Genomic DNA, 72,089 nt, shown 5'->3' on the forward strand with positions numbered 1-72,089 from the left:
ACCTTCCTGTAATGTTCAAGCCTCTAAATAAAGTGCACTCAAATTTTTTGATGTAGTGAAGAAGGTTGCAAGGAACCACTTCACCTCGAATCGTCTTGGCAAGATCAATGGAGCAGTTGAACATATAGAAACATTCACTCTGTTTCTGTAGTTATAAGGAAATGCATAAAAGTATCCTATTCTACCATGGTGCTAGGAGATCTAGAGTGTGGTTTAAGAAAGGTGTGAGAGGAGCTCTAGTGTGTTATTTGCAAAGGTGTGCTAGGAGCTCTAGAGGATGAGTTAAAAAAAGTGAACCCCGAAGTGGTTATTTATAATTTGAAAGGTAGACATGGTCATAATACGTTCACGCATGGCCATTGTTCAAGCATCCAAAACCTACCCTTATTTGGAATTGCTAATTATAATTAATTAATTAATTAATAATATCATTACAAAAAAGCACAAAAAGAGAGCTACCATTGTTCGGGCACCCAAAACTTACTTTTCATAGACATTGACGATTAAATTTAATCAACAAATAGCATCATTTCAAAATAGCATAGAAAAGGCACGAATCAAGAAAGATGAAACTTATATTCAACATCAACAAATTGCATCATTTATCAAAATTTGGCAGCTAAAGAAAAGGATTTAAAAATCTACTTTGTGAGGCTAACTAAAATCACATAGTTTGGGGAGCTATCCTACAATCGAGAGACTATTGCAAGTCATCAAGCGTCCATGAGTTATATACCATAGTGGTTAGCTCCATCTGCCTTCCAATCTACAAGAGAAAAAAAGGAACCCAATATTAGAAATGAGTGAGAAATCAACAAAGTTAATGCACATATCTTTCTTCTTTTCAATTTGAAACTTGCCTATTATATTTCCTTGAACCCTATGATGTTGTAGTGCTCACAGAGATCAGCAAAGCTCCAATGCTTGCTAGCATTCACTCTTTCAACCAAGCCACCAGACATCCTAATAGATAACTCAATTGGTATAACCTCCTCCTCTGATGCTTGAAGTGGTATCCACTTTCCATGCTTCTTCATTCATCGTTCATAGTGGAAGTGAACATACAAACCAGAGCGTGCTTTCAAGTATCGAAAAGAGATATATGAATCTACAAATTTGCACTTATAGATTTCATTCTTGTGCACCCCCTCCACTACATATCCCTTGTAACGTATGCATTTGGTGCAAGCTTGGGTGAATGAAACGCCACAAAAAATATGCACAAAAACATGAATGGGACAAAACCAACTGGGGCCTACCAACCTAGATGTCTTTGAATACTTCAAAGATGTGTGGATGTCACAAGCCATCTTTGATTTCAAAGAAGTGATGATGACTGACCAAGTGTCTGGTTTTGGCCACTCTAGACTAGAAAGTGGAGGATTGGGGATGGGTTCAAGCTTTCCAAACCCACCATCCCTAGTGGGGTGCTAGGTACGAGTGAGAGTAAAAGAAAACTCTACTATGCGGCGAGACCTATGTGGGCTTATGTGAAGGAAGCATTGACTCACTAACACCTATATGGATAGCTTCAAATGTCCCTATGAGGCTTCATAGGGGTTTTTCCTCAACCAAGTTTAATGGGAATATGTTTTCAAATAAATCATAAACAAGAAGCTCATCAAATGATAAAACCCAAATATGGAACGAAAGCTAGCACATTAGGACAAATAGAAATGCAAGGTGCTTATAATTGTAAAGAAACTTGGTTTCTCCATGCTAGGGTCGAATTTAGATATCAAATGACCCCATACATGTGCCAGACAATAGCCACCAATCCTTCCTCATGAACCCAAGCAACTTACCCTTCCAATTTAAAATCCCTCGCTCCTTAGTAACCCCATGCTACTGCGTGACTACTTAATCTTCTGTGTCTAATAAGTGACTCCAAGTCGTGCATATAGTAGTGTCCAACTCATAGCATGACTGCGATACCCAACCGCTAAACAAGGTGTGGACCACGTACTTGTTTGTATGAAAACCCAAGCACCCTTACGAAAGCTTATTCCTACCCATTTCCCCATTTCATCCTTTGTGTTATGTAATAGGATCTCTTTAATCCCCTTCGATCTTCTTGAAGTGCTTAGTGAAGCCATAATCTGATGAATGAAGGAAGAGAGAGAGAGAGAGAGAGAGAGAGAGAGAGAGAGAGAGAGAGAGAGAGAGAGAGAGCTTTGGGAGAAAGAAGATTAGTGAATATGGAGGAAGAAGATCAGTGGCTATGGAAGGGCAAGATTAGTGGCTAGGAATGTTAAGATATCAATCTCAACTAGTATTATGGTGGACATTGATGACAGACTGTGTGACAAAACCACTTTGGAGTACTAGAGTTATGGCATAGTTATAGCGCCAGCTCATCTAGTTGGGTTCACGCTATAGACCGACCAGCTCATCTAGTTGGGTTCATGCTATAGACCGACCACTTTGTAAATTGTTGTAGGAGATTACTTTTCCTCTATGTATGTACTCTTATCTTTTAGATATATGGTTGTAAGGAAGATAAAAGATAGAAGAAAGTTTAGCCATCCATCTCTCTCTTGTGTCTTACACTCTCTTGTGGTGGGATGTGTTTTCTTGCAAAGAACTTAAGCTCTGTCTCTCCCCCACATTCTCTTTATGGTATCAGATCTCCGTTTTGTGTGAGAGCTAAATAGGCAAGCAATAGGCAAGAACAAGTAAGCAAGGAAACGATACACGAGTAAGAGCATCATCATCTCTTTCCCTTCTTGGTTTAGGTACAACACCCGTTCGGTAGCTCCAAGAGCTACACATCTCCAATTAAGGAGCTGTCTTTGCAATCTTGGAGGTGCTTATGTGGTACATAAGAGCTACACATCTCTTTCCCTTCTTGGTTTAGGTACAACACCCGTTCGGTAGCTCCAAGAGCTACACATCTCCAATTAAGGAGCTGTCTTTGCAATCTTGGAGGTGCTTATGTGGTACATAGTACTTTGTACTGAAGTTTTACAGCCAAATTTGTGTTTTGGACACATTTCGATCTCTGTTCTCTTACTGCAAGGTATTTTTGGTAATTTTAGGAAGTTCTAGTTGAGAACTGTCTCTAGTCAAAATCTGGTTATTGTAGTACAATAGTGCATTTTGGGAGTGCAGACAATCTTTGCACATGTATTATTGACATTGGGTGTATGTACATGTACTTTGGTCAGATATGGTGACCTATAGGTTGTGTTGAAGTACCACTTGCAGTAGTCACAGAAGATACTAGTGTTACAGGTTGAATATAGAAATTGTCTGTTGCAGTTTTGATTGTTGCAGGAAAATATGTCTGATAGAATCAATCAGATTATTAGTGAGAAGCTAGACAAGAACAACTTTCATGCTTGGAAGTTCAAAATGACCAATTTCCTTATGGGAAAAGGATATGTCGAAGGAGACAATGAGGAGCCTCTTGAGTTGTCTAAAGAGAATACCACTCTAGCAAGCATAAAGGCATTTAAGGATTGGAACCAGGGTCCAAGGAAAGTCACGTATTGGCTCAATGTGTCATAGACATGATGATAGGACACATACAGGATGCCAACACTCCAGCAATTGCGTGATAGAACCTGGTGCAGATGTTTTAGGCCAACATAAAGGCAAGAAAATTGTAACTAAAACAAGAGCTACATACTGTGGAAAAGAAAAGCATGTTTATCAAATGAGTATGCTTCAAAGATCAAGGGCATTGTTGAATCCCTTGGTTCTATCAATGTATCGATAGAAGATGATGATTTGGTGAGTGTATGCTATTGGACTTGTGAGTTAGTATATGCATGCCCCTAGGAAGCCACACTTAGATGTGGCTAGACTGATTCTCAAGTACATAAAGTCCACAGTTGATTATGGACTTTTCTATGAGACTAGTATAGAGATACGACTACATGGATACACAAATGCTCATTGGGCTCATAGTGTTGTACACAGGAGATCTACCAGTGGTTTTATGTTCTCATTTGGGAGTGATGTTATGAGTTAGAGTAGTAAGAAAGCAGCCAATAGTTGCCTTGTCGAGTACAGAGGCAGAGTACAGGAGTGCTGATATGGCAGCTTGTGAGGTAGCTTGGTTTCAGAAGCTACTTAGTGATATGGGTGAGCCCGTGGTGGTGGATAGGAAAATTGTCATTTATTGTGATAACATGAGTAGAATACAATTGGCCCTAGTAATCCATTATACCATGCTAGAACGAAGCACATTGAGGTGCACTATCACTTTGTGAGGGAGAAGGTTCTAGCAGGTGATGTAGATTTGGTATATGTCAGCACAAAGGATCAGGTCATTGACATCTTCACGAAGGCATTGGGCACAGAGAAGCTCCCCAGGTTTAGGAGTTTACTTGGAGTGCAATGTGTGGAGTTGAGCTCGAGGGGGAGTGTTGAGATATCGAGCTCAACTAGTGTTACGGGCGGGCATTGATGACCCGCCTGGGTGACAGCTTTCGTACTTATGCCACTAGCATGGTTTAGGAGTTTACTTGGAGTGCAATGTGTGGAGTTGAGCTCGAGGGGGAGTGTTGAGATATCGCTTTCGTACTTATGCCACTAGCATGGTTGGTGAGATTATGGTTGATATGACACCAGTGGATGACAGGCTCTGTGGTGACAGCCACTTTGGAGTACTAGAGTTATGGCATAGTTATAGTGCCAACTCATATAGTCGGGTTCACACTATAGACCAACCACTTTGTTTGTTATTGTAGGAGAGTACTTTCCCTTTATGTATGCACTCTTATCTTTTAGATATATGGTTGTAGAGAAGAGAAGAAGATAGAAGAAAATTCAGCCATCCATCTCTCTCTCTTGTGTCTTGCACTCTCTTGTGGTGTGTGTGTGTTTGCTTACAAAGAACTCAAGCTCTCTCTCTTGTGTCTTGCACTCTCTTGTGGTGTGTGTGTGTTTGCTTACAAAGAACTCAAGCTCTCTCTCTTGTGTCTTGCACTCTCTTGTGGTGTGTGTGTGTTTGCTTACAAAGAACTCAAGCTCTCTCTCTCCCCCACATTCTCTTTAAGGCGAGGTAGAGAGAGGAAGAGATCTTGGAGAGGAAAAAGATAAGTAGCTATGGAGAGGTAGAGAGAGAAAGAGAGTGAGAGAGTGAGAGAGCTTGGGAAGGGAGAAGATTAGGGGTTATGGAAGGGGAGATTTGCAAGAGGGTAGTTGTTGGAGGTTTAGGAGAAGAGAAATAGAGATTGAAAATGACTTTTTGAACATGGGATTTTTCTTCGCGAGGGTGGGAGGGAAATGGGACCATTTTCGAGGAAGTTAAAATTTTAAATTTTTGGGCTTTTTGGATGCACGAATATTGAAGTGGGTCCATGTGTGCATAAAATGGGAGAGGGGGGTCTAGCAATTAGTGGTCCTAGAACTTGGGGGGGAGGGGAGACAAAACTAATAATTAGGAAGACAAGCCTAGCCCCCCTACTTTTTCAAGTGGATAGAATGTGCACACTCCTCTTTTTCTATTGGTCCATTCCTAATGAAATGTTAATCAAAAGGGCCCTTTTAAAGTCCAAACGCCTCCTGATGGTGTACATAGAGCTCATGCATAAAGCTCTATGCATAGAGAAACACATAAAGTAATGCATAAATAATGCATAGAGTAATTCATGCATCAATAAAGCTTATGCATAAAGCTCTATGCATAGAGTAACGCATAAAGCAATGCATAGAGAAATGCATAATGCATCCATAGAGCCTTATAACACTATGTATGCATGCATAGCTTTATGTACGCATCTATTACTCTATGTATACATAAAGCATTATGCATGCATAGCTCTATGTATACATCTCATGCTCTATGTATACGTAGAGCAATGTATAAAGCTATATGCATGAGAGTGAGAGTTGACCTATGCATTGCTCTATGCATACATGTTTAAAGAAATGCATATAACTCTATGCATACATAAAGCAATGCATACATGTTTAAAGAAATGCATAGAACTCTATACATACATAAAGCAATGCATAGATCAACTCTCACTCTCATGCATACATAGAGCAATGCATACTAGAGCTCTATGCATAGATGTTTAAAGAAATACATAGAACTCTATGCATACATAAACCAATGCATAGATCAACTCTCACTCTCATGCATAGAGCAATCTGTATGAAATTACCAAAAAGAAATAGAGCTCCCTAGCACCTGAGGGTGTAATTACTTAAAAGAATGACAAAGATATTAGGGTTTAAGATCTTACCTCAAGTGCTTGGGAAGGTGTTGGGACCAAAAAATATAATAAAACAAGAGCACATGCAATAAAGAGATCTAAACATGCATTAGAGAGCATGCATAATAAGAAAAAGTAAAATGGGCAAGGAAAAAAAACATTGCCTCTTGTATGCTAAACTGGAGCTATTGATTGAGGCTAAAGAAAAGACAAGCCATACAAAGATTAGAGAGCCCTACACACAAAAACCAAAATAAAGAATGTTAGTAAACAATAAGAACCAAAATAAAGAATGTTAGTAAACAATAAGAAGCATAAAAACGATAAGAATGTTAGTAAACAATAAGAAGCATAAAAACAAGATTAGAGAGACCTACACACAAAATCCAAAATAAAGAATGTTAATAAACAATTAAAAAATGTTAGTAAAAAATAAAAAGCAAAGAAACAATATATTTAATGAGGTTTAACTGCTCTTAAAAAGAACTTATTTGTAAACCCTGATGAGAAAAAGGTCATTCTAAGAGGAGCATTGTGAGAAGAGCAATCAACTAAGATGAGTCTATGAAGAGAAATCAATTAAAGTGAGTCTATGCTTACTTATCTTTTGTTATTGTTCGATTTCTTTCATTAAATGAAGAGAGAGAGAAAGAGAGGGAGAGAGAGAGAGAGAGAGAGAGAGAGAGAGAGAGCGAGCGAGCGAGCTCTCTCTCTTTCTCTCTCTCTCTCAAAAACCAATTAAATGTTTAAAAATCGGACGTACTTAGTGAGAATTCTCCACTTCTGAAAAACTACAATAACTTGCCTCTTGGGGTTTGTCCTAGTGTTAGCATCCTTACCTCCTAGAAGGAACGTAGGACGCGCCTGGAAGGGAGGCACATGGTTTGAATCTACGCATGTGGTGGCATTGCATGTGAGTACCCTCTCTTGCATCCATTATATGTAAAAAACAATAACTTACCATTATATTAAAAAAACAATAACTTAAGAGACTCTCACACACACACACATATTATGTGTGCCCTCCGAAGCACTAGCATGAGTCACCACCACCACAACGAAGGGTTCTTAGGCAACCACATGAAAAAGAAACAGTGAATGCATTTCCTCCACTCGTGGATGTGTAGCACAGACATTATGCAGCCCTATCGTCGCTCAGGACTAGGTAAGTGCATGTTAATCGATTCACTTCATAACGATCGCCTCCCTGCAAGCATTGCTGACAAACGTTAGCACCTTTTAAAAACTTGAATCAAGCAGGTATGGAAGCACTACTTCAAGAATCGCACACACAGAAAAGCAAAGTAAGTGTCTCTCATTTCTGCACAGCTATACAAAGATTTAAGGCTTTTTTTGACAACTGAGGCCTCCATGTGTGGATCAATACAACACACAAACCCTAGGAATGGCTATGGATCCATGGCCTTTACAACCCAGTATGGCTTACATACAAACAAACAGAAAAACCTTCTGCAAGCTGCAAGGTAATGTACAAGGATGCCTTATCCATCCACCTTATAACTCAAGGGCTACCCATGCCTGGTTTTCAATAACATGAAAAAGATGATTCAAAACTTGTCACGAGGTGCCACTTGGGAAATGCTCAGCTTAGAAGAGGCATTGCCCTCTTTGGAAGAAGGGATGCTGCCAACCCCTTCTGTTGAGAACCTCTCATGCATCTTGCACAAGTGCAGAAAAGAGAAAAAAATAGCTTATGCCCTGCACTTGCATTCCTACATGCGTGCAAGTGGGCTGGAAGCTCATACATCACTTGGGAACTACCTTGTTACCATATTGGTTGAACTGGGGTGCATGTGCAATGCTCAACAGGTCTTTGATAAGTTGGTTCATCGGAATGAGTGTTCGTGGAACTCTCTTATCATAGGTTATATCAAATGGGGGGAGCCACAGAATGCTCTCATCTTGTACCATAAAATGCAAGAGGATAATGCTGTACACCCTAGCCGGTATACCTTTGTGGCCTTACTCAAGGCTTGTGCTAAGCTAAAAGATGTTGAAAGAGGTGGAAAAATACATGCTGAGATCAATAGAAAGGGATTGGAAAGAAACCTTTTTGTTGGTAACACGTTGGTCGATATGTATGCGAAGTGCGGCTTGGTTGCGAAAGCACAGGATGTGTTTGACAAGCTTCCATTTCGAGATGTAGTCTCTTGGACTGCACTTGTCTCAGGATATGCCGAGCATGGGCATGGTGAGGAGGCTCTGAATTGCTTTGAACAGATGCAACTTGAGGGGATCTCTCCAAATGCTGTCACATTTATCTGCTGCTTGAAAGCTTGTGGCAGCATAAGAGCCACAGACAAGGGCCGAGAATTACATGCTGAGATTGCAAGAAAGGGGTTGTTGGAAAGGGATATTCTTGTTGGCAACACACTGGTCGATATGTATGCTAAATGTGGCTTGCTTGCAGAAGCACAAGAAGTGTTTGACAAGCTTCCAGTTCGGAACGTAGTCTCATGGAATGCACTAATGACGGGATATACGAAACACGGGGGTGATGAGGCAGCACTAAACTCCTTTGAACAGATGCAACTTGAGGGCATCTCTCCAAATTCTGTGACGTTTGTTTGCAGCTTGAAAGCTTGTGGCAACATAGGAGCCAAAGACAAGGGCCAAGAAATACATGCTGAGATTGCCAAAAAGGGGTTGTTGGAAAGCGATCTCGCTGTTGGCAATGCGTTGGTCGATATGTATGTAAATTGTGGCTTGGTTGCAAAAGCTCAGGAAGTGTTTGACAAGCTTCCAGTTCAAGATGTGGTCTCATGGACCGCACTGATTGCAGGATATGCAAAACACGGGTGTGGGGAGGAAGCACTGAACTGTTTTGATAAGATGCAACTTGAGGGCGTCTCTCCAAACGCCATCACATTTGTTTGCAGTTTGAAAGCTTGTGGAAGCATAGGAGCCAGAGATAAGGGCCACGAAATACATGCTGAGATTTCCAGAAAAGGATTGTTGGAAACAGATATTGTTGTTGGCAATGCTTTGGTTGACATGTATGCTAAGTGTGGTCTCCTTATGAAAGCACAGGAAGTGTTTGACAAGCTTCCAGTTCGAGATGCAGTCTCTTGGAATGCACTAATAGCAGGATATGCTGATGGTGGTCGTGGTGAAGAAGCACTGAACTGTTTTGAACAGATGCAACATGAAAGCATCTCTCCTGATGCTGTCACATTTGTTTGCAGCTTGAAAGCTTGTGGCAGCTTAGGAGCCGCAGAGAAGGGCCGAGAAATACACGCTGAGATTGGTAGGAGAGGATTGTTAGAAAGAGATCTTGTCGTTGGCAATGCGTTGGTTGATATGTATGCTAAATGTGGCTTGCTTACAAAAGCACAGGAAGTGTTTGACAAGCTTCTAGTCCGAGATGTAGTCTCATGGAATGCACTGATTGCGGGATACACCAAACACGGGTGTGGTGTGGACGCACTGAACCATTTTCAACAGATGCAACTGGAGGGTGTATCTCCAGACGCTGTCACATTTGCATGCAGCTTGAAAGCTTGTGGCAGCATAGGAGCCATAGGCAAGGGCCATGAAATACAGGCCGAAATTGCAAGAAAAGGGTTGTTTGACGGAGATCCTGTTGTCGGCAATGCATTGGTTGATATGTATGCTAATTGTGGCTTACTTGCCAAAGCACAGGAAGTGTTTGACAAGCTTCCAGTTCGAGATGTGGTCTCATGGACTGCAATAATCTCAGGATATGCCAATCATGGGCATGGTGAGGAAGCAGTGAAATGTTTCGAACAGATGCATGTGGATGGCATCTCACCTGATGCTGTCACATTTTCTTGCATCTTGAAAGCTTGTGGCAGCATAGGAGCTAGAGATAAAGGTGGAGAAATACATGCGGAGATTGCCAGAGAAGGGTTGCTGGAACGAGATCCTATTGTTGGCAATGCGGTGGTTGATATGTATGCCAACTGTGGTTTGCTTGCAAAAGCACAGGAAGTATTTGACAACCTTCCAGTGCGAGACATAGTCTCGTGGAATGCACTGATAGCAGGATATGCCCAGATAGGAGAGTGTGAAAATGTTTTCCATATTTTTGACAGATTGAGAGGAGAAGAGAAAAGGCCAAATTTGGTCACGTTTGTGAGTGTTCTTAATGCATGCAGTCATGCAGGTCTAGTGCATGAGGGCCTGATGTATTTTGAGGCCATGAGCAATGACTACAGCTCCACTCCAACTCTTAAGCACTACATTTGCATGGTTGATCTCCTTTGCCGCGCAGGCCAATTAGACAAGGCAATATCAATGATTAAGAAGATGCCATTTCATCCTAATCTGGTGACATGGAATACGGTACTGGGTGCTTGTCGGAAGTGGGGTGAGATGGAGCTTGGAAGAGAGGCCTTTGAACATGCAATGCGATTGGATGAAAAGGATGCTGCAACCTATGTGTGTATGTCTAACATCTATGCAGATGCTGATATGTAGTCGAGAATGTATAGAGCAAGGCTTTTTATAAGATTACAATGATGGCACAGCTGTCCAAGGAACACTACAAAGTTATTGTATCCTGTGGTGGGATAACTCCCTTTTATACATGACTATGAGGACGCTAAGCCTCCTCAACGATACCATTACATGTACAAACATGCTTATATTGTACATGCATGTCACCATGACAACCACATCATCATGACATAATTACATAAGGCTTCACTCACATGTTAGTATGTTACTCTCTACTTAAAAAGACTTTTCACACCAACTATATTGGCCACAAGCTCCAAGTTGATGTCCAAGCATCTGAAACTTCCCTTTTGCTAGTGCTCAATGAAGACTCACTTGGTCTTTGGTCTTGCTGTAGGGCAGTTCCAGTTCATCATCATGACAGCATCCATATTACATCATCATGATGACTCTTTCTTGCATTACCCAAGACTGTTCACACGTGTACTATATTGACCATCTCTCACATGCAAATGCCCTCTAGCTATTGAGATATAATGCCTTGAGAGTTAGTGATGCTATCTCGGCACTTCGGTGAAAGGTTGCCGTTTGTGTTGGAGAGATAATGCCCAAGATATGCATCCTACTGGGCATCCAAATCTGGTAATTATATTTTCGTACAGAAAAATGGCAACTGACCTTGCCGTGTTATCCCAGCTTTCCTATGCTTTGTTGCTTGCTGCCCGTGATTTGGCTTCCTCAACTTCTACACGTGTGCTATGAATGCACGCAGACACGATGAAAACATCAGAAAAATAGAGAAATTAACCTAGCTTTACATGCCATTCATGCTAGACTTTACCTTTTAGTTTTCAAGTCTAGCATTCATTCATAGCTTTCAAGTATCTATACATTCATTGTCACAGCAATAATTATGCAAGAGAGAGGTCCAGCCCTGGGGGTGCAAGTCAATGCTCAAAAGAACATATTTTTCAGCCCTTGGTTTTGAAGGGCATCCCAAATATTTAATTTGAAGGGTAAAAATTGGACTAGCATTTTTTCCTTGTAATTTGGAAGGGCACTTTTAATCATTTTCAAATTGAAACATTTCTTTTGAAGGGTAAAATTCTGTATGCCTTTATCTGAAAAGCTGTAAGAAGGGTTTCGCAGTCTTCAAGACTGAGGCCTGGTAGCATTGAGGCCCTGGTTAGATGTCAGCAATGTCTCAAAGTCTTCATATCAAATGCTTGATTGGAGCAAACTCTTTCATAAGAAGAAGACTTTTGGCATAAATTTTGGGATTGCCTTGCTCTAAGGCCTTTCTAGACTAAGATATCTAGGTGGTGCAAGCAAATATTTGGAACATATCTCTTTGGAACTACAATGGTGGATGGGGAAAAATGAAAGTCTACAAAGGAAAACAATTGCCTATTTGCTTTTATTAGGTTTAATTGCTTATAATTCCAAGAATGCATTTGCTTTTGGTGATTTAGGAGTGCAAGGTCTAAAGGTTGAGGATAACTATAATTAACCATAATCTTATAATCTCCAAAACTTCAACTCTTAAATTTCCAAGTAATTTTCAAATTTCATTGGTGCAAAATACATTGTACCCAAGTTTTTTGCACACATTTACTTCAAAAAAACATGTTTCACCATACTACCATGCTACTTAAGCTCGAAAGCAATCTAGATATAGGTTGCTTTAAACATAAACGAAAAGATGCAAGGTTGTAGACGTAATCTTTGTTTAGAGTTTTTGTATTTGTAAAGATGATGATTTTTTAAACCAAAGTGATATACTTCACAAAAGGTTTTCAAGATCACTTGTCTTTGATTTCCAAGTCTTCTTAAATAGTAAAGCTAAAGAAAAATCCTTCTACATGCTCAATCATTTTCATCACGTACAATTGAAGACTCTTATTAAATATATAAGTTTTAGGAAATAAAGAAAGAGAAGTTCTCACTAGCCATGCATTAAATATTTTGATAGAATCTTGATTAAGGTTTGAAATTTTAAATATTATCATATTTTAAAATTAAAAAAGAATCTTAATTCAGTATTTGGTTTAAACTTTAAAATATTATCAATTAAAAAAGTACACCCGTGCGCACGTGCACGTGCGCCTGAGAGAGAGAGAGGAGATCAAAAGGAAAGGAGGTGCACAGACATTATAACCTCAATGCTAGTGGTGGTAATAAACAAGTAGAGTCTACAATCACATTGATTTTATTATTGGTCATATTTATGTCATAGAAAGGGGCTAGAGAGCTTGAAAAAACCTTTTTTCACCATATATGGAAGTGCCTTTTGGGAGGTAAATGGCTTTTCTAGAGGGAAACTAAAGTTTTCAAATTTTTGGTTACTTTTTGTTGCTCAAGCATATATTATGGGGCCCGAACGAGGTAAAAAAGGTGGATGTAACCCCTAAGCGAAGTAGTGGGACTACTAGATACAAAATTTGATCTGATTGGGGTTACTAGGGAGAAAAAGCTAGAGTAGAGCAATAAGTACCCCTCCTTTAGGCCCTAAAGTTAGTGGATAGAATGTGCACCTATTCCTCCTCTACATCCACTAAAGTCACTTTATCCTCCTCTAAGCCAGTTCTCAGCTATGGGAAGCTCTCCCCCCTCTCTCCCATTGGTCCAAACTTGATCAAAAGGTCATTAAAATTGATCTTGAAGAGCCCTTTTGTAGTCCATATTTCCCCTAATGGGAAGCTACTTGGCACCTCATTTCTACTTTTAAATCTATTTGCAAGCTTTCTAAGCTCTTCTCTAATCCTTTGTATCTAACCTTCCTATTCTCTAATCATTTTGTATCTAACCTCCCAATAGCAGACCTAATGAGTCCATCTCTAAGAATTTTTTTCACAACTCTAGGGATGAGCAAGGTGTGTGGATTGGAGAGAGATTTAAGGTTAATGATTGAGATTTTTTATAGCCAAGTTCAAGAGGGCCACAAATGGTCAAAGCTTATGGTGTTTTGGATCTTCATTGGAAGGGAAGATTGCTAGCTTTTGATTGCTAGCTTTTGACAAAACTAGGAATGAAGGTGTGGTGGAAATGGTTCAACATGTGTACATGGCTTCCAACTTTCACCTTCCTCCCCAAATGGCAAGAACCAAGCTCCCTTGTAAGTATTTTGTTGTGGTAGCTGTCCTTAGTAAGGGCAACATTGGCACTGAATTTTTGTCTCATGGATGTCCACATGTATCCTCTTATTGAATGAGAAGGAGGCCGATGATGAGGTTGAGGTCGGTGAAATTACTGCCCTCACCGATTTTGTTCAAGGTAAGAAGGCAAATCCAAAGCTCAAGCTTCTTGATCAAGTGGCCAAGCAAGCTTTGGCCTTGGTGCTCCTTCAACATGAGGAAGAGGCGGAACAAGGTGAGGCCCCAACATCAAGGACTACTAGAGAAGGGTCATCAGTGAGACTATGGGGGCAATGACCACTATTGAGGAACCTAAGCATGAGATCGAGGATGCACGAGAAGCACCAGATATGCTCGAGTTGGCACTCAATACACTTAACACCCTAGTGGTGATGGAGAGGATTTTCTCTTCTTGTAAGACTTGGAGAGAATGTTCAAAGTGAAGCAAGATGAATGCTTATCCCTCCTTGCCATCGGACTAGATTTTTCTTCAAAAAACACAGGCTCTTAGCACATGATGGAGCAACTCATACCAATTGAAGGTACGATATTAAAGAGTGTGCAATTTGTCCGAGAGACAAGATAGAAGAGGCCAAGCAGGCCCGTGTGACCGAGTAGGAGTTTAAAGAAGTGCAAGCTAGCTTGCTCATGGTCGAATTGGCCCATTCACCCCCTCAAGAACCTGATGAGCAGAAGTCCTCCAAAAACATTGAGCAACCAAACGTGATAGCATCTGATGGAACTACACTCGATAAGTTATCAATCCCTTCTTTTCAATTGCTATAATGGCATAAATGATTACTGAATATGTTGTGTGTAGCATGTCATAGAGCTCAATGCTTGGGTACATCGCAAAACGATGGCTCAAGGGACCCCTTTGAGAACAATTTGACATTGGCCCAATACATGGGGCATATTCCATCTAAGACTTTGGTTGTGCACAATGCATTCAGCCCAATGGTAGGATTTCAACTCCTTATCCTTAAAGCAGTATCCAAAGTCATGTACCTCTCCAACATCTTCAAAAATGTAGAAAAAATAATTCTCATTAGCAAGGGTGACGGTCTATGCCACATTTCAAGGCGGCTAGGTCCTACACGACTGTTTGCAGAAAGTGTAGGGGAGAGATGAAGCATGCATCATTGATGCCATCATGTTTGACACTTTGCCTCTCAATAAGAGAAGGCACAAGGATGCAAAATATACCATTAAAAGGCTAAAACGCAGTTGTACTTTTCAATCCAAGTCGATGTAGCCAACTCTAGGTTACGAGCCTAGGCCCAAATTTGGCTCCTTGTCCAGGCCTAGGTGACCCCATGTTGTGGGTTCTTTTGAGCTCATCCAACCCCCTTGAGAGCTTAGAGGCCCAACAATATGTCTTAAAAAAATATGTTAAGATCTGAAAAGTATTTTGCCCTAATTTTTCTCTTAATTAAACAATTTTCCCTTTCTCCTACGTTGTTAAGGAGATCTTGTTGTGTTTACAATGTAAAGGCCTTTTTGTTATCCTTCTTCGAGGACGCAAATCTCCATATTATCCATGCAAAGAGGGTTACGAAAATTTTACTCTTGATTAATAGAATGATCATATCTTTTTGTTATTTGGTATGTTGTCACATGAATAACCATGATGTGAGGCATTTTCAAATTAATAGGTTTAAAATATATTATTTAAAAAAGAGGAAATAACTTGATGTTGTTGGCATCTTGGGTCTTCGCATGTCTTCTGAAATCAATATATCTCACGAAGTGTGTTTATCACATTTCTTCTTCTCCTCCTCCTTGCCGCACATGGAGGCACCAACAAGTTTTGAGGCCTAGAGAGAGGCGTGACTGCCTCCAATCAACTCCCTTCTTTAGAGGACGACCGCGATGATGTTATGGTAAAGGTTGTATAGGTGGAGGTGTAGGTGTAGGTTGTGGTGGTTGTACAAGTGGAAGTGGAAGTGGAAGTGGAGGTGGAGATGGAGATGGTGGAGGTGCATTCTTCTACACTGCGAAGCCCCCATGTCCTCTTATCCCCTGTTGATGTTCCTCTAAAGTTGGAAGGGAACCCATATCATGAGTGAGGGTATTTATTCCACATTGCTCAATTAGAGGTGGAATATTATGTCCCATCCATGGTGAAGGAGTATGTATAATCTCCTACTCATACCCTTACTCGCTCTCGGTCGAGAAGCTTGTGTTATCAAGGTCATAACATCGCTTCCCACTTCTAGTGCTGCGGTGCACTGTTCTTAGTTCGAGCCATGGGGGAGAGAGAGTAAGGAGAGAAAGTGAAATGACAAAAACGAGGCCATATAGACTTTTTATAGGCACTTCACTTATAAGGCAACTTATATGGGAGAAAGAGTGCAGAGAGTGAAAGTGAAATGACAAAAATGAGGCCATATATACTCTTTATAGGCACTACTTCTAGGAAAATTCTTAAAAAGAAACTTTTTTATAGTGAAACTTAAAAGGTATATTATCCATTATAAATTAATGTTCTTTCACCCAATTATTGCCCTCTCTCTAATCACTGTAGCACACCATGTAACATGGCATGTTGGCCTACTACTTTGGCTCCATTTACCCTCATTGATCTCCATTACATTATGTAAAATAACACAACAAAATTTAAGGGTGTTTAGTCTAGCACATGCATGCTTTTAGCATGAACTAGCACTATCTTCGTCAACATAATGTCCACAATATTTTTCAAAATACATGCCCCATGATACCTTTAAAGGGTTTCCTGAAAATCAAAATTTAAAGGGTTTTTTGATGTAACTTCTCGTCATTAGACCTTTAGGTCAAGGAGGGCAATTAGACTTTTATCCTTCTTAAGTCTACACCTTTGATTAATTTACAAGACTACCACTTTTGATTAATTAGGAGAAGCCACGAGGAGACTATCCACACTTGTCCTCACGAACTTTTCCTCTACTAAAATGCATAAGACGAACCCTTATCATTTCAAACTCTTCATAGATCCTCCCACTCTGCATACCTTTTTATTACCAGGTAATCACGACGGTTCTCAAATTTGAAACTCTAATCAAAATGTAGTTCTTATCATTGACAACTCACCTATGAAGGCACAGACCAATCCGTGCAAACTTACCCACATTATAATCTAACAGAATCTGCAGAATCATACAGTCAAAAGTTATCATTGACTTGTAGAACATTGGCTAGAATTAAACTGTGGAAGGTACAAAACAACTTTAAATATTGCACATTAGCTATCTGACAAATGTAGAGTACAATTGACACATCAACAATAATATGATATTAAAAATCAAATTTTGAGTTACATCCAACAATACTAAAAAACTTTCAAATCTCCACTCCAAGTAACCATGTCATTGATGGCCATGTGAAATCTCCCCTCACATTACACATAACCTCCATAAAAAAAGGTACACATGGCCATTTCCTACTTCACTAAGCTCCCTTACCCTACTCTCCTTCCTTGTTTATAGGTTATATTTCACGTCAAAAACCACAACCAACTTGTTGACATTCTTCTTTTCCTTATTCATAGAAAGCCACACACACACACCAGAGTCAACATGCTTTCCTCTCCAAATACCAGCAGACTATAGTGTTCAGATGCTTGTTTATCAAACGCCATAGCCAACATAGAAAAGTACCTGAAGTCTAAGGATACACATTAGTGTTCAATTTAAAAGTCAGCGAACCTAAACAAGATACTTGCTGGAAGACTATACCACATATCACCACACAGGAACTAAATGAGACAAGGAAAGCATGCCTCAAAACTAATATTCATCTCAAGTCTGAGCTAAAACCACCTTATCCCACATGCATCCAATGCGGTAAAAAATTGCTGAATGTTTCCCATGGCACTCTGTGCCTGAATAAAGAGGCAAACCAAACAAGCCGTCAAGAGCGGCACAATTACATTTACCTAAAATTTACAAAAATTTGGGCCTGAAATAACTCAAATGAGATCTTTTTCGCTTGAAGGGCTACCTCTCTACCTCGTCAAACCACTAGACAACGTTCTTTTAAATTTGGTCGTGTCCACACCTACACATGCCCTTCTTTCACCGACTCTCGGATCTCAAAAAAGGTTGGAACAATCACCTGTAAGGAACTCAAACTGCACCTAGCGAAAATAATCCTAGTTTTTGAAAAAGGTAAATAAACGCGTTGGCTCAAATCGAAAGGGACCAAGCTTGAAATCATGCTGTGAATGCCTCTAATTCTGTCCAAAAGCTAATAAACTATCATATGACTCCTCTATTTTGTCTATCCATGCAAGTGTGCTTCAGCATATTTGATCCCTGGATCACTTGTTAACAAGATCACGAGCAGTCCCGTATAGAGAATGTAATGGTTTTGCAGCACAATGAAGACCTTCCCACACCCATTTGGCCCCATCACACATGCCACACTAACTCAAGAGCGCTTCCCCAAGGCGCCATCTCTGCACTTTGATATTACATAGCCCACATTTGAATACTATTTTTCGGAGCCTTTGGAAGTGCTCAGAGAACTCTCTACCAGTCTTGCCTGTGATGATAATTCCTGGCTCTCTGGTTGTGGCGACATTGAATCAGTCTGAGAATCCTCAGCAACAGCTCCTTTGAAACTCTCAACATCATCCTCTCCATCTGTAGACTTCAATAGCTTTTTGCTCTGATCAGCACCTTCAACAGACCGACCCAAACCTGCATCACATGATCCGCTTTGGGGGGTATCGCCCTGGGCAGGCTTTCCATCTTCTTCTTTGTTCACATGATGGATGATCTGTACCAAGCATGAACTATGAGTTATTGCAAACTAGACTATAACCTTTTGCAAGAAGCTAACAGGTAAAGAGTGTTGTACCTGTTGATGCTGCAGGTGGGTCTGCTGCCTGGCTCTCTTGTCCTGCATAAATTTTTGGCGTGTTTCATAAAACTGGAAGTCGTCCAAAATGGACGTTTTCAGATTGTAGTTCTTGAAGATATTCAGCATTTCTGACCCTTGGCCTAACGGCACCTGCAGCAAGCCACCGAGTTTGACAAATGATAACATGGCAATCCCCTCTGATATGAACATGTGTCATTAGTTCTTCTACATTGAACTCTGGATGCTTGAGGCTTGCTCATTGATGCCTCCATTGTATACGTGAGCAATGATCAGAAGGGAAGGCCATTATGCCTTCAAATAAAGAGAAATCATGCCCTTGCACCAGGTCAGCCTGCTCTCGACTGCAGCCCTAACAAGCCATGACATCACAAAATGCAGCCCGACTTATGTTAATACTGTCCTTACAAAAAAGCTCATCTGGCCCCCACTGACGTCTGTCCTGTTCACAGCCCGCACCAAGAAATAAAGCGGGTCGGGTTCCAAGATGAAAGCAGGTATGATCCTGTGCTACCCAGCACCCTGCAAGGCCTGCCAGCTAGTCCACATACATGCCCCCAACCCCCGGCACCCAGCACTAGTACAAAGTTCATCTCCAAGTAAGTTACAAAAATGTGTGATAATGCACAAAAACTGTGCTGGACAACAGGCAGACTAACTGGCCTTAGATTTAATCATGATGGTGACTAGTGACCAGTGCTTGGACAAGGGCTCCCAACATGCATAGTTGCTCATTCTAATCCCAAAAGGTAGCGGTGCACTTCTGTGCAAGTATAGCCACATGGCAACGGGCACACGTGACACCCACACACACAAACAGTTCTCCTTATGCCCCTCTAAAAACTAAACCTGCTAGTGCTCATGCATGTTTATTGCATTATTGTGTTTAGACTTGCATTGATTGGTGACCACTGTCCTGTGACTTTTTGGCCTGCCTCATGTTATGTGCATGACATATAATGATTATTTGGACATGCTCTAGTTTGGGTGGCAACGATGCCCGATAGCCCAAGGAGCGAAATTTCTATATGGGAGGCAACGATGCCAGATATCTTGGACTTCACAGTTGGGCAGTCTTAGTGACCAGATGGCCTAGATGACTGTATTGGATTTCGCGGTCGGGCGGTCATTGCGACCAAATGGCCCAGATGACTATATTGGATTTCACAGTCGGGCGGTCATTGCGACCAGATGGCCTAGATGACTGTATTGGATTTCATAGTCGGGCGGTCAAAGCAACCAGATGGCCCAAATGACTATTGATAAACTCTCGAGCGGTCCTAGTGACCAAATGGCCTTGAGCGATAGTTTGAGCGGTTTCCCTCGAGCTAGATAGCTCAGTACGGTTTTTGATGAAACCAAAAAGGACAATCCATGAACAGGAGGAACATTGCATTGTGATGTATGTTTGAATTTCTTTGACTTCGTCTGGTTTTTTTATGTGTGGACAATGCTTGCATTTATGGCATGTGATAGTCCACCACGCTCCAAACTACCTGGCCAATACCTGGAATACCAAGTAGACGGGAATGATGCATACTAGTTTGTTGACTAGCTTCTGTCTAGTTATTCTTGTAGGAGGTAAGTATGTATTTATTTTATCTACACATGTGACACGCCATGAAGACATTGTTAGAAGTCATCTCCTGTCTAGTTTTATACACCAGGGCCTTTGTTGTGGGTGTGCCCGCCCTTATGAGGTGTTTTCCCATTTTTCCCCACTATCCGTATTTTTCCCCTATTTTTTTCCATTTTTCTGAGGCTTGGGAGGTCTGCCAGAGGGTGCCAAGAGCAGTACAGTGCTGGCCGACTGGGTGTTTATCAGTCGTGGGCACTCTTGCTGCTGGCCGACTGGTTTTCATCAGTCGTGGGCACCAGTTTGCTGGCCGACTGCATTTATGCAGTCGTGGGTCTTTTTTTTATCAGTCGTGGGCACTCCTGATGCTGGCCGACTGCCCTCTAGGGAGGTATATATAGGTCCTCAGCCCCCATACCTCATTTGTATCATTTCTCGGGATCTTCTTGTGTATATAGAGCAGAGTTACACGCCTACATCTCTCTCTCTCTTGTGCTGTTTTTGTGCCTGCGTTTTTGCTCGTGTGTTCCCAGATTTGGTCATCATCTCCGCTGCGATGGTATCAGAGCCCTAGGCTCTAGATAGGTCTTGGGATTTGTGTGAGCAAGAGGGGGACTGTTTTGTGGCTGATTGGTGGACTGTTTTGGGCTGATCGGGAAGAGGAGAAGCAAGAGGAAGGCGGGCTGATTTGCTGGACAGCCACTTGCAAGTATTAGTTCTTCTTTGTTCCCACCCACCCACCCTTTTTAGAGTACATCCCCGCTATGGCAGATCTGTTTGAGATGGCCGAGAGACATGTGAAGATCCCGACACTCCCCACGTTCCCGGTGGACCGTCAGTTGGACGGGAGCAACTACGGCATATGGAAGGTGATGATGGAATCCGTTATGGAGTCCTACGATCTCGCCGATTTCATCGTTGTTGGTGTTCCACGGCCGGAAGTAGAGGAAGGGGAGTTACCGTCAACCCGAAAGGACCGGGAAGCCCAGACACAGATGTGGGATCGTGTCAACGCCAGGGTCCGTTCGTTTATTTTCCTCAACTGCACACCACAGGTAATCAACCATGTAAAGCACATGACGCTGGCCAGAGGTATATGGCAGCATTTGGCCTCACTTTACAACAGGGTATTGCCCATGAAGAGAATTTCCTTGGAAGTACAAATGCGGGTTATGAGCCCTGCAAAGTCGTCGACGATGCGGGAGCATATTAACAAGCTGCAGGCTCTTCAGCAGGAAGTTCTCCAGGCTGGGAAGGAGATATCGTCAGAGGACATGGCCATCACGTTGTTGTCACATTTGCCCTCTTCGTACTCAGCATTTTACTCGTCTTTGATTACCAATGACAGGCTCAGCACCATCACGTGGGAGGAGCTTGTGCCCATGGTCCTGGACCAGGAGGAACGATTTACGAACCCTCCTCAGGGTGGAGGTTCGGAGGCCTTTATTGGCCAACGGTCGAAAGGCCGTAACTCGGGCAAAGGGAAGGCTTCATCGGAGAAGTCTTCTGAGAAGAAGTCCGACGCTGACCGCGAGAAACTGAAGGCAGAGAGGACCTGTAATGATTGTGGCGAGAAAGGCCACTACTGGAGGCAGTGTCCCAAGCGGAAGACCGAGAAGGGTGAAGACTCCTCAGCAATCATGAAGACTCCGGCTTTTGTGCACCTGGAGGTGATGGACACCGATGCTTCATTTTCTTCAGGCAGGGAGGAGATTGGAGGACTCTCCGCAACGGATACTCGGGAATGGATTCTCGATAGTGGTGCTTCCAGGCACATGACTCCTTCCCGTTCCGGTTTACAGGATCTCTGCAGGCTTTCTGGTCATATTCTTACTGGGGATACGTCCACTATCCCAGTTCACAGTGAGGGCAGGATGGAGATAGTTCCTGATGGCAAAGGGGGGAAGCATTCCTCCCAGGTGTTGTATGTTCCGGCACTTGGTTTTCATCTGTTGTCAGTGCATCAGGTTTGCAAGACTGGCGTACAGGTGGAGTTTGATGAGCATTTTGTTGCTCTCCGGGACAAAACAACAGGCCAAGTGGTTTGGAAAGGTGGAGTGGAGAATGGAGTTTACAGGCTTTCAGCACTCTCTCTCCCAGGTCCTCAAGATTGTGATGGGTGCCAGTCTGGTAATGGCTACTCAAGTGTGGATACGCTGCAGGTGCGGGCTTTCCGAGACCAGATGGTGGATAGCTTACGAGTAGTTGGCAGCAGTTGGCAGGAACTTTCCAGTACTGAGGTTGGTAGTTCTTGTGTTCGTGAGTCAGAGGAAGCTGAACAGGTCACTTATGCTCTGATGTCTCGTATTGTTCGGAACATAGAACTTCCAGTTGTTGAGGATGTTCTTTCCACGGGGACCTTTCGAAAAGCTAGGCAGGTAGCAGGTGCTTACTTGCAGAAGGAGGTGGTTTCTCCAGGCTTTGTGGTTTCGGATTCAGAGGGGGTGGTTGACAGGTTTCATCAGGTTTCCAGGACTTGCTTGTGCACCGTAACAGGTGTTGATCCTTGTGAGCAGTGTGATGTCTCTGTGACTCAGAAGCTGTATGGTTCATTGATCTGGTTGATGGACACCAGATTGGACGGGAGCTTCCTGATGAGGCGGTTGAGCTCATGGTTGCAGATGTCTCTTTGGGAGGCAGGATTGCGTTTCCTGTGGTTTCTGCGGCATGCGAAGGATCATGGACTCTTGTACACAGGAGGGGGATTGTTGGATGGAGTTCGACTCCACGGTTGGAGTGACTCGGTTTGGGGAGGAGATCCGGACACGAGGAGATCTACTTATGGCCCAGGAGCAGTTTTACGGAGCAGGAGAAGGTTACATTGCAGGTTTGGGCTTCCACTGGAGGAACCCATGATCATCCCGAGGCACTTTGTTCGTGAACAGATCGTTGCTTATGACATCTTGCTGGAGTTCTGTTCGACGGAGGACAGTACGGTGGACCTCTTCACGAAGTCGCTCTCAGGATTTGCTCAGGCGGCACCCCAGCTCCCAGTGGTTGGTCACACAGCCAGGAGCTGAGAGGGGGTGTTAGAAGTCATCTCCTGTCTAGTTTTATACACCAGGGCCTTTGTTGTGGGTGTGCCCGCCCTTATGAGGTGTTTTCCCATTTTTCCCCACTCTCCGTATTTTTCCCCTATTTTTTCCCATTTTTCTGAGGCTTGGGAGGGCTGCCAGAGGGTGCCAAGAGCAGTACAGTGCTGGCCGACTGGGTGTTTATCAGTCGTGGGCACTCTTGCTGCTGGCCGACTGGTTTTCATCAGTCGTGGGCACCAGTTTGCTGGCCGACTGCATTTATGCAGTCGTGGGTCTTTTTTTTATCAGTTGTGGGCACTCCTGATGCTAGCCGACTGCCCTCTAGGGAGGTATATATAGGTCCTCAGCCCCCATACCTCATTTGTATCATTTCTCGGGATCTTCTTGTGAATATAGAGCAAAGTTACACGCCTACATCTCTCTCTCTCTCTTGTGCTGTTTTTCTGCCTGCGTTTTTTGCTCGTGTTCCCAGATTTGGTCATCATCTCCGCTACGTATTCTGACAGACATACCATCAAGAACAAAGACATTGGTCAAAGATAAGGCATAGAGATGTTGCCAAATGACCAGATGACACCACAGATATGGGGAAAGACCAGATGCACAAGCTCACCGGACAAGGCTAGTACTTGGAAATATTTGAAACATTTGGATATACTTGTTGTACTTGGAACACATGGATATACATGGATGTGCTTGGAACACTTGCAGTCTACAATTGAGGACAACTGCAATATAAGAGGGAGGAAATGTAACTATTTGGCCCTCCTAGCTCTTTTCACATGATGGAAGTTGGAACACATGCCCGGACACATGGAGAGGTTGATAAAAGCATGGGAACAGGGACCATGAAGTTGGCCCAAGAAAAAGTACCAGTCCTGGACAAAAAGCAAAAAAAGTAAAAAGTCAAACTGAGTTGACCGCAAGCCAAGGGCACCATTGGAAAGAGGAGACTGAGTCCGATCAGAAAGCTAAAAGCCCAAAAAGCATCTCCAGGGCCAAAAAGCAAGGCCCTAAAGCTAGAAAGACAATAAATCAAGAACTTTGTCAAAAGATGAGCAATATTTTATTATTATTAAAATATTAATGCAAATCCTCAATGATCCCCCGTAGTGTAAAGATATGATCTAGTGTGGAGTGCCCTCTCCTGAAGCCTGCCTGCCCCGGTGCTCTAAGTCTCTGCTCCTCGGACCATCTACTAAGCTCATGCTCCAAAATCGAACCATAAATCTTGGCCAAGGTGTGACCAATCATGATAGTCCTATAGTTGTTAGGGTCCATGGAGTCACTTGCTTTCAAGATAGGTACAAAAGGTCTCACCAACTGCATGTGGACAACTAAAGTCCCTCGTAAAATGCATCTACCAGACATGTCACAAAGTACATACTACATAGCATAGTCATCAAAAGCAACAGCATCAGAAGGCATCTCTACAAGTGATGAAGACGAAATGGTCAAGGCTGTTACATTTGTAGCCAAATTGGCTTGATCTGCACCTGTTGAAGAAGATGCCAGCTGCTTCTTTTTCTCACTCTCAATGCACTTCTTGCATTCATCAATGGTGTGCCTTGGTTTCTTGCAATAATTACAACGCTTTTTCTTGTCAGGCTTGTCCTCTTTCTTTGGAGGATCCAATGGGCTAGGTTTAGGCCTAGATCGATTCCCACGAAAGGAAGCAGTGTTGGCATTATCATCTCCAGATTGAGCATATATGTGCATATTTCATGCTGTATCTAGCCAGATTTATGAGGCCATGCATTCATCTTATTTTAGATATTTTTTTGCTATTTTTGTCTATTTTTTAGACATTATTTTAGTATTTTTTAAATAGTCAGCCAGCCCACTGTTTTTATACTAGCCGACCAGCTCTTGTCCAACCGATAAATTAGCACTTCATTATTCAGCTATTGCTGTTGGTTGTATGTACCTACGGAAAGCCCTCATGCTCTACTTCAACAGATAACAAGTTTTCTACTTCAGTTCTTTTGCATATGTGCTTCTTTGCAAGATCTATTGGCTGTTTTTCTGTTTTACAGCCATTCTTTCATGGTATCAGAGCCCAGTGTTGGAAAGGGACCTGCGTTTTCTACATCTACTGCTGTAGGTCGCATCTACATCTACAGAGGAGCTGCGTTTTCTGCTGTGGACCTGCGTTTTCCATTGAGGAGCCGCGTTTTCTGTTGAGGACCTGCGTTTTCCATTGAGGAGCCACTGAGGAGCTGCGTTTCTGTTGAGGACCTGTGTTTTCCACAGAGGTGCTGCGTTTTGAGCCTGAGATCTGCATTTTCAGATCTCAGCCCCGTATTTTGGTGCTACAACAGGGTTTTAACCCAGGGGAGTCATTTCTTACCTCTCCTTTTGGTTTCCCACCCTCCCATCCCTTCTTCTCCTTCCTTTCTCTTGGCTGCACTCAGCTTTCGAGGAGTAGTTTGCTGATTTTCTGATCAGCTTTGTTAAAGAGGAGGATTTTGCTGCGTTATGCATTATCAGAGATATGGCTTCTAGTCATAGACATTCTTCTCACTCGGGGATTCTCTTTTCTTCTCCCCGATCCCAAGCCCCAAATTCACAAGGATCTTCTTCCCAGTTTCGTGTTTCTCTACCTTATTCCCAGATTCCTGCTTCTTTTCCTTCCATATTCCCCACCACCACTTCTCTTGTTTCTCCCCTCCCACAAACCCTCATCCCAAACCCTTCCCATGTGCCATCCTATTCACCCCCTCAAGTGAGTGATTCCATGAAGTTGACTGCTACCAACTACCATACTTTGTCATTTTATACGCAATTGCTTCTTGAAGGAGCAGGTGTGTGGCCCTCTATCAGCACTCCTCACTTGGTGGATCCCACGTTTCGTGGAGTTCTAGATGCACGGGCCCGTCTCATCATCATCCATTGTATGACACCATCTATCCAGGCACAATTCATATCTTCTCAGAGTGATGCCAGCTAGATGTGGAATGAGATTCAGAGGAGGTTCGGGAGAGTATCTTCCGTGAAGATTGCTAAGTTGGAGGCGGATCTTGAGAAGATTACCATCAGTGACTCAGATAATATCATTGATAAGATTAGGGAATTCACAAGGATCGAGAGGCAGCTTGAGGAGTATGGGAGCTCAATCAACAACCCGATCCATAAACTGCTTGGTAAGCTGCCATCATCCTTTGACTCTTTCAAAGATCACATTTATTTCCGTGATCCTCTCCTCCCTTTTGAGGAAGTCGTGAGTTATCTCCACGACAAGTGCATGCTTCGCGGAAAAGGCAAGTCAGAGTCTGCTTTTGTTGCCTCTAACAAGGGCAAGGACAAAGGCAAAGGCGAAAAAGGCATATATGTGCATATTTCATGCTGTATCTGGCCAGATTTATGAGGCCATGCATTCATCTTATTTTAGATATTTTCCTGCTAATTTGTCTATGTTTTAGACATTATTTTAGTATTTTTTGCATAGTCGGCCAGCCCGCTGTTTTTATACTCGCCGACTAGCTCTTGTCCAACCTATAAATAGGTGGCTTGGGTTAGCATCATTAGCACTTCATTATTCAGCTATTGATGTTGGTTGTATGCACCTCCAGGCAGCCCTCGTGCTCTACTTCAGCAGATAACAAGTTTTCTACTTCAGTTCTTTTGCATATGTGCTTCTTTGCAAGATCTATTTGCTGTTTTTCTGTTTTACAGCCATTCTTTCAAGCAGTCATTGCTGACTCATTAGACATCATGTTATTCCTGTTAGAACGAGATTGCTCCTCATTGGGCAATAGAGTCACAAGGTTGTCAAAAGTGACCGCATTAAGCCATCTGTTAAGACCTCATCAATGTCGATGAGCTGCTCTCAAAGGTCTTTCACATGCGTAAGGGGCTGATCGATAGATTCACCTTCAAGCATGCGGTCACTCTCTAGCTTGCCCGGAAGGTAAGCTACACGAGCCTCATAACGACCCGAATACAATTCCGTATCCCAAGCACCCTTAGCAGTGGTGCAGGAACGAACGTGCGGAATAATGTGCCGGCGGCACGTGAGAGCAATCAACACATGTGCCTGAGCATCCTGGGCATCCCAAGTACACTGCTGCTAGGTGGGGAAGGAGGACGAGAAGGTTGACCTGCAGGAGAGTGAGCAGAAATCACTTCACCTTCCACGGGAGCAGGTGCGAGAGGGCGCTCCTCAATGCCATCCACATATAACCATACATTCTTAGCGACCAAAACATGACACATCATATAAGCCCACATGGGGTAGTTATCCCCATTTAGCTTGTCCTCTTGAGACAGCATGCCAAAGAGGTCATTACTATAGTTGGCCATGACAACACAGCAAAAGAGAGTTGTCAACGGTCACCACAAGAGTAGGCAATGCCCCGCAAGGCTATAAGAATGCAGGAGATACATGAAAACCAATGGACTAGAAGGGAACTCCTTCACCACAAGAAATACATATGCATGTCCCAAATCTGCAAGTGTACTGCACGATAATGCAAATTTGTCAAAATGTCCACAATGGCATACATATATTGTAGCAAACCACAAATGTATACATGTGCCGTGAAAAACACGATCAACTAACACCTGTAAGAGCTGCAATAAAGTGTCAAAATCTGCTAGAAATCCCCAATGTTGCATATATAAGTGCGCAAATCCCCGCAAAATCAAAGGTAAATGGATCGAATGCTGCAAAAATGGGCTCAATGTAGAAAAGCCCCAATTTTTGGGCAGCCAATTAGTCCAAATCAATGATTTCGGGAAGAGGGAAAAAATAGCAGAAGAAATCAAAACCACCTGCACCTGTATTCACCTACCAAATGTGTCAAATTGTTGATACATGTATGCACCAAACCCGCTAAAATCAATGCAAAATGCAAAATTGAAGCAATGTCACAAGTTTGGGCTCAATGTGAAAAACCCCCAAATTGTAATGACATCAATATGCTCAATTTTGCAATTTTGGAAAGGGGAAACAATCCGGAGAGCACCAGCACCTATAAACACTTGTATATCCCTAAGAAAACCTATAAAAGGTTGAAGATTTCTGACAAAAATCCTCAATTTTGCAAGTCAATGTACTGCAATCCCAATGAAAGGGGTACCAAAGCGATAAAATGCTGCAAATCAAGGCTTAATGTTGAAAAACCCCAAATTTTTGCAAACAAATTGATCGATTTTAAAGCTTTCGGGGAGAGGAAATTATTACAGGAGAATACCTACACAGGATTGAAGCAAATGGAACAAGTGCACAAGATAGTGGAGGATGCAGGCTGCAAGTACAGCAACTAGGGCACAATCCACAAAACCTTGAATAGGTTGCGCAGCTGCAATAGCAGCGAAATCAGGCACCGGCAACTTGGCTACGGCGGAGCTCAACCACACAAGGCAATAGCAACAGTAGCACAAGAACGCAAAGCAGCAGCACCGCGTTCAGAGCAATAGTGTGCACAAAACAACAATGCACAATAGCAGCAGTAGCATTGGGCAGCCGCACGAGCAGCAGCTCGAGCAGGTTAGAGCGCAGCACACTAACAACAAGTCAGCATGCGAGCAGCAGGCACAAGTGCAGCCTCAACGCGCAACTGGAAAAATTGAGCAGCTCATCAGCACAAAGTGACGCACACAGCCGCAAGCCATGGCGCGCCCACAAACTGCAGAGAAGGGTGAACTATACAAATGCACAGCTGAGAGAGAGAGAGAGAGAGAGAGAGAGTGTGTGTGTGATTTTGTGCACGATAGGCCAAAGCAAGGAGCAAAGGGCAGCAAGGAAAACCCTAACCCTAACCCTAACCGACAAGCTCGAATACCAATGTTGGGTAGGAGGGCGGCTAGCCTGCACACACACACACACACACACAAGCTCAAGCAAAGAGAAACGTGAGTGCTGGAAAAGATGTACTCTATGAAAATATGAAAGTACAATGTGAGTACCAAAAAGCCTCGGGCTAAGCACCCAACACACAAGAGTGTGTTCACACGGAAAAAACTTGTGTCCAACCACAAGGAAAAAGTGCCTGTAAGTAAGCTGGGTTCACACCTGAACTAGCCAGGAGTGGCCGGGCGGACATGACCAACAAGTCCAAGGTGGCTGCGTTTTGCTTTTCTAAGCATTTTCTACAGTGGTTGGTGGTGTAGTGGCTGTTTTTTCAGTCAGGACAGCTTCTGGAGGTGTTCTATTCGCGTGTGGCGGTGCAGCCTGACAAGCGGCCCCGACAAGCCTACTTCCCCGGCTTCTCCTCCCTCCAGTTGGGTGTTTCCGGTGCGTTTTGGTGGACTGTTTTGCTGCTGTCCAGCTCCTTTCTCTCTCAGATTTGAGAGGGGGCTGATTGGTCCTCGTGCTTCTCTCCGTCGAACAGTGCTCAAGAGACGTCTTGGAGTGCTGAGATTTGAGTTTTTTTTTTTTTGCGGCGTACTTTGCTGCTGTGGATATGGCTCCCCCTTGTACAAACAAAGAGGACGAGTTGGACGGAAACAACTACGCTCATTGGAAGCTGAATATACAGATCTGATTCATTCATAAGGGTTTTTGGGGGATTGTTCAAGGCAGTGAGAAGAAGCCCGAGCGTCCTCAAAACTCGAGGCATTGGACCCAGGTTCAAGCAACGTCACCACGAAACATTTCAAGTCCGAAACATTTCACCCTGTAACGAGGAGTTTCAACCCGAAACGTTTCATGCTGTGACAGGCACCAACTGAAACGCTGGACCGAAACACCTAAAGTCAAGAGAGATGGATGTGTTAGCACATTCATCCCCAAATTCTGCTCATCATTGGAGTCCCCTTTTTGGTCCCTTTTCATGGCCCTTGGTTGTGGGCTGGCCACCCTATTTTTGTACATTTTTCTGGGATTTTTCCCATGTCGGGTACCTTTTTCCCAGTCAGCCAGCAGACCCATGTCGAGTCGGCCAGGTTCTCATGTCCAGTCGGCCAGCCCCTCTTACCTATAAATAGGTGGGCTGGTCTCCCACTTTTCTCATAGTCTAGTCCTTTTTTTTGCTCCCTCACTTACGAGACTCTTCATGTCTCTTGCTTGGGACTGTATCACTTCAGTATATTCAGCATAGTTGCTTCATATCTCTCTCTTGCACTCTCTTCTCAGCACTCTAGTGCTTGTTTGCTTCCACTCTGTGCACTCATTCATGGTATCATCGCTCCTGGTTCAGCGTTAATCTGCTGCCCTAGTCAACGTTAACTTTTTGCCCCATATCTGCCTCAGTTTTCAGCACCTTCACATCTGCGTTTTCTTCTCAGTTCTACTGCTGGTCGGCTGGCTTCTTTCGGCGCCTCTCCACTGCAGATTCAGGTCTTCCCTCACTGGTTTGATCTTTGAGATTCCCTTCTTCGCCTGTCGGCTGCTCCTTTTCAGGGCTGCAGCATCATCTTGCTGCGTTTTCTTCCCTACAGGTGGCTCTTCCAGTTTTTGGTGTTCTGAGTTGAGGATTGGTGGCTTCTGGTACTTGTGGTGGACACTCCTTCCGAGATTGTGCACTTTTCTGAGATTGAGCCCAAGCTCTTGTGATGGCTCGACTACACTTCATATGTTCTTTGAGTCTGCAAAGTTGGATGGCTCCAACTACACTTTGTGGAAGGTGAAGGTGAAATCAGCCTTGCGTGGCGTGGATCTCTGGGATTGGCTTGTTACACCTGCCAATGCCACCCCTCCCACCCTTGCTTCCGGTGGTGTGACTCAGGCACATATTGATATTTGGCAGGCAAATGATCGTCCTGTTTTCTCTTTTTTGATGTTGAATTGTCAGGATTCTGTTCTCTCTCATGTGCGTACAGCAGACGCTGCACATGAAGTTTGGAAGGCATTTGCAGATCTTTACGAGATTAAGTCTCCGGGACGGATTTTGGCTTTGGAAAAGTAGCTTATGAACTTGTCAGTTTCTGCCTTTCAGGTACTCATCGTGTACTTGCTCTTGTGACTTCTCAATCGCAGTCGTGGATTGTGGATAGCAGTGCTACTACTCACATGACACCCCATCAAGATTGGTTCAAGGACTTCACTCCCAAGACAGGCAAGATCACTTTGGGTGATTCTTCTTCCATGCCAGTGCATGGACATGGCACTATCCCCATCTTTCGCTCCTCCGAGGACGAGGTACTTCTCTGACGTACTGTACATTCCAAATTTGGCATTTAACCTTTTGTCAGTGAGTGCTCTTACAGCTCAGGGTGCGGAGGTGATCTTCTCTCGTTATGAGATTACCATTCGTGATAAGGAGACTGGTAGCATCTTGGCTCAGGGAGTCCAAGATAGTGGTTTGTACAAGTTGACCGCTTTGCTTTCTTTTGGTTCTTCTTCAACTCTTTGGCATGCTCGGTTTGGCCATTTGAGCTATCAGCTTCTAAAGCGAGCTTCGAAGGATGGGTTGGTTGAGGGTTTATCGACCATCAAGGCTCCATCTTTTGTTTGTTTCTCTTGTTTACAAGGCAAGCAACACCGAGACGCCTTTTCGAAGGAGGCGACACGCAAATCTTTGACATCACTTGCTCTTGTTCATGCAAACTTATGTGGTCCTATGAGTTCCGAGTCTTTAAGGCGTTGTACAAGCTCATGATGGTGGATGACTTCTCCAGATATACTTGGGTCTTCTTTCTGAAGTCCAAGGATGAGGTTTTTCGGCACTTTTGTGATTGGAGAATTGAGGTGGAAAAAGAGACCGGTTCCTCGATCAAGGCTCTCAGGACCGACAGAGGGGGTGAGTTTCCATCCTAGGAGTTTCAGCAATATTGCAAGGCTAGTGGCATTCAGAGACAGCTTACTACAACATATACTCCATCACAGAATGAAGTTGCACAGAGGAAGAATAGGACCATTATGGAGATGGCCCGTGCTATGCTTGAGCATTCTTCATTACCTCGACGTGTCTGGGCTAAGGCGGCTTCTATTGTTGTTTACATTCAGAACAAGTCTCCTACTACTGCTCTTTCATATAAAACTCCATATGAGGCTTTCCATCGTGAGAAGCCCTCTGTTGTTCATTTCCAGGTATTTGGTTGTTCGGCGTATGTACATGTGCCTAAGGAGCATCGCTCCAAGTTGGACTTGAAGTCTTAGTGCATGACTTTTCTCGAATACAGCATTGTGTCCAAGGCATATCGTCTATATGATCAGCAGGCCGGCAAAGTTGTTGTGAGCCGTGATGTGGTGTTCAACAAGACTCCTACATCTTCAGAGGGGGGTGGTGAGCTTCTTCTTCCTTCGCCTCCTCCTCCTCCTCCTCCTCCCTCTGCTCCTGTTACACCTCCAGCTGTGGATTCTCAGTCAAATGATGACGACTCTGCTCCTCCTCCATCGAGTTCGAGCAGATCTGTGCCTGGATGGTATTTTCAGACAGTTCGTGATTCTGGGTTACATGAGCTTCCTTTTGCTCCTTTGCCTGGTTCTCTCAGGCGATCTTCCAGAGTTTCAGGGAAACAAATTCATGAGGGCAATATGTTTGTTAACTATGCTCTTATGTCCTCTATCATTCATGGTCCTTCTGATCCCACTTCTATGGACGAGGCTCTTTCACATGAGCCTTGGCGTCATGCTATGCAGGCAGAGTTGGATGCTATTGAACGGAATGGCACTTGGACTTTGGTGCGTAGGCCACTGCAGCGTAAGTTGATTGGTGTGCACTGGATCTTCAAATCGAAGTTCCGAGCTGATGGCAGCTTGGAGCACGAGGCGAAGTTGGTTGCCAAGGGTTATGCTCAGCGCCTTGGAGTCGACTTCGATGAGACCTTCGCTCTGATGGCCCGAATGACTACCATTCACACTGTTCTTGCTCTCCTAAACGTGAAGTCGACTTTCCTGAATCAGGTGACTAGGAGGTTTATGTTGATCAGCCGCAAGGATTTGTTGTTCCAGGCAAACGGGATCAGGTGTACCGGCTGAAGAAAGCTTTATATGGTCTAAAGCAAGCTCCACGGGCTTGGTACCAGCAGATTGATGAGTTCTTTCAGAAGCACGGCCTGCGCCGTTCTCATGCGAATTCGAACCTTTATATCCTCCTTGAGAGGGGGTTGATTGTTATCATCGTGGTCCATGTTGATGACCTCATCTTTACAGGTTCTTATTCTACGAGGATCCGTTCAATCATGGATGCTTTGGAGACAGAGTTTGAGATGACGGATCTTGGCCTTCTACATTATTTTCTTGGCTTTGAGATTTGGCAGACCCCGAAGGGCATTTTCTTCTCTCAGCAGAAGTACGCACGGGAGATTCTTGACAGATTTCAGATGACTGGATGCAAACCAATATCTTCTCCTATGGATACTAGTGAGAAGCTTTCTCTTCTTGATACTTCTCCAAGGATTGATCAGGGACAGTATCGAGTTCTCGTCGATTGTTTAGTTTGGTTGACCTACTCCCGATTGGACACGTGTTTCGCAGTCAACTTACTGAGTTTTTTCTCATCCAAACCCTAGCAGCATTGGCGGTGTGCTCTCAGAGTTCTTCGGTACTTGCGTGGTACTCTAGACTTTGGTATCTTCTATGGCCAAGGATGCACTCTTCTTGGATGGTCTGATTCAGATTGGGCTAGAGATCTAGATACTTGGCGTTTGACCACCGGTTGTGTTTTTTCACTTGGTTCTAGAGCCATCGTTTGGAGTATTCTCCTTCAGCGGAGAATGCAAGAGATTTGTTCACCAAGACGGTTTCTCAGGCTTCCTTGGCTCCTCATCTTCGGCTTCTTGGAGTATGTTCAGCATCTGGTGCTAAGAGGGGGTGTTAGCACATTCATCCCTAGATTCTGCTCATCATTGGAGTCCCCTTTTCATGGCCCTTGGTTGTGGGCTGGCCACCCTATTTTTGTACATTTTCATAAAAATTTCAACATTACTCACATAATCCATTACCACGAGTGATAACATAAGTATAAAAGACATCTCTACTATTAATATTTAAGCTTCAAATCTCAAAGTTTTGAAAAGTTAGACGTTTCACTTTGAAGATTTCAGTGGGCATTTCACTGAAACGTTGAAACATTTCATGTGTTTCAAAGGTTTCATGTTTCAGACTACCTGAAACGCATTTCACGATGACCATGGGTTCAAGAGGATGAATTCCTTGCGAAATTACAAGACTGGGAGGATCGTGAATCAAAGGCGTACTCATTGCTTGTGCAGACCATTGAGAAGATCTCACCGGCCGTGCAACTCTAGCCAGTGCGCATCAAGTTTGGTCCAAGTTGGAGGATCTCTATGCTCGAGCTTCCTCGATGAGGACAGTTACTCTGCAAGGGCAACTCTACAGTCTGTTATTTCCTCTTGGTAGTTCTATGCAATCATTCCTTATGAATGCCAAGGTTATCCATGACCAGTTATTGGCAATGGGTGTTGCCTTGTCCTTTGCTCAGTTGGCTGCACTTTATCCTCACAAAGCTTCCTCTGGAGTACGATGTGGTTTCTCACGCTTTGCGGTGCCAGGTCACAAAAAACAAGATGGATTTTGATGACCTCAGCTCCCTTCTCTTGGAAGAAGAATCCATCCTCGTTTCACAGGGAAAGGTCAAGAATGGTCAGGATTAGGCACTTTCTACAGTGCAGAAGACAAGTCTTTATCCCAGAAGAAGGGCAAAGTCACGACACAGGACAGTGATACAGATACTTGAAGTGACTCATCTAGGGCTCCCAAGGCGATTCTGGCTCGGGAGGACTGGGATGGTGTTCTTCTCTAGTTATACAGATTGTTTTTTGCCATGTGCTTCCAGCCAGAGGAGGCTTGTGGGCAGGAGAGGGGAGTATTAGCAGCTCCATTTCTAGTACATGGGAACCATTGGAGTTCCAAGCATTAAAAGTCTAGCAAGACAAGGTCACCTTTGCGAGCTATGAATTGGATGTGTTCCAAGTTCATTTCTTGGTGTAGCAAAGACTATGGATAGGATTTGTTCCAAGTTCATTGTTCGAGGCTTTGGGATGTGATGTGTTCATAGTCCACTATTGGGGGATTATGGGCGTGGTTTGTCCAACAGCTCATCATTTTGTATACTTGGAGTTCACTGCACGCTGGTCTGGGAATTCGGAGCCAAGCAGATTTCTTTGCTGTTCAGGGTGGCATTTTGTTTTGAAGTGTTAGGTTGGCAGGTGCTCTTTCCGAGGTGTATCCAGTACAATGCAATACTGGAGTGTCCACAATTGCATCTTCATCAGCCTTTTGCATACTATGAGCTGCAAAGGGGGTGTTAGAATTTTGTGCATCTTTGGACCTTTTATTGGCACACTTTTTTTTTCACATTTATGCTAGTCGTGGGTTGTCGGCTAGCTTCTGGTGGCAGTCGGCCAGCTTCTGGCCTCCCTATATAAAGGGCCTCCCTCATCACTTGTTCACTATCCAATTCATAAGCACATATTGTAATGCTCTGTTGCTGGCTATCACCATTGTAACCTCTTGCTTATCAATAAAGGTGATCATGTCAACAATCACTTTGTCTCTCGAGGGGGGGAGGGGGGGGGGGGGTTGTGTGCGCAAAGAAGGGCAGGAGAGTGCAAGGGAAACAAGAAGGGCCCGGGGAACCAACGCTAGGGCAAGGGAGGCAGGGAGGGTGCACACAAGGGTACAGGTAAAAAAGGGGGGGAGAAGGGGGAGTTGCAGGCCTCTTCTTGCAATCTTGGCATGTATTTCTCGGCCCTTAAGTTTGCTCTTTCTTCTTGTTGGGTAAACCTTGGAAATGCATTATACCTATTAGGAAATAAATTGTGCACACTTTTATTTATAAACATCCACTAATTTATCGGCTATCCCGAAGGATCATAAAAATGGACACTCTCACCTCCTCAAGTCTATAAATGAGAAATATGCTCATAAATGGGGGTCCAAGGGCTACCAAGAGCACCAAGATTCTGATTAGGCCTTGGCTTAGCTAAAAGTTCAAACCTACCATGAGGACTCGGGAGTGGCATCTTGTGGTACGGGACACCAAAGCTAGAGCGAGAAGCTTTGCCCCCGTGTTGGCCTAGCCTCATGATTCCAGGATGCTCCCCACAAGAGCTATGGCTGGGAGGAGGTGAGCTTGTCAAATGAACTAATATGTGACATTTGCAGACCTAAGATAGTTGAGAGATCCTTCTATGATACTTATGATAGAGGCTTGCTTCAGCATTTGCAATGTAAAAAAATATGGAACATGAATTACTCCCTGTCCTGCAGCAACCTTTCTCCAGTTCCCACATCAATAAGACACGTGTGCACCTTTTCTCCACCTGAAATGCAGCAGTCCTCAATAGCGAGACTATTGGATTTTTCAAGGGATCCTTGGCAAAATATATCGAAGTCTCACAATGCTGGCCAACAGGAATGCATAACCATGATCAAAAGTTTTGCAACTTTGTAGAGCTTCACAAGTGTAAGCCTAAAAGGTCACTTGGTGACTGAATCACCAGCTCCAAACACATCTATGCTTGTCACCTTCAATCTTTTATTGCCTCTTAATGCTCTAAAAAGCACAAATAACAATTGGCATCCCTTATCATTCATATGCACCATGTTCCCCAGCTGAGGGTGTGAGTTCAAACCCTGACACGTAATAGCGAGACTATTGAATTTGTCAAGGGATCCTTGGCAAAAATTGCCAAGTCTCACCATGCTGGCAAACTGGCATGCATAATCCAAAGGTTTGCAACTTTGTAGAGATTCACAAGTGTAAGCCTAAAAAGGTCACTTGGTGACTGAATAACCAGCTCCAAACACATCTATGCTTGTCACCTTTGATCTTTTATTGCCTCTTAATGCCAAATAAACAATTCGCTTCATATAGTGACTACTATCATTGTGAATCAGCGTGCACTCTAAAAAGCACAAATAACAGTTGGCATCCCTTATCGTTCATATCGTACCATGTTCCCCACCTGAGGGTGTGAGTTCAAACCCTGACATCTAATATAATATATTAATGTATCACAAAAAACACTACTAACCTCTTGTGTGTCCCTGCTGTTTGTTACTGGCTTATTGTCATTGTTCTCAAGGATAATATGCCTGAACTGGCTGTTAGGCACGTCTTTTACTATGTGCCATTTGACAGGGACTTTGCCAGTCCACTTATCTTGCTGCCAAAAATCCAGAGATTTGTTAAAATCTACAGGTCCGACTATCTCAGCTACACCACAAAACTGCCCACTTGCATTCACCTGAAATCACATTCAAGCCAATATCAATACCTATGCGACATCCTGCTTAATGAGAACAAGGCAGAATAGCACTTTAGAGAAGAAATGCATGTCCACATACTAACCGAGAAAAAAAGGAACAATGGACATATTCCAGATGATGCTTGTGCTTCATGGTATGCTGCATCCAACTTCTTGTTTCCATTTGCTGTGCTGGCCCACACGCTGTATTTGATGCTTTTATGGATGTCATCTTCACTATAAGACTTTATTATGAAAAACTTTGCATTGTCATACGCAGTTACAAAATCAGGACGATTGTATTGGTCTTTGTTCACCGGCAGGCTTACGGGTTCAGGTGTACCATTAGCAGCTCCCTGCGTTCGGATGTACCTCACAGCACCAGGGGTGGTTCGCTGATACCGGCCTCTTGTTGTTCTGGGTCCCTTATTTTGCTCATTAAGAATGTCCCAACTTGGACTCCCATTGCTCAGCATCCCATTACCTCTGCCCCAAGGCTTTCCCTTGTCAAGTGCATACCAATTGCGGCCATTTCCTCGAGGTTCCCAACCAGTGGTGGTCCCTATCCTTCCGGAGTTTGCAGAGCCAGGATATATTCTGGAAGATGGCTGAAAAGCCCTCCCAAATGTTCCAGCTGTAGATGCCACTCCGATGCGAGGTCGATGCTGCTGACCAGATGGGATATGAGGCTTTGCAGTGGATAGAAAATGCAATTGTTAGTAAGAGCAGCAATCATTGCACACACAAAAATACTAGCCATAGTGCCCAGCAGTCGATGTCAGTAAGAGCAGCAGTCATTGCACAGAAAAAAAAGCTACCCACAACACCCAGCATGAATCGTACAGTCCTAAAAACCAAAAAGCACATCAAATGCACTGCATTCCAAATCACAACCAAAAATAAATTCCATGTACTGAAAATCTTTACTGGTTTTCAAAGCACTCACTAGTAAAGGAGCCAGGGGTCTCACATTCTGCCCAGAAGCGGACATGGATGACAAGCCATGCCTTTGCTGCACTTCAGCTACTTTGGATAAATCTGACCATGGAGCACCTATCCTAGCGCCTTCATACCCTACCCTCACATCCTGTGATCCTGATGTCGGTGCACTTACAGGAAGAATTCCTCGCCCATAAACACCAGAAGGATACCCCATGTAGCCCGGTCTTGCACCTGAAGGCCCATTGTTTCCACTGACAGCAGTACTAGCCGATCGATCACTGGAAGATTCTCCCGTGCTTCCGGTTGAAGCTTCCAGGCTAGCAGGTGCTGAAGAAGTGATAAAGGGAACATTGGAAGGTACTGACTGCTGGTACATCTGCCCAGGATAAGAATATCCCTGTGCACTATACAACTGACCATCTCCCCTGATGGGTGCTCCTGCTGTGTAAGACGCGTAAAGATGTTGTGGATTATAAGCATAACCTGAAGGATGATATACAAGAGGACCACTATCACTGTAGGCACCCTGCAAAATTTGAAGGAAAAAAAGAGGGATTGTAAAAATCCATGTAGTATGAATTGAACTGCATGTCACACTGCGACAATGATTGACAACACTTGGATCCAATTGAAAGATGACATCCTCACCGAATTCTGTGGATCTACGCCCTCAGCACTAGCATGTCTGGAATAGTCATCCCAGTCACCCACAGGATAATCATAACCTGTGTTATGAATGAAGAAGTCAGCTTTCTGGAGAACAACAATAAAGAACCTCTCCTGTGATCAAAAGCTTGACATATATGCCTGTGATTTTTGTAGGCAATCCACTTCCCCAGTGAAATGGCAAACAGAGAGTGTCACTACTCACCCCCAATATAGTAACCATGATGCGTTGGGTAACCATTCAAAGCATAATACATGCCTGCCTCCATCCCTCCATAACCTGCAGAAATATTAGATGTGTCTGCCACACCTGCTCCAGATGGATCCAATCCTACCTCTTGAGTGCCGACATTGGGGTTCGGTTGCACCTGCATTAAAGCACGATCATTGGCTTTTACATAAATCCTCTTCAAACACAAGCATGCACACAGGTGGGCATTGCTCAACACAAAACACAAAGAATAGCTCGCAGTGCTGGGCAGCAAACTGTCCGAATACGCAGCAGATATGAGACAAACAACTGAGAGCACGCGCAACAAGACTCCACGATGAAGATGAGCAAACGCAAGAGAGAGAACCACCAGCCTAAAAACGCAGAACTGAGTGTGGAAGAGCAAACGCAGAAGAGAGAGAGAGAAGCTGTATAAACTCTGCTATATACAATAGATCCGGTACACAATACCCAATGATACAATGTAGTGTGGGGGCAAGGCCATCTATATATAAGGCCCTAGGCTGCTGGTCGGCCAGCCCAAAACAGGCCGACAACAAGACAAAAGGCCCACGACTGGAAAAGACACCAGTTGGCCAGCAACATCAAGTCGGCCAAGACACATCCAGTCGGCCAACTCAGCAGTCCCCCCCCCATGACCAAAGAAAATGGGAAAAATACATGGAAAATGGGGCAAAATGGGTAAACACTTAAATGGGCAGGCACACCGACAACACTCACCGTGGTGTGTAATGTTCAGCCAGGAGATGACTGCTAACACCCCCTCTCAGCTCCTGGATGTGGAACCAACCCCAGTGAGCTGGAGTGCTACTGGAGTCGTGAAGAGGTCTGCTGCATTGTCCTCCGTCGAACAAAATTCTAGCAAGATGTCATCCGCAAAAAACGTCTCACAAACAAAGTGACTCTGGATGACCGTGGGTTCCGCCAACGGAAACCCAATCTCGCCAGTAACCTCTGCAACCGCACCACCTCGCAAGTAGCACCACAAGCAGCCCGGTACTCTGCCTCTGTAGATGACAAGGCAATATTTGGCTGCCTCTTGTTGCTCCATGAAACTGTAGCTTGATGTAGATCTCCTCGTGTTTGGATCTCCTCTCCAATCTGAGTCACTCCAATCATGGAGTCCGACTCCATCCGTCATTCCCCCTCTAGTATCATAGAAGAGTCCAAGATCCTTCGTACTTTGCAAATACTGCAATCCTGCGTCCCAACGAGTGTTCAAAGGCGTCTGCATGAATGAGCTCAACAGCCCCACCGGGAAGCTCAAGTCCATTGTGGTGTTTAGCAACCAAATCGATGAACCAAACCGCTTCCGATCCCAAGAGGCATCAACCTGCTCACAAGGATCATCAACTATAACTGTGGTATGCCAAGTACTGGAACCTACTGAAGACCATACAAGGCCTTCCGAAACCTATAAACTACCCCCTCTGAACCCGGAATCTCAAAATCTGGAGACTGCTCAACAAACACCTCCTCTTGCAAGTCACCATCTGCCACTTGCTTGGCTTTCCTACAAGTCCCTTGGGAAAGAGCTTCCTCAACTGCAAGAGGCTCTTTGTCTCGAATGATACGAGACATCAAAGCATAGTTCACCTGTAAAGGCTCCTCTGACTAACGAATACAAGAACTGGAATGTCCCTGCCTACTGCTGCCAACAACTGGAATGTCCCTGCCTACTACTGCCAACATGTCACATGCACTCTGCACTAAGTGCATGGTGACAAGATGGCTCATCATCAGACGTGCATCATTTGTACAGTTTTAGAACCCAATAGGATGATATTTGTCGTATGCCGTGACCCCATTGTACATCCTCAGTCCAGGATAAGTCAGGCACGAGCTACGTAGGTCATTCCTCAGCCTTAGTGGGTCAGTCAGTCAGTCAAGTCCCTTAACCCACTTGGAGAGAATCATTCATGCATGTAGAGTCAGTAGAAGCCTTAGGGTTTGCATCAGAAAGCACTCTGCATCTTGCATAACATGCATACATATGCCTGTGCATCATTTAGAACATCCCCAAAGCCTTAGGGAATTTACTGGGATTTATCTGGTATTTTTTCCATATTTATTAGTATTTATTTATCATTATTTGCATTATTGGGCATTTATAAATATTAAGTTTATTAAATGACCAACCTCCAGTTAGTATAAATAGGCTTGCCTAGAGTCTCTTTTGCTCATTCAGTCTTCATTGTGCTAAGAGCTCTCCTCTCTCTCTTGCTCTCAGCATAAGACTAATCCATGCCCTAGTGCCCATAAGCTTTCTTCTCCAGCCCTTGAGAACCATAGCTTCAGTCCAGCCCTAGGTGTTTGTCCTCAGCCCTCAATCAGCCTGTTTCAGCACCAAAGCAGCCCTGATTCAGTCCCTTACAGTCCCCCATATTCAGCCCACAGTTCATCATAGTTCCACGCCTGAAACCAGTAGCAAACAGCCTTCATACCTGCGTTTTGGTGCAGCCTTACAGCAGCCTACCTGCGTTTTGCTCCAGCCGTACAGTTCCAGCCCTGAAATCATCTGTTGCTGCTGCGTTTCAGTCCATCAACACTCCCACAGATCAGCGTTTCTGTCCACAGCAGAAGCCAGCCCTGAAGCAACAGTCCACAACAGTTTCCAGCATTGAAACAGTTGTTTGCATCAGTATCCAGCATTCTCTGCATCATCAACACATTCAGCAGTCATCTGGTGAAGGTAACACAGCATTCATATGTGTTTTCAGCATTCTAACAGTGTGTAGAACAGTCCACCTTCTTCTTCTTTGAGCCTCAGGTATGCAGCCCTTCCTCATGCCCTTGGGAGGAGTGCATAGGCTCGAGATCCAGTCATTGAGGTGTTTCTACAGCAGTGTACAGATCAGCCTTACTCCGATCCTCCGAGATCTTGCGTTTGGCTTATCTACAGTCCAAAGTCATTCTCTCTAAAGTAATAAAGCAAATACTATCTCGTTATCGGGATAGGGGGCCCTTCAGTGGGTAATTCGGGACCCAATCTGGTGTACAGTGTTCATATCTCTCTCTCATCTCTTTAAAGTTTGAAGTAAATGAAATGGATTGCTAAACTCACGAAACTCAGGATACAGAAGACGGTGTGAGCATATTGTGTGACAGGATCAACCAATACAAAGACTTCCGCTGCATATCACATTGGTATCAGATTCAGATAGTCCACACACACCGTATCCTAGCGTGGGGGCATCCTCGGATGGTTAGATTGCGTTCCGGCACGACCACCGACTTCAGCATCATGTCTACACGAGAGAGTACTCATCAGCCGGAAGACGTCTCCCCCGAAGGAGACCTTGCTCTTCCGCCCACAGCAGACACCATAGCTCTTTTAAGAGCTCAGAACCAGCTACTCATGGAGCGTCTCCAACTCTTGGAGGCAGCAGCAGCACGTCCTTCTACACCTCCAGCAGCACCCGACTACATCTCCCTCTTCTTTCAGATGGAACAACAAAGGAGAGAGGACGAGGCCCGAAGGAGAAGAGAAAAAGAAGAAAGACGGGACTATGAGGAAGCCCAACGCAGGATCGACGAAGACCGGCGTCAGGCTGAACTCGCCGCTCGGGAACACCAACGTGAGCTTGATCGAGAACGTATGTTACTCGAACACCAACGGGAAAAGGAGGCCATACACTTGAGGTATCAGCAGCTCTCCTCAGTCTCCCCAGTCATAGGTGTCACCAGCCAGCATCCCGCAGCAGCTTCAACCACCATCATTCGCAGTCAACCGAATTTCAGCAAGTATGATGGTAAGTGTGATCATTCTTCAGTTAATCAATTTGTTCATCAGTTTAATGCACATTTTCCATTAGCTAGGATCACAGACCCACAAGACAAAGTCCACTTAGCGGCTCCCCATCTCACTGGTGAGGCAGTCACTTGGTGGCAGCATTGGTCTAGTATTCATACTGACCAGGCCACAGGTGTCACAGCCTTTGACTGGGACATCTTTGTCCATGACCTGAAGACCAGATTTCTCCCGCCCCAGTACATGACCGGTCTGAAAGACGAGTTCTATGGACTCAGACAGAACGGTTCCCCAGTGCTTCAGTTTTCCGGTAAGGTTATTACTTTAGCACAGCAGTTAGGGTTATCTGAGCAGGCCAAGATGGAGCAATTCATTCGTGGATTGGACTCCAACATTCGGTTCACAGTTCGTAACTTTGAACCAAGTACATATGACCGGGCTCTGACTCTCGCTCAGAATGAAGAAATGAAGCTCAACGGGGGCAAGCCCAAGCAGACATCTCAGTCCAGTACCAAACCCCAACAGCAGCAATCAGCTGCACAGTCAGGGAAAGGTAACGCATCTTCTAAAGATGCTAAGAAGGACAGCAGTAATAGCTCCAGTTCAGGGGGTAAGAAGGATAAAGAACCTAAGAAAACCCCTGATGAAAAGGCTAAAGCAGGCATTACTGGAGGTTATCTTCCTCCAGAGGAGCAAAAGAAGTACCAGTCAGAAAATAGATGTTTTTTCTGTCATATTATAGGGCATGGTAAGAAGGATTGCCACAAATGGCAAGCGGCACAAGCTGCCAAAGCTCCTTCGGCCACAGTTGCCACAGCTTCCCCAGCTCCTCCAGCCCCGCCTACTACCTCAAATGCAGTTCAACTTTTACCTTCCATGCATCCTATACCATCCGTGGTATTTGATGCTAAGCAGGAGGGTGAGAGCGATGCTGCTCAGAAGAGCCTTATCCGAGCTTATGGCTCTGCCCAGGGCCGACAGTTTGTAGTCCTTTTCGATATGGGTAGTTCTGAAGACGCCATCTCTCCCCAGTTGGCTAATAAATTGAACTGCACATTAGTCCCATATCATCTGGATGTGGACGGGTTTACACCTGGTCTTCGCACCCACATTTCCCAGAAGGCACAGCAGTTTGCCTTTGATGTTCAGAAGGCCTCATTTCAACGAGATTTCATCGTCTCCCCTCTGTTAGGGTGTGACATGATCTTAGGAATTCAGTGGTTCCGTCAGTATGAGCCTATTCCCGATTGGGGGCAGGACACTTTTACTATTTGTAAAGGTTTTCCTGAGCCTGTCATGATTCGTGGGGATAGAAGCATTCTTGGCATCCCATTGATTTCGCATCTCCAGGCCCGACGAGCTATCCGCAAGGGAGCAGAAGGAGCACTCCTTTATATTCGTGCTCAAGCAGATCCTCCCTCATTAGTAGCATCCATTACATCTTCAGTCCCTCAGTTAGCAGACCTCCTGTCCAGACACCAGGACATTATGCTTAGGGACGATCTTCCACCCAGTCTCCCACCCTCTCGCCTTGAGGACCATCACATTGATTTGGTCCCTGGATCAGACCCTCCTAGCAGGTTTCCCTATCGTCTTTCCAAGACTTTAGAGGGCGAGTTGGAAAAGCAGTTATCTGAGCTTCTCCGAGCCGGATTCATTCGGCCTTCTTCCTCCCCATTTGCTGCACCTATCCTATTTGTCCAAAAGAAGGACAAGTCTGCACGCCTTTGTGTAGACTACAGGGCATTAAACAAACTCACTATCAAGAACAAGTTTCCTATGCCCAGGATAGAGTACATTTTGGAGCGTTTAGACGGTGCTAAGTTTTTCACTAAGATCGATCTCAAGAGTGGTTACCATCAGGTCCGCATTTTTGAAGCTGACATTCCAAAAACAGCTTTCAGGACAGAGCGTGGTCACTACGAGTTCGTAGTCATGCCTTTTGGGCTTACAAATGCACCCGCAACGTTCAATAAGATGATGTCTAGGATTTTCGCAGTCCACATTGGGAAGTGTGTTTTCATATTCCTTGATGACATACTAGTCTTCTCAGCCATTGCGGAGCAGCATGAGAAAGATGTGGAGAAAGTCTTGCAACTTTTGCGAGATAATCAGCTCTACATAAATGCCAAAAAGTCTATCTTTGGTGTTAAGGAAGTTCAGTATTTGGGCTACATCATTGGTTCCGATGGGATTAGACTGGACCCCTCAAAGGTTCAAGAGATCTTAGATTGGGATATTCCTAAGACCGCCCAAGAAATCCGTTCATTCGTAGGTCTTTGTCAGGCCTATAGCACACATGTCCATCAGTTTTCCAACCTTGCAGCACCTCTGACCGACTTGCTCAAGGGGGTGAAGACTCGTAAGCAGAAAGTCTCAGTTACAGGTAAGGCACTTGATGCATTCCGTGCACTCCAGAAAGCTGCCTCAGAAGCACCTGTATTAAAGTTAGCATCATGGGACGAACCTTTCGAGGTCATCACCGATGCCAGCAATGTAGCCATAGGTGCAGTCCTCCAGCAGGACAATAGACCCGTGGCTTATTTTTACAGCAGAAAGTTGGATGTCGCCGAAAAGAATTATTCGGTATATGACAAAGAGCTTTTGGGTGTGATCACAGCGCTTAAACATTGGAAGCCTTTTCTTTATGGACAGGCTTTCACAGTGAAAACAGACCACCAAGCACTTAAGTGGCTTCAGACTATGCCAAGTGCCCAGTGGAGTGATCGACAGGCCAGGTGGAGTCAAATCTTCCAACAGTTTGGAGGTATGATTGAATACATCCCTGGTAAGCATAACCCAGTAGCAGATGCTCTCAGTCGAAAGTCCAGCATCCAGGCAGTCCAAGAAGCTACCATTCTCGAAATCACGGGGAAGGACTTGGATAGTATGAAAGACCAATATGTCGACTCCCCTGAGTTTGGTACTCAGTATAGTTTGGCCCTCACTTCTGAGCCTGGCCACTATTCAGTACAGAACGGTTGGTTGTTCTACAAGAACCGTCTCTGTGTTACTCGAGAAAAGCGTTCCGCTCTTCTCCACGATGCCCATGACTCCTTAGTTGGAGGACATAGGGGTATCAACAGTACCCTCGAGAAATTAGAACGGTCCTTTTATTGGCCAAAGATGAGGCGTGATGTCTATGCACATGTACAAGCCTGTAAGATTTGTCAAAAAGTCAAGGTTCCCCATACAAAGAAGGCAGGTTTACTTCAACCTTTGCCTATCCCCGACGGACCTTTTATCGACATATCTATGGACTTTGTAGGGCCTCTACCAGCATCCACTGGATCCCGTAACACTCAGTGTTTTACCATTGTGGATCGCTTCAGTAAGTTCTGCATGCTCATCCCATGCAAGCATACGGCCACAGCCGAGGACGTAGCCCGTCTGTTTCTCAAGCATTGGTATCCAATTTGTGGTTTGCCTAGCACCATAACATCAGACAGAGATTCCAAGTTTACCTCGCATTTCTGGAGGGCATTATTTGAAAACTTTGGAACTAAGTTGCAGTTGTCTAGTGCATTCCATCCCCAGACAGATGGCCAGACAGAAATTTATAATCAGTTGGCCTTTGATGTCCTCAAGTCATACTGTTATGACCAGCAGTCCAAATGGGAGCACTATCTTCCGTTGGTCCAAGCTATCTTAAACGACACGCATTCATCCAGTGTCGGACGGACTCCATATGAAGCAGCCTTTGGTCGCCGTTTTTTTTTTTTTTTTTGACGAGAATGGTGTCTCCATCTTTAGAGGCTAATAAAACCACGGAAGCATTTTCCGAGATCATTGAGTCAGTCAAAGACCGCTTGACCAAAGCTCAGGAAGCATATAGCAGACAGGCAAATAAATCTAGACGAGATGTCCACTTCAAGGAAGGGGATTGGGTCTATTTGCGTATCATGAAGCAGAGATTGAAACAAGTGGGCAAACGTTGTCCCAAGCTTTCTTTCCGTAGTTTTGGCCCTTTTCCAATAGTTAAGAAGATAAGTGATGTCTCAATGAAATTAAAGTTGCCTGCCAGTTGGACAATGCATGATGTTTTCCATGTTTCTTGGCTAAAACCATATGTTGGTCTAGAAGTGTTTGATGTTTCAGATGAACAGCAGCCAGACGTGGTAGACGAGGCAGAAGTTATTGAGCCTGAGCAGATCCTTCTTCATCGATGGAAGCATGGTTCCGGTCGACGGATTCGTCAGTTCTATACGAAGTTCCGAGATCGAGGCACCCACGAAGCCGTATGGCTCGACGAGGAGTTCTTCCAGGAGTACCCCCAGTTATTGGCGGACTACTTGGAAGCCATGAACCTGCCGCCAAGCTAATCAGGAGGGAATGTCGCATGCACTCTGCACTAAGTGCATGGTGACAAGATGGCTCATCATCAGAAGTGCATCATTTGTACAGTTTTAGAACCCAATAGGATGATATTTGTCGTATGCCGTGACCCCATTGTACATCCTCAGTCCAGGATAAGTCAGGCACGAGCTACGTAGGTCATTCCTCAGCCTTAGTGGGTCAGTCAGTCAGTCAAGTCCCTTAACCCACTTGGAGAGAATCATTCATGCATGTAGAGTCAGTAGAAGCCTTAGGGTTTGCATCAGAAAGCACTCTGCATCTTGCATAACATGCATACATATGCCTGTGCATCATTTAGAACATCCCCAAAGCCTTAGGGAATTTACTGGGATTTATCTGGTATTTTTCCCATATTTATTAGTATTTATTTATCATTATTTGCATTATTGGGCATTTATAAATATTAAGTTTATTAAATGACCAACCTCCAGTTAGTATAAATAGGCTTGCCTAGAGTCTCTTTTGCTCATTCAGTCTTCATTGTGCTAAGAGCTCTCCTCTCTCTCTTGCTCTCAGCATAAGACTAATCCATGCCCTAGTGCCCATAAGCTTTCTTCTCCAGCCCTTGAGAACCATAGCTTCAGTCCAGCCCTAGGTGTTTGTCCTCAGCCCTCAATCAGCCTGTTTCAGCACCAAAGCAGCCCTGATTCAGTCCCTTACAGTCCCCCATATTCAGCCCACAGTTCATCATAGTTCCACGCCTGAAACCAGTAGCAAACAGCCTTCATACCTGCGTTTTGGTGCAGCCTTACAGCAGCCTACCTGCGTTTTGCTCCAGCCGTACAGTTCCAGCCCTGAAATCATCTGTTGCTGCTGCGTTTCAGTCCATCAACACTCCCACAGATCAGCGTTTCTGTCCACAGCAGAAGCCAGCCCTGAAGCAACAGTCCACAACAGTTTCCAGCATTGAAACAGTTGTTTGCATCAGTATCCAGCATTCTCTGCATCATCAACACATTCAGCAGTCATCTGGTGAAGGTAACACAGCATTCATATGTGTTTTCAGCATTTTAACAGTGTGTAGAACAGTCCACCTTCTTCTTCTTTGAGCCTCAGGTATGCAGCCCTTCCTCATGCCCTTGGGAGGAGTGCATAGGCTCGAGATCCAGTCATTGAGGTGTTTCTACAGCAGTGTACAGATCAGCCTTACTCCGATCCTCCGAGATCTTGCGTTTGGCTTATCTACAGTCCAAAGTCATTCTCTCTAAAGTAATAAAGCAAATACTATCTCGTTATCGGGATAGGGGGCCCTTCAGTGGGTAATTCGGGACCCAATCTGGTGTACAGTGTTCATATCTCTCTCTCATCTCTTTAAAGTTTGAAGTAAATGAAATGGATTGCTAAACTCACGAAACTCAGGATACAGAAGACGGTGTGAGCATATTGTGTGACAGGATCAACCAATACAAAGACTTCCGCTGCATATCACACAACAACTGGCAAGCCATCCACCATCAAGTCCCAGAAAGCCTGTTGCAACGTATCCACATTCAAGTGGTCATGACGAAACTGCCACACATCACCTAACTGAGAACTTGTAAGAGAGAGTGCTGAGAGTTTGTAAATCCCATTCTCCACTCCACCTTCCCATACAACCTGGCCTGTCACTTTGTCCCTAAGAGCAACAAAATGCTCCTCAAACTCCACCCGTACACCAATCTTGCAGACCTCATGTAACATGCAGAAGCTCTGGGGGTCTTCTTTCAGCTCTAAACACCATTGGCAACATGCTAATGCAAAACGCAGACATGAAGAGAAAGTAGAGAGAGAGAGAGAGAGAGAGAGAGAGAGAGAGATACGCTAGAAATTCAGTATATTCATATAGTACAAAAAGGTACTTTTCTACAACCCTAGGCTGCCTCATACAAAAGGTGATAAAACACCCAAAATCTAGTCCCTACTTGGACCCTAAGGACCCAACTCTTACGGAGTTGAATGACTAATAATGATGGGCATCTACCCCTTCTATAGGCTTTTGGATTTTCATGGAGTGATGGCCGACTGCTGGTCGGCCAGCCGACTGGACATAAAATCATCAACATGATGCGCCTGCAGCCGCCTAGGTTCTGATTCAGCCGACAGCCCTTCTGGTCTCAGCCAACAGCTCCTACTTTGCTCTGGTACAGCCGACAGGGATCCAAGTCCTCCATTCCAATACTGGCTCCAAACTATAGCTTGCTCCTAACTCTGGTCTTTTTCTAGCTACCCCTTCTGAACTAGCTCCAGAGAATGTCCATGGCATTTTCATGCACATGACACCTCATGCACTGACAACATATGAAAACCAAGGGATGGGACTAAAGGAACTTGGGAGGAATGCTTCCCCCCTCTTGCATCGGGAACGATCTCTAACATGCCCTCACTGTGAATAGGTATAGTGGACTCGTCACCAATCAAGATGTGACCTGCATGCCTTCGAAGATCCTGTAATAACTCCTGAGAAGAAGTCATGTGCCTGGAAGCACCACTATCAAGAATCCACTCCCGAGTGTCCCTAGCGGTGAGTCCAACCGCCTCCCTACTCAAAGAAGTTGAAACGCTGGTGTCCATAATCTCCAAGTACACAAAAGCTCAAGTCTTCACGGTAACTGCTGTCAGCTGAGGAATCTGCATGCTTCTCGGTGCTCTGCTTAGGACATTTTCTCCAATAATGGCCTTTCTCGCCACAATTGTACAGGGCCTCTTTGCCTTCAAGGCATCACGATCCACGTCGGGCTCCTGCTCGAAAGACTTCACGTGTGAAGACTTCACGTTGCCCCATAGTTGTCAGGTACAATACCGTATGGTTCATACGATATTGTTAGAAGTCATCTCCTATCTAGTTTTATACACCAGGGCCTTTGTTGTGGGTGTGCCCGCCCTTATGAGGTGTTTTATCATTTTTCCCCACTCTCCGCATTTTCCCCCTATTTTTCCCATTTTTTCTGTGGCTTGGGAGGCAGCCAGAGGTTGGCAGGAGCACTGAGTGGCTGGCCGACTAACCCATCAGCAGCAGACAAGTGACTGGCCGACTGCCCAACAGCAGTCGTGGACCTCTGTACTACTGGCCGACTGGATGTATGCAGTCGTGGGCCTCATTTATTGCTGGCCGACTGATGATGCAGTCGTGGAGTGCCTTTTTCAGCAGGCCGACTGCTCATATGGGGGCATATAAATAGGCCCCCAGCCCCCATACCATTTGTGTATCATACGCGGGATCTTCTTGTGTATATAGAGCAGAGTTACACGCCTACATCTCTCTCTCTCTTGTGCTGTATTTTTTCTGCATGCGTTTTGCTCGTGTTCCCAGATCTGGTCATCATCTCCGCTGCGTATTCTGACATGGTATCAAAGCCCTAGGCTCTAGATAGGTCTTGGGATTTGTGTGAGCAAGAGGGGGACTGCTGTGTTGCTGATTGGTGGACTGTTTTGGACTTTTCGGGAAGAGGAGAAGCAAGAGGAAGACGGGCTGATTTGCTGGACAGCCACTTGCAGGTTTTAGTTCTTCTTTGTTCCCACGCACCCACCCTTTTCAGAGTACATCCCCGCAATGGCAGATCTGTTAGAGATGGCCAAGAGGTATGTGAAGATCCCGACACTCCCCACGTTCCCGGTGGACCGTCAGCTGGACGGGAGCAACTACGGCATATGGAAGGTTATGATGGAATCTGTTCTGGAGTCTTACGGCCTCGCAGATTTCGTCGTTGTTGGTATTCCACGGCCGGAAGTAGAGGAAGGGGAATTACCGTCAACCCAAAAGGACCGGGAGGCTCAGACACAGATGTGGGATCGTGTCAACGCCAGGGTCCGTTCGTTTATCTTTCTCAACTGCACACCACAGGTAATCAATCATGTAAAGCATATGACGCTAGCCAAAGGTATATGGCAGCATTTGGCCTCTCTTTACAACAGGGTATCGCCCATGAAGAGGATTTCCTTGGAAGTACAGATGCGGGTTATGAACCCTGCAAAGTCGTCGACGATGCGGGAGCATATTAACAAGCTGCAGGCTCTTCAATAGGAAGTTCTTCAAGCTAGGAAGGAGATATCGTCAGAGGACATGGCCATAACGTTGCTGTCACATTTGCCCTCTTCGTACTCAACATTTTACTCGTCTTTGATTACCAGTGGCAGGCTCAGCACCATCACGTGGGAGGAGCTTGTGCCCATGGTCCTGGACCAGGAGGAACGATTCACGAACCCTCCTCAGGGTGGAGGTTCGGAGGCCTTAACTGGCCAACGGTCGAAAGGCCGTAACTCGGACAAAGGGAAGGCTTCATCGGAGAAGTCTTCTGAGAAGAAGTCCGATGCTGACCGCAAGAAACTGAAGGCAGAGAGGACCTGTAACGATTGTGGCGAGAAAGGCCACTATTGGAGGCAGTGTCCCAAGCGGAAGACCGAGAAGGGTGAAGATTCCTCAGCAGCAATCATGAAGACTCCGGCTTTTGTGCACCTGGAGGTGGTGGACACCGATGTTTCATTTTCTTCAGGCAAGGACGAGATTGGAGGATTCTCCGCAACAGATACTCGAGAGTGGATTCTCGATAGTGGTGCTTCCAAGCACATGACTCCTTCCCGTTCCGGTTTATAGGATCTCTGCAGATGTTCTGGTCACATTCTTACTGGGGATACGTCCACTATCCCAGTTCACAGTGAGGGCAGGATGGAGATAGTTCCCGATGGCAGAGGGGGGAAGCATTCCTCCCAGGTGTTGTATGTTCCGGCACTTGGTTTTCATCTGTTGTCAGTCATGGAGTTTACAAGCTTTCAACACTCTCTCCCAGGTCCTCAGGTTTGTGATGAGTGGCAGTCTGGTAATAGCCACTTGAGTATGGATACGTTGCAGGTGCAGGCTTTCCGGGACCAGATGGTGGATAGCTTGCCAGTAGATGGCAGCAGTTGGCAGGAACTTTCCAGTACTGATGTTGGTGGTTCTTGTGTTCGTGAGTCAGAGGAAACTAAACAAGTCACTTATGCTTTGATGTCTCGTCGTGTTCGGGACAAAGAACCTCCAGTAGATGAGGATGTTCTTTCCACGGGGATCTTTCAGAAAGCCAGGCAGGTGGCAGCTGATTACTTGCAGAAGGAGGTGGTTTCTCCAGGCTTTGTGGTTCCGGATTCAGAGGGGGTGGTTGACAGGTTTCAGAAGGCCTTGCGTGGTCTTCAGGAGGTTTCCAGGACTTGTTTTTGCACCGTAACAGGTGTTGATCCTTGTGAGCAGTGTGATGCCTCTTTGACTCAGAAGCAGGATGGTTCATTGATCTGGTTGATGGACACCAGATTGGACGGGAGCTTCCTGATGAGGCAGTTAAGCTCATGGTTCCGGATGACTCTTTGGGAGACAGGATTGCATTTCCTGTGGTTTCTGCGGCATGCGAAGGATCATGGACTCTTGTACACAGGAGGGGGATTGTTGGATGGAGTCCGACTCCATGGTTGGAGTACTCGGTTTGGGGAGGAGATCCGAACACGAGGAGATCTACTTCAGGCCCAGGAGCAGTTTTCCGGAGCAGTAAGAGGCAGTCATCTTTTGCCTTGTCGCGGACAGAGGCAGAGTACCGGGCTGCTTGTGATGCTGCTTGTGAGGTGGTGAGGATGCAGAGGTTGCATGGCAAGTTTGGGCTTCCACTGGAGGAACCCATGGTCATCCAGAGGCACTTTGTTCGTGAACAGATCGTTGCTGATGACATCTTGCTAGAGTTCTGTTCGACGGAGGACAGTACGGTGGACCTCTTCACGAAGTCACTATCTCAGGAGTTGCTCAGGCGGCACCCCAGCTCCCTGTGGTTGGTTTCACAGCCAGAAGCTGAGAGGGGGTGTTAGAAGTCATCTCCTATCTAGTTTTATACACCAGGGCCTTTGTTGTGGGTGTGCCCGCCCTTATGAGGTGTTTTATCATTTTTCCCCACTCTCCGCATTTTCCCCCTATTTTTCCCATTTTTTTTGTAGCTTGGGAGGCAGCCAGAGGTTGGCAGGAGCACTGAGTGGCTAGCCGACTGCCCAACAGCAGTCATGGACCTCTCTACTGCTGGCCGACTAGATGTATGCAGTCGTGGGCCTCATTTATTGTTGGCCGACTGATGATGCAGTCGTGGAGTGCCTTTTTCAGCAGGCCGACTGCTCATATGGGGGCATATAAATAGGCCCCCAGCCCCCATACCATTTGTGTATCATACCCAGGATCTTCTTGTGTATATAGAGCAGAGTTACACGCCTACATCTCTCTCTCTCTTGTGCTATATTTTTTCTGCATGCGTTTTGCTCTTGTGTTCCCAGATCTGGTCACCATCTCCGCTGCGTATTCTGACAGATACGATACCGTACAGAAAAATACGGTACGATATAAATTTTTTCTTATCGTACGATAAAATACGGTGTTTTAAAAAAATACTTATAAACTTAGGTATTTCCAAGTCTAGATATGGAGTATTTTAGAAAGGAGGAAAGCATCATAGTACAGAGGAAGCTCGAACAGCCATAGATAAGAAAAAAAAAGGCCATTACCTCCCAAAAAAAATAACTTTTTTTGGAAAAAAAATAGATTATTTTTGAAAGAAAAAAAATCAAAAAAAAATATTCTTAAAAAATCCGTGCGAGTACGTACGGTATTCTATACGATAAGGCGTCGTACGCCGTACGAAAACAACCCTGTGTTGCCTGTACTACGACTTTTTGACCGTTGGCCAGTCAAGGCCTCAGAACCTCTGCCCTCTGGAGGGTTTGTAAAACGCTCTTCTTGGTCCAAGACCTTAGACACAAGCTCCTCCCGCGTGATGGTGCTAAGCCTGCCACTGGTGGTCAAAGAGTACTAGAAAGCTAAGACTGAGAGGTCATATGAGACAACAAAGTGATGGCCATGTCATCTAAAGATATCTCCTTCCTAGTCTGAAGAACCTCTTGCTGAAGAGCCCGCAACATTTTGATGTGCTCCCGCATCGTCGAAGACTTTGCAGGATCCATCACCCGCATCATAGGTGATACCCTGTTATACAGAGAAGCCAAATGTTGCCAAATCCCTCTGGCCAACATCATATGTTTGATATGATTAATCACCTGGGGTGTGCAATTAAGGAAGATGAAAGAACACACACGGACATCGACACGATCCTACAACTGTGCCTGAGCCTCCCATTCTTTCCGAGTAGAGGTTAACAACTCCCCGTCCTCCAACTCTGGAGGTGGAACACCAACGATAATGAAATCAACCAAGTCATAAGACTCCATACAGACTCCATCATAAACTTCCAGATGCCATAGTTAGTCCTGTCCAACTGCCGATCCACGGGGAACGTGGGGCTCTAGAGTAGGGATCTTCACGTGCTTCTCAACCATCTCAAGCAAGTCTACCATGTCGAGGGGGGGGGGGGGGGCCGGGGCGGGGTCGGGGTCGGGGGGGTGGGTTACTTTGGTCTTGTGAAGGGAGGGTAGGTGGAAAAAAAATTGAAGAGGAGGCTGCAACTAATATGCAAGGTGGCTATCCAACGGTGATGGCCGCCTTCTACCCAATCTCCAAGTCCCGAACAGCTCAAGAGATCTCCAATCAACACCAAAAAAACCAGCAGTACCACAAGCTCTTCAAATCTCCCGCATGCTCTCCAAGGTCTTCAAGAAACAGTCCCGCATGCTCTCCAAGGTCTTCAAGAAACAGTCCCGCAAGCTCTCCAATGTCTCCAACCTTCAAGCCACCCAGGGCTTTGATACTATGTCGAAATACACAGCGAATATGAGACAAACAACTGAGAGCACACGCAGCAAGACTCCACGATGAAGATGAGCAAATGCAAGAGAGAGAACCACCGGCCTGAAAACGCAGAACTGAGTGTGGAAGAGCAAACGCAGAAGAGAGAGAGAGAGAGAGAGAGAGAGAGAAGCCATTTAAACTCTGCTATATACAATAGATCCGGTACACAATACCCAATGATACAATGGAGTGTGGGGGCAAGGCCATCTATATATATGGCCCTAGGCTGCTGGTCGGCCAGCCCAAAACAGGCCAACAGCAAGACAAAAGGCCCACGACTGGAAAAGACACCAGTCGGCCAGCAACATCAAGTCAGCCAAGACACATCCAGTAGGACAACTCAGTAGTTCCCCCCACGACCAAAGAAAATGGGGAAAATACATGGAAAAATGGGGAAAATACATGGAAAAATGGGGCAAAATAGGTAAACACCTAAATGGGCGGGCACACCCACGACACTAGCCCTGGTGTGTAATGTACAGAGAGAAACATGATCCTAGCAACTAAACATGCGAGCTTGTTACCTCCACAGTGTCTCGGATGCTTGACTGTGAATCAACTTGAAGATTTTGCAGCAAATCTGCCACGTCTGAAAACAAAACTAGATTAAGGATAGCAAGATTTTCACTGACTTCTTACACTTAAAGGAAGCCAATGCCTAAACATGTCCTAATCTAATGATCATTGTTCATTCAAGCTGAGAGTTGGACAGGTCAGAATGCTTGTCCATCCTTGACAAGCTCCCGGTGACAGGCAGGGGTTGCCAAGTGACCAGACAGAGACATGAAAAGAAATTGCTGATAATTTCATAGCCGCTTGCTCTGGCCGTCCCAGGCAAAAATGGAACATGCTACTGATTACCAAGTGTTGACAAAACCATCAGAACTCAGAAGCCCTACAGTGGCTACGGGAGAGCATGAGCAACTCAATCTTGCACAAAACAATCCATGTCACTTAAGAAAACCTAAAAACAGCAACATTTCCAGTTCTTGCCTGTACTACAAGGCAATTTCATGCCATTGCAGATACCCTAATGACCATCTTTTCCAGTGCTTGTGCTGCTACTACCCTGAATGACAATCTCTCCACTTCTTGTGCTCGTAGTGCTGTTATTACAGAAACATTAAGTGACCATATTTCCACTTTTTGTGCCCACAAACGATTCTGTGCCGCTACTGCAGAAGCCCTAGAGGGGGCAGAAGGCGACAACAAAATTTAAATTCAAAGAAAAGGCAACGATCACTCAACAAAGAGGATACTTTCTGCTGTTGGAGCATTGGTCCCCATGGTCCAAGAGATTATTCCACGGCACGATCAGCAGATAGAAAACCCTTCAAAGCTCTAACCAGAAAGGGTTAGCAGTAATACTTTTAACTGTGCAGAATTGCGGCGAGAGCTCAGAACAGAAAGCGAAGAATGTCAGCGCACACAATGGCCTGCGGGGAAAAAAAAATCCGCACAATCGACTGCAGAATTAGTACAAAAAGGAGCAGATCGACCGCTTCAGCTCACAGGGAAACCTCAGAAATTCCACATACCTTGAATTGTGCAGAAAAAATGGCGTTTGCCGCCTGCGTTTAGCTCAACGTCAGCTGCTCACCTGCATCTTCCTCCTAATATCTGAAAATGTTCTCTGCAGAAAAACCCTCCGCAGTGGAACGAGCGCGCCGAAAAACCCTAGAAAAATCCGCCGGATCGGGAAGAATGGATGCAAGAAGAATGGCAGAGCTAGGGCTAGAGTTTTAGCGTTAGGGTGAGGGTTAGGGTTAGGGTTTTGGCGACGTTTAATTCAACAATGGCATGAAATAGTAGCCGGAGCAGCAAACGCCATAGCAGGACAGCTCGAGAAAGGGGAACTTCGTGAAGGAATGGAAAAAATTATCGATCAATGCTTTGCCACATTACAAGATTCGTTCATAACCATATGATAGCATGCCTCGTGGCTTTGTGTGCATATTTATAATCTATAACTTAATGATGATGGGTTGTTTCATCTAGGTTAATTAATTCGGTCAAATTTGACACAAACCCAAATTGGCACAAACCTCCCTAGAGCTAAAGCTGCCGCAAGTCATGACATGGAAGTAGTTCAGTGGATAGAGCGATTGTGTTATTCCAAGTTCAAACCGTGTTGGCTACGATGGACATGTCCTTGTAACTTGTCGGATGATGGGTGTGTGTGTGTGTGTTGTAACCAACATATCCGGGTTATAATAAAAATAGTAGATTAGTCGCCAAACTTTCATATATATATATTTATTAATTTATATACATTGACACATTGCTCCCATTCTTTGGTGAATAAGGCAATCCGTCAAAAATCAAGCATGTTTGAGGACATTAGCCTTAAAAACACTCATGCAGCTTAATAACGTGAGTGCATAGTCCAACTGGTAGAACTATCACGTCACTGCACGTGGACATGGGTTTGATACTTACAGGGTACACGTGCGATGGCAGTGTGGTTGAGGTTGTGTGCAAATTTGATGGCTCGGATGTCCCTCAAACACAACTTCTCAGGTCAAACCCAAAAAAGAAAATCATCATACACAAACAAACAGGAGCGAGAGGGTCGATAAGCAAGCTCATCGCCCAGCCATAATACCCTACAGCATGACACCATTCGTGCACTCATCCAAACCCTTGTGTCTCATGCAACTAGGTTTCACTATCCAAGTGTCTAACTAGAACTTGGTCAAGGACTCATCTAGTTTGGGATACATAAATATCCCTAAACATAAGAGTGGCCACGACAGTTAGTAATCCCTTAATTCAACTTGAGCTTTTCAAAGCTTGCATCCACAACTCTCCTCGTCTAAGAAAAACCCAAATGCCCCTTGTGCATCTTGCAAACTTGGTCAAGGCTTGATCTTGTTTGAGATAGATAAATATCCCTATACATAAGAATGGCTACATCAATTAGTAATCCCCCTTGATTCAACTAAAGGTTGCATAAAGAGAGTGACCACACCCCTCCTCATCTAAGAAAATCAATAGCTCAACACTTAGATACCCCTTGTTTAGAGAAAGATGGTTGATATTAAGCTCATCGCCCAACCATAATACCCTAGAGCATGACACCATTCATGCACTCATCCAAACCCTTGTGTCCCATGCAATTGGGTTTCACTGTCCAAGTGTCTAGCTAGAACTTTGTCACGGCCTCATCTAGTTTGGGATAGATAAATATCCCTAAACATAAGAGTGGTTGTGATAATTAGTAATCCCTTAATTCAAGTTGAGCTTTTCAAAGCTTGCATCCACAACTCTCCTCATCTAAGAAAAACCCAAATGCCCCTTGTGCATCTTACAAACTTGGTTAAGGCCTAATCTTGTAATCCCTTAATTCAACTTGAGCTTTTCAAAGCTTGCATCCACAACTCTCCTCGTCTAAGAAAAACCCAAATGCCCCTTGTGCATCCGACAAACTTAGTTAAGGCCTGATCTTGTTTGAGATAGATAAATATCCCTATACATAAGAATGGCTACATAAAGGGAGTGACCACAACGCTCCTTATCTAAGAAAATCAACAGCTCAACACCTAGATACCCCTTGTTCAAAGAAAGATGGTTGGAGATCTTGCAAAGAGGCATGTAACTAATAATCATGTTCATTCTCGCTATAGGCATGGTCCTTGGTTATGGTTTTTGCAACCCTACATAATGAACCTACCTAAGAATAACTCCTCGCCCATCTACAACTACCAAACATGAGCATGCTCGAGCATTAAAGGAAGGCCATCGAGTACATTTCTAACTAGCATAACCACCAAGCAAGCCTTCCCACCAAATAAGAACCATAATTTTCAAGTATACGCCAATTTATCGAGCACATTGGTAGATTTCATGCACTGATATCAACCTCCTTTGTGCTTTCTCTCCCCATTCAAGGCATGCTACAGTCAAATGTTTATTATAAAGGCATATGTTGCATAGAGGTAAGGATTAAAAAATGGCCTTAACCTCCTTGCTTTAGACTTTTTGTGTTGAGATTGGGTGACATGTTACCTTGAGACTGGGTGACATATTACCTTAACTTTGTAGTCATTTCAACTCTCTTAATGTTGATCTTCACATAGATGCAACTCAAAATCAACTATTATATTTCAAATGTTATTGAGGGTAGCTTTCTCATTGTTGTAGGGGTGTTTCATGATATGTAACTTTCAGAGGGTGATATCCCACTAAAGTACTCCATTGGCAACTTAAAAGGAGGCATTAAATATCGCAATACTAATTATGTGTATCACATAAGCATACACGTCACCCCAAAATTGGAGATCCTAAGGCTGACACTCCCACTAATATATTATAGTGGTACTTGTAAAGACAACTTATGGCTGTAGGTTTTAGTGCATCTTGAAAATTGTTTTCATGTAGCTTTCAATGTCACGTACACAAAAGTCATTTTGAAGTACTTCATCAAAGGGCCACAATGCAAAGCTATACAATTTTACAAGTTATTGAGAGGGATCAAAGGAAAAGAGTAGGGGGAGCAAGTACAAAGGAAAAGCTATACCATCTTACAAGTTATTGACTGGTGTTAATGAATTTATGAAATCCCTTACTTGTAAGTGGAAAAAAAGTGAGCGAAACAAATGCTAGACTTGCAAACATTTATGATTACTTCTATCAAGGGTGTTTCATAGCTATATGCTTTGCAACTCAAAATCAATTCCCGAACTTTAATTATCATCCTTTGTCAAATCCAAATTCATGATTTTAAAAGAAACATGTCTAATGTGTGGTTTAAAAATATTGCTCTTTTTGTTAACAATGGACTCACATGCATAAAAACAAAGAAAATGATGCATAGAGTAATGTTGGTCATTTAGCACCCATTCACTTACTTTTGGCTTTAAAGTAGCACAAGTTGATGACCACGAATTGATGCTTGGAACTTGAATATGTTGGCTTTTTGCTCATTGTAAATGGGGAGCCTAGGATATTTCTTCATATTAAAATGCATAAAAGGAGCCAATTAGAGTTAAATTTGTATTAAAATGCATAAAATATGCCAATTAGAGTTAAATAAAGAATAATTATACCAAGGTTTTAAAGAGATTTAAAAAATACTCTTACACATTATTAAACAATACACTAAATAAAGATAAGGCTTCAGATACTTCAACTCTCACTTCCTTCCAACTTGAACAATGTAATCTCTTCATCACCTCTTGTATTCTCAGATAGACTTAATGACTAGAAATAAACCATAAACATATAAATAACATATAGATATTATAGAAAAACAACTTACTTTTTTAACTTTAAAGCCATATAGTATAAAGAGAGTTCTCTTGATACCACACTTGATAAAGTAGATATCATAATGTTTTGTCCTTTATACCTCACAAAGTTTTACCATGAATATAGCCTCACATCGTTCGTAAAGATGTGGATACTTACATCCACTTTCCAAGTTTTACTCTTCAATAGCACAACGGGGTCATTAATATTTCTTTTCATTTTTTAGCTTTTAATCCTCCACGTACTCAAAATTTGATCCTCAAGCTCCCTCATATTGAATGTGATCTAAAAGCAAATTGATAAGAATTATCATTCTTTTGAAATCATAAGAGTAATTTTTGTATCCTCGTAATCCATGCATGTCTTTCCAAAGAAATGTTTGCATTTTAAGGAAATCATCACTCCCATATTAACACATGCGAGGAGACATGCAGTTAAAATATCTGTATTTAAATTCACAAGTTTGAACACAATTGTTTATCCCCCCCTTATGTAAATTCACATTTACATTAAATAACTATTTGTTTAATCCCCTCCTATGGTATGTAAGTCCCTTAATTAAAATAACCCTCTCATTAAATATTATGTAAGTCCCTTAAATAACTATTTGTTTAATCCCCTCCTATGGTATGTAAGTCCCTTAATTAAAAATAACCCTCTCATCAACTATTATGCTATGTAACATATATGTATGATGACCCCCACCCCCCCTCGGGGTTTGCCTAGAGTTTGGGTGGTGTAGTCTTAGAATATAATACTCATGGTGGTGGAAAAATATAATCTTCTAAGTAAAAGACATTTTTGAACAGTAATGAGTATAATTGTAATGATCCCGTGCAAGTAGATGTGCCTCCTCTTGGGTGAAGATTGCATAGCCTTTATATTCCATGTACTCGAAGTGAAAAGTATTTGGGTGCTCTTGTACCAAGTGTCTTTATGCTTTTGTAAAGTTACAACCACCAAAAACATAATAGTCACACATCTTAATATTACAATCATCAAATATTTTCCTTTATAGGACATTGGATTAATTTCCTTTATAGGACATTGGATGGGAACCCACCCACGACCATAAAAGAAATAACATTTGCATGTGGATTAATTTGCATCTTTGTTCACATGTAATGTGTGAAGATCCCTAACTTCCAAAGCCCTCCTATGAATGAGAAGATCTATGGGTGGCCTATGAACCCTCTCAATTGGAAGGACTAAGGGTCTTTCCACCTACAAGATTGTTTGAGTGTGTATTCTTTGATAAAACATTTTGATAGGAAAAAAGAATACATGAATCTATAGCTTCACCTAGTGGAGACCTAGTGTCACTACACTATGCTTCTCTTCAAGATCTTCATCTTCTTCTTGCTCTCCCCTTTAAAACTTTTGAGACTTGCACCTACCCTATTCCATTTCTCTTATTTCAACACTGAAATTGGAAACCAAGGTACTCTTGCTTTGACCACTCCAATCTAGAACGTGTGGTGTGACACTATTGTAGAAGGTTTAACCTCCTCCCCACCACTAAAATGGCCAATTATAAAAGTAAAGAATCCTCTTACTTATAGAAAACTATAAAGTAGAATCTTTAGCATCAATCTTGAAAGCACCATATCACTTTTATCATCTTCATAGTCAACACTCATAACCCTTTTACAAGACATCTTATCATCTTCATGGTCAAAACTCGTATCCCTTTTACAAGACATCTTATTCTTGAGCCTTTGCATCTCCTTAGGATAGAAACAAAGAATAACAATGAACCTTAAACACAACTCATGGTTTGGGTAGGAGAGATTCGGAACTAATGAACCATTAGTTTGATAAAGGCCTTGAAGGCATAAAATAACGTGTTTTCGTTGTCGTTGGCCCTTTGGAAATGAGGACCTCTTCCTCTTCCGTGCTTTGTTCATCATCCAAACTATCTAAATTTTTGCATGGAGTGGGCTAGCCTTGGTGGATTGTTAATTGGTATCCCAAGTTTTACCCTTCTTCTAAATGTGCCCACTTTACTTAAATCTTTAATAATCTTACCATGTAAATATGTTTGTGTACCTCATCAATTACAACTTTTTAAGAGAACGAGGACCTTTTCTTACCCTCCTTTTTGTTATCTTTATGAGCACTTATTTTTATCTTTAAGTGATTTTTAATCTTTATAAGCACCTTTTTTTTGTGTTGAGTGATTGGGAGGGAGATTCAATTTGCAATTGCTTCTCATTATCCTCCTTGAATCTCTTAGCTTAGATGAAGTAATTTTCTTCTTTGAAAACAAACTTGTTTTGATCCATGTAACAATAAAATACACAACAAATTGGTTTTAATCCATGCAACAATAAAATACACAACAAACTTATTTTGATCCATGCAACAATAAAATACACAACAAACTTGTTTTAATCCATGCAACAATAAAATACAAAAAAAAGCAAAATATAAGTTTATTTTTTTTCATGAATATGGCTATATAGGTATTAAAAATACACACACAAATTTTGCTTATAAACATACCTTAAAAATGACTTTAAAAATTTTAAATACATAGTTTAAACTTGAAGAGCCTAAATAAAAAAGCTTGTATATTGTGCACATTTTAATGATCGCATATCAATGCAATGTGTCGAGGTAAACAAATAACACAAAAAGGCAGAAGATTAAGAAAAGTAAGCAAAATATGGGTAAAAATGAATATTATGAATTACATCTAGTTATAGTTCATTTTGTCCAACATCCACGCTTTAAAGCAATTACATCCACGCTTTAAAGCAATTACCATCAAATTACGCTTTAAAGCAATTACCATCAAATTACACTTTAAAGCAATTACCATATCAAATTGTTTTTCTCAAAATCCAAATGTCTTTTCAATGCAGATAACATAGCTTCCATGCCAACAAGCATGCATTTGATGCAATACCATTGAATTGTTGCCTTTTTCCCACGTATTAATGCTATTCTAATAGTTAAAGAGGAAGCTAATGATGCAAGTAGGAATTTGTGTGGACCCTTGAACATTAAGTCACTCTGTTGGTAGAAGCACAGGCGACATCTTGTGATGGCAAAATGAGTGCCAAGTCCACCTCGGTTTGCCGCTAGAGGTAGGGCATATTGGTAACAAGATTTGGGTAGCATTAGTGCCAGGCAGGGTGCTAAGGTGACATGTTAAGTGATAGGCAATGTAGAAGTTTTTCATGCTAGGCCTAAGTGGGTTATAGACGTGGTGTGGACCTTTTAACATTAGGTCATTGCTGGTAGAAGTGGGCACAAAATGAGCAACAAGACCACCGTGGAATGATTTACATGGGTAGATCATAGTTCGGATCTTCATGGCACAACATGCAAGTATGCGTTGATCTCATAATGTAATGCTGAGAGATGAGGCTTCTTCGTTGAAAAAAATGTTATAAGAATAATGTGGGGGAGAGGATGAGCTTAAGCTCCTTGCAAGCAAACACATACACATAAGAGTAGAAAAGCACACAAGAGAGAGGGATGGCTAAATTTTATTCTATATACTTCTCTTCTCTACAACCATAAAATAAAGAGAGAAGAGTGCGTACTATAAGGGAAAGTACTTTCCTACTATAGCATATAAAGGTTGATCCATGGTGTGAACCCGACCGACTACATGAGATGGCACTACAACTATGCCATAACTCTAGTGTACCAAAGTGGTTGTCATATAGCCTGTAAAGCACTAGTAGCATATGACCCATAATCTCAACAACCATGCCAATGGTGTAAGTACAAAAGCTCTCACCCAAGCATGTCATCAATGTCACAGTATTAGTGATCTTGATATCTTAACACTCCCCCTTGAGCTCAACTCCAAGCACTGCCAATCACACACATAAGCATAGAAAGTACACAAGAGAGATGGATGGCTAAATTTTATTCTATATACTTTTCTTCTCTACAACCATAACATAAAGAGATAAGAGTAATTACTATAAGGGAAAGTTTTTCCTACTATAGTATATAAAGGTCGTTCCATAGTGTGAACCTGACTACATGAGATGGCACTATAACTATGCCATAACTCTAGTATATCAAAGTGGTCGTCATATAGCCTATAAACCACTAGCAGCATATGACCCATAATCTCACCAACCATGCCAATGGGTGTAAGTACAACATCTCTCACCCAAGCATGTCATGAATGTCACAGTACTAGTGATCTCGATATCTTAACTATGCCATAACTCTAGTATATCAAAGTGGTCATCATATAGCCTATAAACCACTAGCAGCATATGACCCATAATCTCACCAACCATGCCAATGGGTGTAAGTATAACATCTCTCACCCAAGCATGTCATCAATATCACAGTACTAGTGATCTCGATATCTTAACACTCCCCCTTGGGCTCAACTCCACACACCACACTTCAACTAAGCATCTAAACTTGTAAAGCTTCTCTGTATACTCACTAATGCCTTTGTAAAGATGTCAACACTCCCCTTCGACACTCCACGAAATGGTGTAAGTGTAAAAGCTTTCACCCAGCCATGTCATCAATGTTGTAGCACTAGTGATCTCGATATCTTAACACTCCCCCTCAAGCTCAACTCCACGCATCACACTCCAAGTAAGATCCTAAAATTATGGAGCTTCTTTGTATACCCACTAATGTCTTTGTAAATATGTCATCCACCTGATCCTATGTGTTAACATATACCAAATCCACATCATCTCTGCTAGAACCTTCTCTCTGTCATAAAAATTATAATGCATCTTAATGTGCTTCATCCTAGCATGATAGAATGGGTTAATGACAAAAACCTTGTCCATGGGCTTACCCATATCATTAAGTAGCTTTTGAAACCAAGCTACCTCACAAGCTACCATAGTTGTGCCTCTACACTTTGCCTCTATACTGGACAAGGTAACTCTCTATTTCTTATTGTTGCTTCAACTCATAGCAGCACTTCTCACCCAAAAGAAAACATAAAGCCGTTGGTAGATCTTATGTCTACTGAGACACTACCTGCACCAAAACAATATATATGTATACTCGTGTAGCTGTATCTCTTTACCAGCCTTAAAGAAAAGTCCATAATCAATTATGGACTTTATGTATTTGAGAATCCATCTAGCAAAATCCAAGTATTTGAGAATCCATCTAGCGAAGTATGGCTTCTTGGGAGCCTCTGTATAAATTAACTCACAAGTCTAACATCAAAGCTCAAATATGGCCTAGTAATGGTCATGTAGATTAAGCTATCCACTATGTGCCTCTACATAGTGGGGTCCAAAAGCTTACATGTATCTACAAAAAGCTTAGTGTTTTGCTCCAATGGCATTGAAATAGGCTTATAGCATGTCATACCATCTTGGATAACATGTCCAAGCCATACTACCTCTGTAAAAACAAAATGCCATCAAGTGATCTCACTAAGAAAATATTGTAGCTCACTCAAACCTTTTATCCCAAACTTCTATTTCAAAAGCATCCTGACATCATGTATGTCAGCATCATTATATCTAGTGATAATCAAGTCATCCAATATCTAGTGATAATCAAGTCATCCAATAAGTGACTAACATCATCATCTCTCTATCTGTATTTTTCACGTGAAGTGAAAATTTTACATTGGATATATGAAAATCCAATGGTACTAAGATACTTCCCAATCTTGTTTGACCATTCTTTGGGTGCTTGCTTCAAGCCATTGAATGCATTGTGTAACCTGTATACAAAATTTGGATGTGCATCGCTCTCATAACCTAGACTTGGTTATATCATCTAAACTTCTTCTTGCAAATCACCATGCACAAGAACATATTCTTTATATCCATTTGATGTAAAGACCAACCCTTCATGCAACCATAGCAATGATGGCTCTCATGGTTACCATTCTCACAGCCGGCCTGAATGTTTCCTCATAGTCAATACCATATGTATGCGCATAATCCTTGGTAACCAGTCTTGCCTTATACCTATTTTATAGATTCATCTGAGTTATGCTTGACCTTGTACACAAACTTACATCTAATTGCCTTCTTATCCTTAGATAAAGGCACTTATTCCCATGTCACATTTATATCCAACGCTACCATCTCTTCATCTATGGCATCTTCCCATTTCTGATTTTCAAGTGCATGTTTAAAACAATTGGGCTCTATCTCATGTATTTCTTTAACCATGTAAGCATAGTGATGGGTCATATATCTATCATATCTCAACCTACTGTCTCAATAGAGTATCTAATTTGAGTAGACTTACACTTGGCTCATTGTTGAGTGTCCTCAAAACCCCCCTAGTTCTCCATGCACTAGGAGTAACCACTGACAAAATTCCAAGCTCCTCATCAAGACTATACTTAGAGCCACTAGAGTCACACCATCCATATAAGAGTGACATACTGACAGATCAAGCATGACAGATCAAGCATAAAAGGTTGACCTACCGTTATTCCCTTTGCGTGATACACATGTACCAACACCTGTAGTACCACGAGATGATGCATCTACATTCCTTACATCTGTCCTCAACCTGTCTTACCATGGACTAGCACTCGATCCATTGCTAGAGAACTCTCCATGTCCACTAAGTACCTATGATTTCTACTCTACATGTGGGACATCATCATTATCATTACTTCTTATGTCTACTTATTCTAACACTAGATCCACTACTAGAGGACTCTCCAAGTACATTAAAAAGCACCTGTGATTGCTACTCTACATGTGGGACATCATTATTACTTCTTACATCTACATCTTCAACTACCTTTATTGCATACCAGCTACTCATCTCATTAAAGATAACATATCTCCTTACTTGTATCTCACGAGTGGTAGGTTTATAGCATCCATAACCTTTCTACACTAGACATAAGCAATGAAGATGTATTTCTCTACCTTTGGATCTAACTTGGTTCTCACTTTATTAGAAACATGGACATAAGTAATACATCCAAACACTTTCAAGTGAGACACATCTGGTTTTATGCTTGTAACTTTTGTTCAGGCATCATACCATAAACAACTACAATGGGAGTCATGTTCATAAACAACTACAATGGGAATCATGTTCATAATGTAAATAGAAGCAGTTATTACTCCTTTAGACCAAAATTAATTTAGCATATTCTTTTCAAACATCAAGGCACAAGAAACTTCTACAATGTGCTTGTTTTTTCCTTTCTGTAACGCCATTTTGTCAGAGTGTATATGCATGTGAATTGCCTCTTAATTCCCTTATTTCTCAAAAAATCACTGAACTTATTGGAGAAATATTCTCCCCCACCATCTGATCTTAGGCATTTGATCTACATACCATTTTTCTTCTCTACCAAGGATTTAAATCTTTGAAGGTAACTAAACACCTCCCTTTTCTTCTTCATGAAGTAAACCCACACCTTCCTAGTGTGATCACATCAATGTCAATGTAACATAGTAGTAGCTGTAACTTGCAATTGTTGTAGCTGTAACTTGCAATTGTTGCAATCTTGGTCGACGCCCATACATCAGAATGTATAAAGTTTAATGTCCTTTTACTAATGTAATTTTCATGTGGGAAAGCATGTTTGACTTGATTATCAAGCTAGTATACTTTCGCTAATTTTAGGCATTTGATTTACATACCTTTTTCCTTCTCAACCAAGGCTTTAAATCTATGAAAATGACTAAACACCTCTCTTTTCTCTTTCATGAAGTAAACCTGCACGGGTTAGCATTCCCCCCCTTCTTGATGGCGATCGCGTCCTCGTGATCATGTTGAAGACTTTTGTGTGGGGAGAATGGACAAGCTTTGTCGATGGCTTTGATATTGAGTGACGTTCAATGGTCTTTGTTCCTCCAGAGAAGGAATGAGAAAAGCTAGTTAGTTAATGAAAAGGTTAATGGTATATTGGGAATTCCTAACGGGGTGGGTGGATTGGGTTTTTTGCGGCGTGAATGGTTGCATTTTAATATTTGTGTGAGTACTTTTTTTGGGGTTTTTTGCTCACTTTGTTTTTGGCAATCATAAGCAAGGTTACATATGATTTGTGTTAGTGGGGATGCTAAGAGATGTTAATAATGGGAGAGAAGAGAGGGAAGGATCCAGAGGAACATAGATATAATCATCAGAACGAGATGGTGATTCTCAGTTCCTCAGTTGATTCATTAAAGCGACATTCATCATTTGAAGAAATTGGCCTTCGATGATGTCTTGAGAGGGCGACAGGCCCGCTTGAGTCCTCGCCAAGCGGCGGACGACGATGTATGGTCTCGTAGGGTTTTGCCCAGCATGTAGAGGCTGGAAGACTGAATTCTAGATCATCGGCGGTATAAAGGAAAAGAATAAGAGAGCCGGTTTGGCTTGTATGAAATTGATTCATGTATAAACTTTTTTTTATATAAATCTTGTCTTGGCATTATTGTACTGTGGAAAAAGGCTGTTTTAATAAACCTTGTGAAAAGGGCCTTAATTAAGGAACATGTTTATTTATGTCAAACAGTGTGGTAGGATTTGAAAATAAATTGACGCATGAGTAGGGTGGAAAGTGGGAGGATGGAATGCCCCGACGGCACCATCCTACGGACAGGTGGACCCGATTAGTCTGGTAGCTTTCCAACATATTAAGTGAAAGCCCTAAGTTAGATAAATAGATTCTCGGTCAATTCTATTCTAAAAGACTAGGCCAGCAGTTGTGCCTTACATGGATGATGAAAAAAGCGTTGTCTCTTTAGGAATCAAGACTAGTAGTTGCCCAAATTATGATCAATTACCCTATGGGTGATTTGATTTTTAGAAGACCACGCTCCCCTTGGTTGCGGGATAGAACTAGGTCTTACCTATGAATCGTATCCTTGAATCTCTGCATGGTCAAGGTGTCGATGAGTAGGAAATTTTCTCCAAGATAAGACTTAGTGGACTATCTTAAGTGTTTTTCCTATTTTGGAAGGGGGGAACCTTACAAGTGGTATCAGAGCCGATCTTAGTTCCTAGGATTTGTTTTTCAAAGGTTAACTATTAAAGGGATTAAAACAAGTGATTGTTTATCATATGAGGATGAATCAATCATCTCTACTGGCCATAGAAGTGATTTGAATATCCTCACATGTTGAGACAATCATCCTATGAAATTGTGCTTGTATCTTGGGGGCGCACACGCAAGATATTTGTACAATAAATTTGAGAAATTAGATTGGGGAGAAAACCTTTTGTGAGGAAAAAACATAGGGTGATCAAATTAAGAAACTAGTGAGAGACTGAATAGAAGGATAGACTGAAACTTTGTTTAGAGAAATTTTCAGGATATATCTCATTAGTTCGCATATTATAAATTATTAAGATTATAACTCCATTAAGGTTTGAATAGTTGACGTGTGAATGTCATCCATTGGATACTTTACACTAGGACGATTATCCAAGATCTAGAACCCATCTCAGACAAACATGGGTCTAACTTCGGATGTGTAATTCCCAGAGGATCATGCTATTAGATGTGTTAATCCCAAGATACTAGATGTGTAATTTTCAAAAAACTAATCATCTCAGACGTGTTAATCCTGACAATCTTTGGATGTGTCAATCCCAAGGCACCAGATATGTAATTCTCAAAAAAATGAAGATCTCAGATATACTAATCCTGACTGCCTTTAAATGTGGTGCTATGATAAGTATTTGATAGTTTTGAACTTTTCATGGATACACATGTATAAACTTTTTTTTTTTATAAATCTTGTCTTGGCATTATTGTACTGTGGAAAAAGGCTGTTTTAATAAACCTTGTGGTGAAAAGGGCCTTAATTAAGGAACATGTTTATTTATGTCAAACAGTGTGGTAGGATTAATTAGAAAATAAATTGACGCATGAGTAGGGTGGAAAGTGGGAGGATGGAATGCCCCGATGGCACCATCCTACGGACGGGTGTACCCGATTAGTCGGGTAGCTTTCCAACATATTAAGTGAAAGCCCTACGTTAGATAAATAGATTCTCGGACAATTCTATTCTAGAAGACTAGGCCAGCAACTGTGCCTTGCATGGATGAGGAAAAAGGCGTTGTCTCTTTAGGAATCAAGACTAGTAGTAGTTGCCCAAATTATGATCAATTACCCTATGGGTGATTTGATTTTTAGAAGACCACGCTCCCCCTACGGGATAGAACTAGGTCTTACCTATGAATCATATCCTTGAATCTCTGCATGGTCAAGGTGTTGATGAGTAGGAAATTTTCTCCAAGATAAGACTTAGTAGACTATCTTAAGTGTTTTTCCTATTTTGAAAGGGGGGAACCTTACATGTATATTACAACCTTTATGTGCTGCTAATGCAATGATACTCCGCATGGTAGTCATACAACATGTGGGTACTACTACTACAGAATGACCCATTTCTGATGCTTAGTATCGATAGTTTTTGCACCATCAAAATATCTATCAATATACACATCAAAATCTAATGTTGAAATGATCATTAAAATAACCGTCGAAGGCAAGCGTCCAAAACAACATTGAAATAATGATCGAAATATAATTTTTTTAATTTTTACTTTTGGACTTGTTAAAAATTTTAGTGTGCAAAAAAAAGAAAACATTGACAAAAACCAAGTATTTCTTAGTAAATAAAATTGAAATAAGATGTTATAGCTCATCATCGACTCTCTCATCCTTAGCTAGATCCATGGCTCCGAATACATCTATTTCTAAAAATACCTCTCCATCTGCATCTTCATCAATAGGTGTAGCCTCTTTCAAGTGCTAGGAACTATTGAATTACTATACCTTCATTTGATCCTTCTTCTAGTTGTTCAACTGGATCAATATCTGTTTCTTGTGCTTCTTGAGTGGGTTCCTCAACCTCTGCTTCGTCTAAAATTTCTATATCTTTAAATACTTGTTTACTGTGTGGATCAATTTGGATTCCAAACAACCACCTATGATCTCTTTTGGACATCCACCTTGAAGACGACATGCTCACAATGCTCTGGTAGCACAAATGTGTCCCTTTGGTTTGTCCATATCTTTGTAGAGTCTACTTGAACAAATTCACTCATCTCTACACATGGTTGCTTGTGGTCCTTGAGTCACTACCTTGAACCACTTCACATAAAAATTGAACATAGAAAACTTTATGAACCTAACCTTGATCATGTCTTGTATCATTCCACAATAATTAAGCAAGCCAACTTCACTACTTAAATCACTTGCACTTGAACGGCTTTCTTGCATGAAATTTGCTTTGACACCGCACTCAAATGTTGTTCTCTTCTTATCTATTTTCTCCACTCAAAACTTGCACGTGGGGAGGAGGGGAAAGGGGGGTTACTCATAAATATGTAAGCATAGCACGTGGGTTCAACAAAAGGGATTTTCTTTTTTTTAACACATTTTTTACATACAGAAGGGTACCATTTAAAGGGGGTATTCACAAGTTGAATAGAAAAAGGATATGTTTTATTCATGAAAAATTCACAGATAAGGGATTTTTAAAATAGGCATTGAACGCATGTGATAGAGAGGGTTTACTGATAGTGAACCCCTCGAGACTGGAAAGTGACGACCGCGTGACAAAAGTGCACAAAATTTGTGATGCTGTAAGCAAAAGAAGATCATGAAATTATATCAAGCACAAAAACTTTTACAAGACTATGTCTTACAATTTCTTGTGTACATGGTAATCACAACCATATGCAAGCTCCTCCGCCTCCTCGCTTATAACCTCGCCACTCTGTTTTGCTTTTTGTATGGTTTGCTGAAGCCATCTACTCAAAGAAAATTATGGAAGCTGAGCAAGTAAATATGGGTATGGAAATGCTCTAGCTATTCAGCTCTTTCTAAAATTCAAACAATCTCGGTCTCTTTCCCTCTTTTTGATAGGTTATACCTCTCGATCCATTTCTCCATAGCACTTGAGTTGAGGAT

At 43.1% G+C, this 72,089-nt stretch overlaps 2 protein-coding genes across 7 annotated transcripts; one reads left to right on the forward strand and one right to left on the reverse strand.

Annotated features, from left to right (window-relative positions):
• Positions 1–6,695: 6,695 nt before the first annotated feature.
• LOC147609934 (pentatricopeptide repeat-containing protein At2g39620-like) lies at positions 6,696–10,908 on the forward strand. 3 transcript variants are annotated; one of them, XM_086787359.1, is made up of 3 exons: positions 7,180–7,335; positions 7,431–7,474; positions 7,574–10,908. In XM_086787359.1, exon 3 carries the CDS (start codon positions 7,725–7,727, stop codon positions 10,629–10,631), a length of 2,907 nt encoding a protein of 968 aa, XP_086643485.1. In that variant the 5' UTR covers positions 7,180–7,335; positions 7,431–7,474; positions 7,574–7,724; the 3' UTR covers positions 10,632–10,908. The 3 variants fall into 3 exon arrangements, with proteins under 3 accessions (XP_086643484.1, XP_086643483.1, XP_086643485.1); XM_086787358.1 differs by lacking the exon at positions 7,180–7,335 and adding an exon at positions 6,696–6,754 and having other exon boundaries at positions 7,431–10,908; XM_086787357.1 differs by having other exon boundaries at positions 7,167–7,335; positions 7,431–10,908.
• A 6,569-nt stretch (positions 10,909–17,477) lies between these two features.
• On the reverse strand, positions 17,478–56,925 carry LOC147609935 (YTH domain-containing protein ECT4-like). 4 transcript variants are annotated; one of them, XM_086787167.1, is made up of 10 exons: positions 56,524–56,925; positions 56,245–56,421; positions 55,510–55,574; positions 39,132–39,294; positions 38,909–38,985; positions 38,265–38,786; positions 37,423–38,007; positions 37,106–37,318; positions 18,587–18,739; positions 17,478–18,505 (listed from the first exon to the last, which is right to left on the reverse strand). In XM_086787167.1, exons 2-10 carry the CDS (start codon positions 56,270–56,272, stop codon positions 18,218–18,220), a joined length of 2,094 nt encoding a protein of 697 aa, XP_086643293.1. In that variant the 5' UTR covers positions 56,273–56,421; positions 56,524–56,925; the 3' UTR covers positions 17,478–18,217. The 4 variants fall into 4 exon arrangements, with proteins under 4 accessions (XP_086643293.1, XP_086643296.1, XP_086643294.1 ...); XM_086787170.1 differs by having other exon boundaries at positions 37,423–37,983; positions 38,289–38,786; positions 56,524–56,921; XM_086787168.1 differs by having other exon boundaries at positions 38,289–38,786; positions 56,524–56,921.
• Positions 56,926–72,089: the final 15,164 nt, after the last annotated feature.

Source organism: Cibotium barometz, chromosome 50, assembly GCF_041138505.1.
Source record: "Cibotium barometz isolate CiBa-2024 chromosome 50, ASM4113850v1, whole genome shotgun sequence".
NCBI classification, from domain to species: Eukaryota; Viridiplantae; Streptophyta; class Polypodiopsida; order Cyatheales; family Cibotiaceae; genus Cibotium; species Cibotium barometz.

Coding starts and splice junctions, on each gene's coding strand:
- LOC147609934 (XM_086787358.1), top strand. CDS start 7,725: ATGAAAAAGATGATTCAAAACTTGTCACGAGGTGCCACTTGGGAAATG.
- LOC147609935 (XM_086787167.1), bottom strand. CDS start 56,272: ATGGGGACCAATGCTCCAACAGCAGAAA. Junction 55,575..56,244: donor CAATGCTCCAACAGCAGAAA/GTATCCTCTTTG, acceptor TTTTGTTTTCAG/ACGTGGCAGATTTGCTGCAA. Junction 18,506..18,586: donor CCCACCTGCAGCATCAACAG/GTACAACACTCT, acceptor TGCTTGGTACAG/ATCATCCATCATGTGAACAA.